This window comes from Triticum dicoccoides, chromosome 5B (genome assembly GCF_002162155.2).
Source record: "Triticum dicoccoides isolate Atlit2015 ecotype Zavitan chromosome 5B, WEW_v2.0, whole genome shotgun sequence".
NCBI lineage: Eukaryota > Viridiplantae > Streptophyta > Magnoliopsida > Poales > Poaceae > Triticum > Triticum dicoccoides.
The window spans coordinates 242,825,895-242,896,255 of NC_041389.1; the positions used below are offsets into that span (position 1 = coordinate 242,825,895).

Below are 70,361 nucleotides of genomic sequence, written 5' to 3' on the forward strand. Positions count from 1 at the left end.
CTCTTCATGGACAAAGCTTCAACACTTTCTTAGGCAATGTGACGTGAGTACTGTTGAATATTTTGATGTTCTGGTCATGTTCAAGGCTCGATTCCTAGGCTAGAAGGGCAAAAGAGAATTTTTCGACTTAGGGGCAGAAATGAGCAGTGTGTTACAACAAAGGGCAGAAAATAAATAAAAACATAAAATATACTTATCTTGCACTGATGTTCTCTATATTGATTCTGTGAACAAGCTTGACGGCTTATTCCATGATGGCGACTTTTATGTGTAGTTTTTTCACTGTGTACATAATTCTTGGCATGTTATTTTATAGGAATGGAGATGTACAGACTGTTTTGGTTATTAAAGATGCAGAAGGTTCCATTTATGGTGCATATGCATCACAACCATGGGAAAGGCACAGTGATTTTTATGGTGACATGAAGACATTCCTTTTCAAGTTATATCCCGAAGCGTCCATATTTCGCCCTACAGGAGCAAACAAAAGTTTGCAATGGGTAGGCCTATCTTGTCTTTCTTTATTTACTGGATGTATTGTCATTCATCATCCGGGTGAAGTGGTGTAGGAGCGATTTTACACAATTAGCTTATTTTGACAGTGTGCTGTAAACTTCACCTCTGAGAACATTCCAAATGGCATCGGCTTTGGAGGCAAGCCACATCACTTTGGCCTCTTCCTCTCTGCGGGTTTCGATCAAGGGCACTCATTTACCTCCAGCACATTCACCAATCCTCCCCTTTCCAACACGAGCAGGTTCAGACCAGAAGTTATTGAATGTTGGGGGATACAAGTGAAGGGATCAAATGATGAAAAGCCGGAGCTTGTCAAGGGGACGGTCCTTGAGAGATTCAAGGAGGATCGGAACATGCTGAAGCTGATTGGTATGGCGAGTGCGAGTGACTGAGCACTGAAAAAAATCACAATAGCAGATATTTGGAGGTTGTGTACAGCACTCTTTTTATGGGAAATAATACCTTACTTGTATCTGGTTGCTACTCTTGAGTTTTATTTAGCTCTTGGAGCTTTTTTGTTTCACATCCAGAGTGATACAAGGTTAGCTGCATGGAGTTGTTGGTTTATACTGTATGGATCCAGGACGTCATTTTCTGCCCAGTTCGAGAGCAGGGAGTAACTGTCTGTTCATTTGTCAAGATGGATCTTCGAAAGCTGGCTGCTGATTAAAGGATGTATGAAATGTGTTCTAAAACTAAATCAATGTAGCATGTATTGGGGTGGATAAAGTAATGAGTGGATACAGTTCAGTTCTCTTGAACTTTGCAGTGACACTTGTCCGGTGCTTGATGCGGGTTCATTTTTGTACTACTAATCTCCCGTGGCGGCACGCGGCACGCAATGTCGTCCTGTACACAGCCCCCACTTCGGCAATTTTCAGAAAATCCCCTGAGTTGTAATAGATTTACATAAAAATGTCCCCTGTCTTTGTAAATCCTAAAACATTAACCCGCACCATCATATTCTCCAGTTCCCCAACCCTAGCCAAATCTCTAACTGTCACCATTGATGCGGCCAATCCCTCTGCCCTGCTAGCCTTTGTTAGCTTATTCATTTCCATGTATAGCTTTTTCCTTAGTTCTTCTTTTGTGTTTTTTGTACAGAAACTTCTGTACATATTTTTGGAAAATCAATAAAAATACAAAACAGAGTCATGCTGTTTTCCTAAAATAAAATAAAAATCCTTCTGCCCGCTCCCGTTGTAGTAGCGGGAGGCAGGAAGCAGCAAGACGCCGTGGTGCACCCGCTCATTACCTGCAACGTGGCCAACGCCAACACGACGAAAGTCGGGAGCCGTCCTGTTGAGGTGCATTTGGCAAAAAGATGATCATGAACTAAAAAAGATGTTCGTGCATTTGGCAAAAATGTTCATTCATTGAAAAAGATGTTCATGCATTTGAAAAGATGATCATAAATTTAAAAAATATTCATGTGCTTAAAAATCTTTATAAATTCATAAAAATATGCATGTGTTTCTAAAAATATCTGTTTCAAAAATACAATTTAAAAGAAATTATGTGGCATACGGATAGAACTAGCACATGTTTTTTCTTGGGAATAGATCTTGCATAATTTACATGAGTTGTTACTGAAAATAGACCGTACTTATTGCAAATCTCATTTTTAATAGGCAGATGCATGTAATCTGATGGTAAGCTAAGGGCATCTCCAACGTCCGTCTTTAAAATTCCTAAAAATATTATAAAAGAATCATTGACGTGATGTCGTAATTTTGGTAGTGGAAGATCCGTGTCCCAAAAAACAAAGGAGGTATGGTTTGAGATATACACTGTTCAATCTAGCTTTATTAGCCAAACAAGCGTGGCATCTGCTTGATAATCCCGAGTCTTTATGTGCTACTACCCTGAGAGCTAAATATTTTTTGGAGGGTGATTTGATGAGTGCAAGCCTAAAATAGGGTTCCTTTTTTACTTGGCAAAGTATTATGGCGGCAGTGAATTCTCTATAAAATGGTTATATCTGGCGAGTTGAAAATGGACAAAATATTGATATTTGGAGAGATGTCGGGATCCCAAACTGTGCGAATAGGAAAATTATTACTCCTAGAAGGGATCAAAGGTTTGTGATCTTATTGGCCAGTCACGAATTCTTGGGATGAAGATTTGATGAGACATACGTTGTGGCCAATTGATGCTCAAAGGGTGCTAGCGATTCCCCTCCCCATGCATACATATGTCGGACTTCATTGCTTGGAGCTATAAAAAATGGTTTCTTCACTGTTCGATCGACTTATTTGGAGGAATGAAAAAAATTACAACATGCACAAGGTGGCGGCTTCATTAAAGACACATGAATGACAAGCCTATGAATGATTTTGTATCTTTAGTGATTGATAACCGTTATTTCTAATTCATAAAGTTGATGTTTATTTCAAAAGAAAAAAGGGCATCTCCAGCGGCGGACTCCAAAACAAATAGTACTTGTCCGCAAGTATTGATATGGAAGCCGGACATCCAACGCTCGTTGTAAATGTCATATCTACAATACAAATAAATTTGGATATAATTCATGCAAGCGGACATAAGTTTGATATATTTTATTTAAACTAGACGATATTTTGTCAATTCAACAAAAATCTAGAAAAACCTCATCGAGGACGAAGAAGAAGACTAGGATGACGGCGACGGCGGCTACAGCCAATCTAGGGTTTCTTCACTAGTTTCTTTTTATTTATTTTTAGTTTCAGTTCAAGTTTAATGGACAGCCGGAGTACTTTTGGACTTAATGTAATAGTAGTATATAAGTTAATTTTAATTAGTTTTATGTATTTTATGTTTAAATTTTTAAGTTCAAAAGACGAACACAATTTCAAATGCGTCGGCCGGGACGCACGCACATCACCGATCAAAACCAAAAAGGATCGTTCGTTCGACCAACTCAAACAGATAAAATCCAGAATCAATACCGATTTTTAGCTATTCCCACCAAAGTATTCCAGCACTAGTGCAGCCAAACTTCGCTAGTTGGCATGCACCGATGCACGATTGTTGACGTCAAGCGGCCACACAACAACTTTGAGGCCGTACGAGCTATGGATAGGCACAGGATATGGGGCTCATCTGCGTTGACTGAGATGTTAACGTCGCGGCACGTCGCCTGTGCCATGCCAGGTCATATGCACGTCGCCTGAGAGGATGACTACAAACCAGGCGGACGCCCTAGCCTCTAAGCGGCTATCACGCGCGATGTACAGGTTTCAGACACGTCACTCGTCACGAGTATTTCCCGGAATGTAAACATCTCTATTTTTAGCTCAATTTTTGTGCAAAGAAAGCACTCAAATTGGAGTCCTTTTTGAAAAACTTTCAATTTATTCATAACAGTACAATGAACGCAAAAAATAATAAAAATTACATCCATATTCGTAGATCATCTAGCGATGACTACAAGCACTAAAGTCAGCTGAAGGTGAACCACCGTCATCGTCCCTCCCTTGCTGGAGGTGGGCAAAACTTATTGTAGTAGACAATCGGAAAATCATTTTGTTCAGGCCCCATAAAACCGGCGCAGCAGAACAGCAACCACCAGCGTCTAAGAGTAGCGTAGATCGGAATGATCCAAACTGAAGGCACACAAACGTAGACAAACTATGACCAGATCCAATCATATTCATCATGGACAGATCCGCCGGAGACACACCTCTACACACCCACCCACGATGCTAGAAGCACCATCGGGGCGGGGACTAGGCAGGGAGAATCTTATTCCATCTTGAGAGAGCTGCCGCCGTCTCGTTTTCCTGAGCAGGACACAAATCTTACCAAAACTCGAAGGAACATCTAAAAGCAGAGCCCTCTTGCTGGCAAGGTCCGAGATCCACCGCGCCGCAATGGTCCTAAGGCCAACTCCACCGCGCGACCCTATCCTGTCCGCCCCCGTCCGTTTGGGGTAAAATGGACAAACAAGACGGCCCAGCGCGCGGGCGCAAACGGACTTTGTGTCCGCTTTGTGTCTGCTTTCGACCCATCCCCGGCCCAAACTTGCGCCGGTTTTGGGGTGAAACGGACAGCGTGCGGACGGGCGGGACGCGCGCGCTTGTCCTCCCTTGGCCCACCTGTCGGTGGGAGGAACCAACCCCCCCTCCCCCCCCCGCCCATTTGGCGCCATTTGCCCCAAACCCTCCCACGTCCCTCCCGCCGCCCCCTCTCTCCCCCGTTCATGGCCGACGCCCCGCCGAGTTCCGGCGGCCTGGCCGTCGACCCGCCCGCAAAGGTGAAGAAGAAGGCGCCAAGGAAGCCGCGGTCGGAGTGCACGCCGGAGGAGATCGCCAAGTTGGACGCGGAATCGGCGAAGAGGAGGGAACGGAGAGCGATCGTCAAGGTCAATGCCGCCACGGCCAAGAGAGCCGCCCAGCGCGAGGAGCTGGAGGCCGCGCGGCGCAAGGCCGCTGCCGACGAGAAGGAGGACCTCGTCAACAAAGCGCACGCCATCCTCATGCTTGGCATGGGCCGTCCTGCCGGGTTCCCTGCAGCGGCCGTCGGCCCGGCGAGCACCGGCTCGTCGGTCGCCCGGCCTACGCACTGCCAGTCGCCGACGTCGCGCACCACGCCCATGTCGCCCGGCTTCCCTCCGCCAAGGCACGACGGCCAGACCCGTTTCTCGGGGTCGCCGGAGGTGGGCTTGTTCGCGCCGTCCATACCGCGCCCCGCGGCCGTCATCGACCTCAACGTCACGCCCGGATCCAGCAGCGGCGGGCGGCCGTCCGTCGAGATGCTAAGAAAGCAGGCACGGGCACCATGCCGGCCCCCCGTGTCTTGTTTGACGGAATGCCAACCCCAACGCCAGCGGTCGACGACCCCTTCTACAACCGGTACATGGAGGACGTGATCTTCGACGGTCGGCATGGCCGTACCTACGACCCCGATGAGACCCAAAGTCAGGATGGCCGGGCCGAGTACGTCCCCGATGAAGAGGCCGACGACCATGCTGACTACGACCATGGTGACTCATGGCATGAAGACGATGACATCTATGTCGAAGGTGATGATGAAGAAGAAGAAAGCAATGACGTTGATATTAGTGGTTCGCCATTGTTCATCGACGAGCTCACCCAAAGAGCCGAGGCACAAAAGAAGAGGAAGAGCATTCGCACGGGTTCATATACACAAGATGAGGACAAGTTGATTTGCCAAGCTTGGATGAAGATTAGCCAAGATCCGAGGACCGGCGCGCAACAAAAGGGCATTGTTTTTTGGACGAGAGTCCACAAAACATTTCATGAAAGGAAGATGTTTGAGCCCTACCAAATTACAAGCAACCGTGGCATCGGCTCGATTCAAAAAAGATGGTTGTTCATCCAACAAGAGTGCAACAAGTATTGTGCTGCATTTGAGAGTGTTGAAGCACGACCCGTGAGTGGTCTCGGCATTGGGGACATGGTATGGTCTCCTCTTTCTAGCTCTTTCTTTGCTACGGCCATGAGACTTCGGTCGTGTATATGTTTGCATGTTCACTTGTTGTTGATCATGTGGTGTAGGCATTCCAATCTTTGGAGGCATTCAAGGCCTGGCACAATGACAAGCCATTCACTCTTACGCATTGTTGGACGATCATCAACAATTGCCCCAAGTTCAAGGATCAATATCGTGAACTTCAAAGAAAGAGAGGCAAGAAGACGGCCAATTTCGCTGGAGGTGGGGATGGCGAGGCGTTGAAGAGGCCGAGGGGCAAGACCAACCCCAAGGTGGACGACATACGTGACGCCTCATCCATGGCCTTGCATGAGACTTTGTATGGCATGCTGTCCGAAAAAGATGCGAGGGGCGAGAAGAAGCGGCAAAGCAAGGACGAGCAAATGAAGCAATACCTAGACCTTCAAAGACAGAAGCTTGAGATGGAGGAGGCGGCCAAGAGGAGGAAGATCGACATGGAGGAGGCGTCCCGGCAAAGGCAGCTCGACATGGAGGAGGTGGCCCGGCAAAGGCAGCTCGACATCGAGGCCGACAACGTCAAGGCCAGGCGGAGGCAGCTCGACATCGAGGCCACCAATGCCGCCACCAAAGCGAAGGAGGTGGCCCTTGCGATCATGAGCGTGGACTTGTCGAAGATGAGCGACAAGACAAGGGCCTGATTCGAGGCCAGGCAAAAGGAGATGCTCGATGCTGAAGGCCTGAACTAGGTCGTCCGATCGGCGTGGCCGTTCTTTTTGAGGCTGGCATGGGTGTCGCCCGCCCGTCGGGCCGCTGGCAGTGAGCCGGCGAGAAAACATTCATTTTGGAGGCCGGCTGTGTTGCCGGCGAGGAGAACTATTTATTTTGGAGGCTGGCTGTGTTGCCGGCCGCTAACTGATGCCGGCGATGAACGTGTAGGCCGCTGGCTCTGTTGCCGGCGTGATGAACCGGGGCCGGCCAGCGGCTTGGCATTTGAAACGTTGCTTTTAGTATTTTAAGTGGACGCGGACATGATGGGGCAAATGGATGCGGCCGCGCGCTGGGCGCACGGCCACCGCATCCCAGGACACGCCCGGATACGACCCCAAACCCCTACCCAAATAAACAAAATCTGGACAAAATGGACATCCGTTTGGGGTCGCGCGGTGGAATTGGCCTAAGGCCACCGGAAACGAGACGAGCCGAAGACCACTGACGGGAGGCAAAGAAACCCCAAGCTTCCTCGGAAAGGTGGCGGCTGCATGAGGCTCCCGTGGAGAGCAATCCACTAAAATTGGAGTGCAATAGGTCCTTCTTTGATGTATAATCGCTGCCTTTTTTATTTCCAAGCGAACTGAGTCTAAGTGAGATGATTAGGTTCTTTGTACTAAAACCAACCCACTAGAGTTCAAGTTCAAGAGTTAATATTGTACTCGTATTTTTGTGGATTTATTTCAGACTTCCGTCGATGTTCGTATAATAGGAGGAGACGTTATAGAGGATGTGTCGGCTCAGTCTTTCGAAGGTGCTAATAAAGAGAGTGTGTGCGTGCGTGCGTTTATAAGAATGAGTGTAGGTGCGTCTCTGTTTGTGCTAAGTCAAAAAAATGATGCACAACCTATTTTAATAATAAAAGGATCCTCATAAGTGCCATACTTGTGGCACGAACACATGGTAAATTTGAACATTTTATGGCAAGTATAGTAATACGAGGATGGCAAGTTTAGTTGTCAAACATGACAACTTCTTTTCGGATGACAAGTATCAATATTTTTGGGTTAGTTTTTCCCTTTTTTGATGGCAACTCTAGGTAAAAAAAGTTAGGAATGAAGTGCTTCGTGCCATACATGTTATACTTATCATTTGGGTAATAAATGCCTTGATGATGGATTCAAAAACAATATTTACTACTCCTTTCGTTTCCAAATATTTAAAGTTCTAATTTTGTTTAAAAAATAAGTTTGTAAATAATATACCAACATTTACAACATTAAATTAATTTTGTTAGATTTTTTATAAGATGTATCTCCATAGTACTATATATACTCAATGTTGCTGCTATTGGCAAAAAAAATATAAAGTTGGTCTTTTTTTTTGAATTGAAACAAACCTAAAGCTTTGAATACTTTGGAACCGAGTGAGTACTCGATGTAGACAAGTGCGCGTATCTCTTGATCACTTGATACACATGCAAGGAACCTAGTATGAATTTTCGACGTGCATGCTCGGTGTCTATCAGATATTTTCATCTTTTTCTAGTACTACTACTATTTATGAAGGATTATATGCGCATGCACACAATATAAATTTCATCATCGCCTAAGTAAAATGTGTATCAAGTTTTTTTTTAAAGATCCGGGATGGAGAATGGCGGGAGCAACATGCCTAGAGCCCCCTTTCGGGGAGTATGTAATGAGAAATTAGGCCGAGGGCAATGCAGGTCACCATGCAGTCCAAGTTTCTTTTCCCAAACTGTACCCATGATCGCTTGATCACCCCATGTTCTCCTGTTGCTTTCTTCTATATCAATGAAGCCGGAAACCCCGGATCTTTCAAAAAAAAACTTGATACACATTTTACTTAGGTGATGATGAAATTTGTATTGTGCGCATGCACATATAATCCTTCATAAATAGTAGTAGTACTAGAAAAAGATGAAAATATCTGATAGACACCGAGCATGCACGTCGAAAATTCATACTAGGTTCCTTGCATGTGCAAATTGCATGCCCTCTCAATCTCTCTTTCAATTCAAGGATCCAGAGCGGTGTTTCATAGTCATCTCCGAATATTTGCCATCTCCGAATATTTTCAATTTCATTTTTCTATGATATGTCTTTCTATATGAAAACTGGTTAAAGCGCCCAACTCACAGAAGTGCCCAAGCCAAGTCTCGCCAAAATCACTATTTTGATCCTTAATGGAAAGATTGGCACATATTGACCCTTTCAGAAACTTTACCATGATGTAATCTTTTTGGTATACGCCCAACTGTATGGCGTTTCTGCTCCACATAGATACATTGAAGTCCCGACATTTCTAGACCGACCCACGACCTGGCATAGCCATCGTGGACTGCTTACGCGGCAAGTGAGAAACGCCAAATTTGCCAGCTTCTCTGAAAACACGAGAGTCCCCGACGTTACGGCAATGAATAGGGAATTGGTTGCGGGTCGGCAGATGGGCTTCCGCCCATCACTCATCTCACCTTCTGCCTCCTCGTTCCCCACCTGAGCTACAACCCTCCCCCCTTATCTCTCCCCCACTCATTCCTCTTTCAAATCCTTTCAAATATGTAGCATCTATCCATGGATTCAATGTCTTTTGCATTCGTTGAGGTACCCTCCTTCATCCACGAAGTTTTGGCTGGTTGGAGTTGTATATTTGGATGGCATTGTGTGTGTGACCCCCAACCCTAGTTTTGACAGTTTCTCCTAAATCCATTCTTGCATGGGTGAAATTGTGACTAATATGATGTTTGTGGTGTGTAGTAACGAGTAGGGTTTGTCAAATATTGGTGGTTTGTGATGTCGATGGGCAAGGTTTAGGGTTAGGGTTTATATTATAACTTGTTCTAGTTTGTTTTTATGCCATATGGTAGATTTTTCATTGATACTTTTAAGTATTGACGTTGTTATTGTTTTTTAGATGGTGAGAATCATGAATGTTCATTATGTTGACAAGGCAACATTTATGAATGGCAAGACTTTTAACAATGAGGAAGTGATGTCTACAATTCCTAGCTATGAGGAGGTTCTGGAACAAATATGGATCGTGTTAAATTGGATGGGTTTGGCCAAGTTGAATTATTAGTAAGATATGATGTTGGGACATGCCATAAGTCTCTAATGAAGAAGATGCCTATCAATTCGGATTTGAAACGGGGTGCATATAAGGAGGTTGTTGCGTCCTCAGTAGTCAATCACTTGAATTATTTGGCACTAAGGTCAAAGGTACTCTATTTCATGTTGACTTGAACCGAACCTCATTAGATGATATGAGCCCAATTAGAAGTGTGCGAGTTATTGAGGAAATAGTTTAAGTGCAGGTCACCAATGTAATGTACCAACCTCCTATTAGCCAATCGGATGAATTCGAGGCGAAATATGTTCACCAAGTCAATGAACAAGTTGATTATGTCAATGTGAATAAAGTAAATTAGACTTAGGGTGGTGCATCGGTGAATGACGATGGTGATGACTCCGAGCAAGAGGATGAGAGGCACACTAACGATCTTGGTGACATAGCAGCTCAAATCAGGCATAAGGACATGGATCCTGCGATCATCTATCGGCATTACTACGCCGATGACTCGAAGTATGATGGCCGTAAGAATGATTTGGACGAGGATGGATTCACAGCGAACGAAGTAGATTGGTACACAAATATCACCGGTTGGGATCCTCGAATACCATTGTTCTATGATGTCAGCCTTGCCTGTAAGGCTATAGTTGATGGTGGCATTAGTAATATGATTGAGCTGAGTACGTGCCAAAATAGTACATCCAAGGAGTCTGATAAATTTTACTTAATGAAAGGTTGTTTGAGCATATACTAGAATTCATGAGGTGGCTGTGTGATATGTTATTAAGCACCATAGGCCTTTCTTAGTTGTTCAGTCGGACCCCAAGAAGCGATACAACATGAAATATGAGACAAAAGGAAGCTCATGAAAAGTCCATGCAAGAATCATGAAAGATGGATGGTGGAAGATACCTAATTACCAAGCCATTCATCGATGCAAACCACCAGCTGCTAAAGCACACAAGATAGACCGTTAACTGACCTCTAAATTCATCGGTTACAAATACACAAAATATCAACAATCCAACCATTAATATGAAGTTGATCATGAGATGGGTAGACGATAAGTTTGTATACAAAGTGAAGTACCGAAAGACATGGAAGACCAATCAAGTCGCTCTTAGAATTTTCTATAGTAGATGGAAATAAGCATACAACCACCTCCCTAGTTTGTTGGGAGCGATGGCCTATAGGAACCCGGGCATGTATCATACGGTCAAGGATGCTGATGGAGTGTTCCTCCTTGCCTTCTGGATGTTCGGCCCATGAAACACGACTTTTCAGCACTATCGACTGGTTTTGTCTATAGATGGAACATTCTTGATAGGAAAATACAAGGGCACACTCATGATACCAATGACACATGACGCTAATGACCAGGTGTTGCCTGTGGCATTTGATTTGGTGTCATATGAGAACCAAGTCAACTAGGAATGGTTCATGAGACTTGCGAGGAGCACGACCATTGCTTCGGATAGGAGGTATGCATCATATCGGATCGGTACCAAGGCATGAGAGAGCGCTAGTTCACCCTCATTAACACATATGTGTCGCTCTACACCCTGCAATGATTGTGCGTTGCATACTTATCATTGTTATACATGTGAGACATGTCACTAAATTAGGTTTGGATAGATAAACATACCACTTAGTCATGAATAGGGGCATAACAAAGGTGCCTTCCAATGCCCTCCCTGATAGCATTGTTGAATGCACCATCAACAGCCTCATTGGGCATTAAGTCCAAGCAATCAGCTCAAGTCCAAGCATCCTTGTTCCCAAGCCGGAGCTCTCCACGAAGCTACTCCAGGTGTATTGTCCGTTTCAACTTGACAATTTTTCTATACGTTCCACATGTCCACCTGCTTGCTCTCTCATAACAGTGGTTGGGTAATCCCCATGTGTAAGGGTGATGTAACCTAGCAATTAGTATTTTCCTTGATTGAGAACCAAATCAAACCTATAGGAATTTCTTCTGCAGTAACAAATCCTGGGTACATGCACACCAAACACAAAACAAACTTGCCCCAACACTTCAAGAAGATTGTCAAGCTTCTTGTCATGCCAGTTACAAGGATAAATTGTATTGTATGGTAGGAACTGATAAATAGGTAAAATAATAAAAACAAAACAATGAAGAAATTAAATTGTAATGGTGTATGCGATTAAATGAAGATGAACCAGGGGCCATAGCATCACTAGAGGCATCTCTCCAAGCAAGATAAATGTGTTGTGATGAAATAATTATAGTTGGGCAACAATTAAATTGCAATATTTATATTTATTACTATGATCATTTATGGCTAATATTTCATAGACATTATGTCTCTGATACATAGACTGTCCAACTACATCTACAACTAATATTCCAGCTAAAGATCGCTATCCATCATGCATCTCAAGGTATTAAGTTTATACAGATAGAGTACTGTAATAAGCATGATGATATAATGTAGAAAGTAAAAGTATCATCCAAGTGTGATAAGGAAACCATCGTTTCATCCTTAGTAGCAACAATACAATACTTGACTTGTCCCATATTGTCACTTGGATATAGATTACCACAAGATTAAACCCACTACCATACACAACTCCCTCTAAAGAACTACCCATCAAACACAACCAAAGTTGACAAATAGATTGGAGAGCATATATGAATACTTAATTATGCACCACAAAACTCATAAATTCAATACAATTCAATGAACAATCTGATCATAAAGTGACAATTCATCATATCTCAACAAACACAACACAGATTACATCATATGGATCCCGATAATGTGAGGTAGCTCATGGTACTTTGCATTTAATCACAATGGATAGAGGATTCCATCTAGCTACTTCTATGGACCCATGGTCCTAAGGAAACTACTCACACATGGTCATGGTGGCTGCTACTTTTGAGTTGCGTTGGTATTTCCTCGAATAGGAGAGGATGATGCAGTACATTAGAGATAAGTATTTCCCTTAGTTATGAAACCAAGGTTATAAATCCAGTAGGAGAACCAAGCAACACTATGTAAACAACACCTGCACACAAACAACAAATACTTGCAACCCGACACGTAGAGGGGTTGTCAATCCCTCAATGGTTATGAGTAAGATTAAACGATATAGTTTTTGATAGATAGATCAAACAAAAAAAATGTAAATTGCAGTGAGATATTTTTGGTTTTAATATATGATAGAAAATAGCCATAGTTTTCACTAGAGGATTCTCTCATAAAAATAGCATATGATGCGTAGACAAATTACTGTTGGGCAATTGACAGAATAGCAAATAATTATGAAGATATCCAAGGCAATGATCATGTATATAGTCATCACGTCCGAGACAAGTAGACCGAAACGATTTTAGACCTACTACTATTACTCCACACATCAACCGCTATCCAGCATGCATCTAGTGTATTAAGTTCATGGAAGAACGGAGTAACGCCTTAAGCAAGATGACATGATGCAGACAAGATAAACTCACGTATGAAATAAATCCCATCTTGTTACCCTTAGTAGCAACGATAAATGTGTGCCATGTCCCTTTCTGTCACAGGGATTGAGCACCGCAAGATCGAACCCATCACAAAGCACCTCTTCCCATGGCAAGATAAATCAATCTAGTTAGCCAAACCAAACCAATAAATCGGAGAAGAAATATGAGGCTGTAACAATCATGCATAAAAGAGTTCAGATAAAACTCAAATAATATTCACGGATAGATCTGATCATAAACTCAGAATTCATCGGATCCCAACAAACACACCGCAAAAAGTCATTACATCAAATAGATCTCCATGAACACCGAGGAGAACATTATATTAAAGATCAAAAAGAGAGAAGAAGCCATCTAGCTACTAACTATGGACCCATAGGTCCGTGGTAAACTACTCATGCATCATTGGAGGGCAGCAAGGATGATGGAGAGCCCCCTCCATGATCAAATCCCCCTCCGACAGAGTGCCGGAAAAGACCTCTAGTTGGGATCTCGTGGTTCTAGAACTTGCGGCAACGGAAAAAGTATTTTGTGGACTACTCTGTTGGTTTCACGATTTTAGAGAATTTATAGAGGCGCAACTAGGTAAAAAGGAGCCTCGTGGGCCCCACCACCCATCAGGGCACGCCCTAGTGGGTTGTGGGACCATGCTCCCTCGTCTGGTCTTCTCTAGAAGCTTCTAGTGTATCTTTTCTCCAGAAAAAGATCTCCAAACAGTTTTGTGGCATTTGGACTTCGTTTGGTACTGATATTCTGCGAAACAAAAAAAGCAAAAAACAACAACTGGCACTGGGCACTAAGTTAATAGGTTAGTCCCAAAAATTGATATATAATTGCTTGTAAATGTATGTAAAACATCCAAGATTTATAATATAATAGAATGGAACAATAAAAAATTATAGATACATTAGAGACGTATCAGTGGCAGCAAGGTTGATGAAGATGGCTCCGGTGATGGATTCCCCCTCCAGCAGGGTGCCGGAATAGGTTTCCAAAATGGATCTCCCCGGAACAGGAACTTGCAACAGCGAAAAAAGTTGTGAAAACATGGTGTTGAGGGTTTTAGGAAAATATCAGAATTTTGGCAAATATGGGCGTAAGGCGGTGCCCAGGGGGCCCTAGACGGCCCCACCATGCACTCCCTGGCTGTGTAGCTTGGCTGTCTGGAGGCCATGAGTGGCCTCCTGGCTCCCTCTGGTGCTTTCTGGAACCTTCTCCTTCCGTAGAAATCATCAAAAATCCCCCACAGTATTTTGAGGTCCAGATATATCGATTTCTAGTAAAACTAAAAACATGCAGAAAACGACAAGTGGCTCTTGGAGCTGAATTAATAGGTTAGGTTATTCCAAAGTAATAATTTAAATTGCTATAAGAAGTATCCAAAAGTGACATTATAATAGCATGAAACATTCAAAAATTATAGATATGTTTGAGACATATCACCTCCCACTATTGGTGGTGCTTCTCCCAATTTGTTACATTCTTGAAGTTTTTCTAATTCATCCTAGATGTGGATGTAGCATGACTATTGTGTACTAGAATGGGTGTTCACCTATGGAGATTCATACTTGACTCCACATAGGCTGGTGGGGTTTTGTTGCCTTACTCCCATTTCTTTGTGACATGGTGTGCGAGATGCCACTCAACCACATAAAAGCATATAATGGGGCACCGCACCCGCTAAAGTTGCTCCTCATGGTGGCACAACATGTTCAAAGGGAATTATCTCGTGACCATGTAAGACCTCCCATTGACCTACATCACCTCATGTTACTTACGCACAAAGCATTTACCAACAATGAGGGCGATTATTCATGAACAATTATGAATTGCCTGATGGCGAGTCGATGTATGATTCGCGTGGGTAGCAGGCGGGCGACGTGCTTATCTTGTGGCACGCTCATTTATGTAGGACTTATATCAACCCATCGAGCTTGCCGTGGACACTTCCACTGTAACATCCCAAATTTTCAATTTGGAATGTTATACATAGATCATCATTGCATATCATATTTTGTTGCATTGTTGGCTCGATCCTAGAAATTCTACGCAACTCAAGGACCCACGGAGAGAGTTGGGGACTTCGTTATTTTCATATTTGAGTTTTCTCAAATTTTGAAAATAGGATTATTTGATTTTTATTTATTTTATCTTTAATTATTTCTACTACCAAAATTTCATAGAGGGAATAAAACAACTTTCCCAAAATAAAGAAATGAGGAAGATTTAATAAAAAAAATTGAATAAGTTTTACTTTGGATTTTTTCGCCTTTTATTTTGAATTTAGGAAAAATTCGCGTTTTTCAAAATTGCATTTAGGCCCCAAATAAATGTTCATTTTGTCCGGCTTGATTTTAGAAGCCGGCTAAAATTTATTTCGGGATTTTTGGAGTCCGTTTAGTATTTCTTTTTATTTTTCTTCTGCACAGAATTATTAAAAAAAAAGGCGAACCGCCTTTGGGCCGTGCCCGAGCGGGACTCCGCCCGGGGGCGCCTTTAAATAGCGCCACCCCGAGCCCCCATGCCCGTCAGCCGCCGCCGCCCAGCCCACTCACCGCCGCCGAAACACTAACCCTAGCCGCCGCCAACCGCCGTCGCCGCCGCCGCCGCCGCCAGCCGCCGCCGCCGACCCCGCCGGACGCCGCCGCCGCCGTCGATCCCGCCGTCCGAGGTTCGCCGCGCCTCGTTTTCCGCGCCGTTTTTTTAAAAACCGAGCGGTTTTTCTTCGGTTTTTCTTCAGTTTTTCGTTAGATCGATTTTTCTCGGTTCGGATATTTAGCGAGCGTTCGCTCGTTCATTCATTTTAACGAACGTGTTCGTCAGATTAGTTTAGTTAACGAACGTTCGTTCGTTAACCTGTTCGTCGTTTTCTTTTTCTCGGATTTAATCCGCGATTTTCTGATCGCGATTCCTGATCCGATTTTCGTTTTAGTATAACTTTTCGCTTGTTTATCGGAATCAGGTGATTCAAGCGCCTGGAGTTTCGTCTCGAAATCCTCTTTCCGAATAATCAACTTAAACAAGCTTTTGCTTCTGTAAAATTTGACTTAGATCCAGATTAGTAAAACGAAGTTGTTTTCTTTCGCCGTTTGACTTTTGTTGCTTTGTTTGATTTGATTCTTTTTGCAAACCGGAGTTCTTAAGTTGAACATTCTGGTTAGATCTCTTGTTCGAGTTTTACCTATGCATTAGATGAGTACTTATTGTATGCTTGTTTGTTTGTCTGCGATAGAATACCCGGAGTGCGCCGCCTGTTACTTCAAGTCTCTAGGTTTCGCGGATCATCAGCAAGGCAAGTAACACTTTGATCATACCTTTTCTGCTACCCAGTTTTATGCATTAGATCAATCCCCAAACATTGCATGATTAGGATCTAAGTAAATTGTGGGTTATGGGAAGTAGATGAGGTAGTACCTATTACCTGTTTTATTATCAAACCTTCGGGAGTTACTTCTACGTTTACTTATTATGCCATGCTATGCTAGTAGACGTGGATTGGGTGAGTGTATCCATGACAGATGTGAGTTTGTTAATTAATGGTTTATTTAAGGTGGCAACTTAAACACACATCTGGGTGGATTGAGGCACCTGGTTTCTATCAGGACTTGCCTGTTTTTCTTCGGACCGCCACCCAGGCTCAAAGGGATCATAAGATTATTCATGCTAGAAACTTCCGTGTGCAGCCACATGCTATTATGGGCTCTAGCATAGTTGACTAAGTCGTGCGAACTCTTACAGGGTAGACTAGCAGATGTAGGGGATGTAGGTTGGTACGGTCTACCCTATACGTAAGGTGCAAGCGCTTCTGAAAGACTATGTCTCGGTCATCCGTTTCTCAAACACCATGTAGTGCGAGAAACCAAACGGAGGAGATCGAGTCATGTGGGGAAAAGTGCGCAAACCTCTGCAGAGTGTATAAACTAATCATGGTTAGCCGTGTCCCCGGTTATGGACATCTTGAGTATCTAGTACTTGGATATCATGTGAATCTCATCATGTTACTTCTAAATTAATATTTTTGGGAGGTTAATGAGTATTTTTAAATTGGTATTGAGAATGCTGTCAACCATTCTCAATGTTTAACAACCACCATGATAGTTAAATAAATTTATTCCTTTGCAGTAGGAAAAAATGGCTTTATGCAAAAAACTGTAACCATAGAGCTTTTCCACCAGCCATATATGCATGTAGTATAGCTTATTCCATTGTTATTCTCTATGTGTTACATTGCCAGCATATTCCACGTGCTGACCCATTTTTGGGCTGCAACGTTTCATGTTGCAGACTTTTCAGACGACGAGTAAGGTGCTTTTAGGTCGTGGCTCTATACTCAGTGATGCCGTTGGAGTTGATGGACTCGCTTATCTTCCAAACCTTCCGCTGTTATCGTATTTAGATGGCCTTAAGCCATATTTATTTTAATAAGTTCTCTTTTGAGACATTCGATGTAATAAGTGTGTGATTGCTACTCTGTTATAAATCCTCCAAGTACTATGTGGTGTCAGCATTACTGATCCAGGGATGACACTAAGCACAGAGACCAGACTGTTTGAGGTCTGGTCGCTACAAAGGTGGTATCAGAGCACACGCTGACTGTAGGACACGGCCACTAAGCTAAAGCCCTAGATCACTACTCTTTCTTCTCATTTCTGACTCCTCATCTTTTCTATTCTTTAGGATGGCGGATGCAAGGATCAAGTTCACACAACCAGATGAGAACTCACCTTTTGGATATCACTTGAAGGAAGCCACTAGATACCTGAACATAGGAGTACCAAGCTTCACCGGGACCTTCAACGCCACTTTACCCGAAGAGGAGCGCTGGAGGATTCAAGTCTATATTCCAGGAAGGACATTTGCACCAGCCACGGAACCAATAGAGTTTACCTTTGATGCACCAACATGGAGCCTAGGAAAGAGCATGGCAGCTCACATCGCCATGGGACGAATTGGAGAAGTTTACCACAACGATCTCAAGAATACCATCTACCAGATTTGTGGGCGCCGAGATGAGCATTGGGAGATGATCACCACTAGGAAGGACAGATCAATTGCAGCTTATATTCAGGAGTTAAACCAACACATCCGACGCCAGGAGAATCAGATGAGCGCAGATATGGAAGATCTACAGAAGGCTATGACCAAGATCAAGGAGCTAGAAGAAGAACTCAAGGCTACACGTAAAGACTATATGGAAGAAATCGTCGCTCTAGTAAGACAGAACGGCGACCTTAAGGAGAAGATTGGAGTATTCATGGGAGGATCAACACCCAGAGGAGAAGATGATGAACCTACTTGTCCAGATAATTATATCATCATCGACGACACCGACTCGGATCCCGACGACAGCGATGACGACTATGTTGATGAAGCTGGAGCGGATATCATGGAATCTGCATCTGAGCAGTTTTTCTAGTTGACCACCACAATAGTAGTAGAATTTTTTCCCACCATTTAATTAGTTTAATCCAAGCACTTTTTTAACGATAGTTAGACCGTTGTATGCCCTTGTTTGAATTGATTGGAGTGATATTATGTGTTTTGTCTCATGTGCCTATGGGTAGTGTTATCTCACTAGACCTTATTCTATTCTTAACTCTCCTCTCCTCTTTAAAACCCTCAGATGCCTCCGAGACGCGGCCTCGAATTTGTTTTCCCGCCAGAGATCACTCAGTTGATTTAGCAGCAGAATACCTTGATTCAAACATTGGTACATAACCAAGGCAACAACAACAACAACAACCCACCACCACCACCACCTGTTGACCATCTGGCACGTTTCTTAAGGCTGAATCCGCCGGTGTTTTCCAGTAGCATCGAGCCGATAGTAGCAGATGATTGGCTCCGTAAGATAGGGAGGGAGTTGACCACAGCAGGATGCACAGATGGAGAAAAGGTGAAGTTTGCCGCACATCAGCTTGACGGACCCGCAACAGCATGGTGGGAGAATTTTACAGCCACTTACCCTGTAGACACTGTCACATGGAATCAGTTTCAGCAAGCTTTCCGTACTGCCCATGTTTCAGCAGGAGCTATGGCCATGAAGAAGCGTGAGTTTTGCAACTTACGCCAAGGAGGACGGACAGTTGGCCAGTATGTGGATGATTTCAGTAAACTAGCACGTTATGCCCCAGATGACGTTGCTACGGACGCAGCTAAGCAGGAGAAGTTTCTAGAAGGACTGAATGATGAGCTGAGCATGCAGTTGATGGTAGCCACTTTCAATAACTACCAGGAGTTAGTAGATCGTGCTCTTATGATTGAGGGGAAGCAGCAGCAGATTGACAATCGTAAGAGGAAGTATGGACAGGGGAAGTACAATTCTGGAGCTCAGCAGAAACCATGCTTTACCCAAAAGTCAGGAGGGCAATTTCAGCATACTCACGGAGGAGGCAGCTCGCACAATCATAATGGCACCAAGAATGGAAACGGGATTGGAGGAAGCAATGGACAAAGCCGCACCAACCCGTCAACACCATCCAAGGTAGACCTGAGCCATATCACTTGTTATAAGTGTCGTAAGACTGGGCATTATGCAAATGAGTGTCCAGAAGCCCAAAATGGTAATGGCAATGGAAGCTCAGGAAAGAAGCCGAACCCTTTCAACAGGGGGTAAGTGAACCACGTTACTGTGGAGGAGGTTGAAGCTCAGCCAGACGCAGTGATAGGTAAGTTTTTGGTTAAGACATTTACTGCAGTTGTTCTTTTTGATACTGGTGCTTCGCATTCATACATATCAAGAGGATTTGTGGATAAATATAAACTACCAACCCAAGCACTTAGGTCACCCATGCTAGTAACCTCACCTGGAGCAGAGTATACAGCTAGTATTTGGTGTGATCGACTGCCATTAAGGATTGGACACCATGTATTTCCCTCGGACCTAATAGTTTTGGAATCGCAAGGTTTGGATGTGATATTAGGCATGGATTGGTTATCGAAGTATGGAGGGAATATAGATTGCGCCAGTAAGTCGATTTTGCTTACCACCCCTGAAGGAAGAAGAATCAAGTATGTATCACAGCATGAGCCGAGAAGAGCACATGTAAATTCCTTATCAGGAGTTGTGCAGGAGAAAGTACCAGTGGTAAGGGATTTCCCGATGTATTTCCAGAAGAGTTGCCAGGCATGCCACCGGATAGAGACATTGAGTTCCTAATTGAACTACTGCCAGGCACTGGGCCGATATCCAAGAGACCGTACAGAATGCCAGCCCAAGATTTGGAGGAAATTAAGAAGCAGATTAAGGAGTTGCTGGACAAAGGTTTTATTCGCCCAAGTTCTTCGCCTTGGGGATCGCCAGTACTTCTGGTGGAGAAGAAGGATGGAACTTTAAGAATGGTTGTTGATTATCGCGGATTGAATGAAGTAACAGTAAAGAACAAGTACCCACTACCAATGATTAATGATCTGTTTGATCAGTTGCAAGGAGCCAAGGTGTTTTCCAAGATCGATTTGCGATCAGGGTACCATCAGTTGAAGATTCGGGAGCAAGATATACCGAAGACGGCTTTTACCACCAGGTACGGGCTGTATGAGTATATCGTTATGTCATTTGGTCTGACTAACGCCCCAGCCTATTTTATGAACATGATGAACAAGGTGTTTATGGAGTTTTTGGATAAGTTCGTCGGTGTTCATTGATGATATTTTGGTGTACTCGAAGAATGAAGAGGAACATAAGGAGCACTTGCGTTTGGTACTCGAGAAGCTCAGAGAACATCAGCTATACGCCAAGTTCAGCAAGTGTGAGTTTTGGTTGAAGGAAGTTGGATTTATCGGACATGTTATATCCGGAGAAGGTATTGCAGTAGACCCCACTAAAGTTGTCACTGTGAAAAACTGGGAAGCACCAACAACAGTTGGAGAAATCCGGAGTTTCCTTGGACTCGCAGGATACTACCGGAGATCCATTGAAAATTTCTCAAAGATTGCGAAGCCTATGACAGAATTGTTGAAGAAGGATACCAAGTTCATTTGGATTGAGGAGTGTGAGGCTAGTTTCCAAGAGTTGAAGAAACGTTTGGTTACCTCACCAGTATTAATTCTGCCAGATCAGACCAAGGATTATGAGGTGTATTGCGACGCTTCACGTCGAGGACTTGGAGCAGTGCTTATGCAGGAGGGAAGAGTTGTTTCGTATGCTTCACGACAACTTAAGCCTCATGAGTTGAATTATGCTACTCATGATTTGGAGTTAGCATCCGTAGTGCACACACTGAAAACGTGGAGACATTTTCTCATTGGAAATCATTGTGAGGTGTATATGGATCACAAGAGTTTGAAGTACATCTTCACGCAGAAGGAGTTAAATCTCAGGCAGAGGAGATGGTTGGAGCTTATTAAGGATTACGATATGAGATTGCATTATCACCCCGGAAAGGCTAACGTTGTAGCAGACGCGTTGAACCGCAAGAGCCATGTCAACACTCTAATGACCGGAGGTTTACCAAAGGAATTAGCCGAGGAATTACGAGAGCTATGTTTGGAAATAGTTCCGAGAGGCTATGTAGCAGCATTGGAGATTTAGTCTACATTGATGGATAAAATCAGAGAAGCCCAAAAGATAGATAAGGAAGTTGCCTTTATAAAGGAGAAAATGAGCGAAGGGAAGGCTAAGGGATTTCATGAGGATGAGCACGATACCCTACGGTTTGAAGACCGTGTTTATGTGCCCAATGACCCGGAGATCAGGAAGTTGATTCTGCAAGAGGCACATGATTCACCATATTCGATTCACCCCGGAAATACCAAGATGTATTTGGATTTGAAGGAAACTTTCTGGTGGACCGGAATGAAGAAGGATATTGAAGAGTATGTAGCAGTTTGTGATGTATGTCAGAGGGTGAAAGCAGAACATCAGAAGCCAGCAGGATTGTTACAGCCATTTCCTATACCCGAATGGAAATGGGATAAACTAGGCATGGATTTCATCACGGGATTGCCCAGGACCCTCTCAGGCTATGACTCGATTTGGGTTGTAGTCGATTGTTTGACGAAGGTAGCTCATTTCATCCCAGTAAAGACTACCTACAGCAGTGCCAAATTGGCTAAGATATACATGACAAGGATTATATGTTTGCATGGAGTTCTGAGGAGTATTGTATCAGATAGAGGAACCCAATTCACCTCGAAGTTCTAGAAGCAGTTGCACGAAACATTGGGAACCAGGCTGGAGTTTAGCACAACATTCCATCCTCAGACAGATGGACAGACCGAGAGAGTCAATCAAATTTTGGAGGATATGCTTAGAGCTTGTGCTTTGGATTATGGATCAAGTTGGGATGACAACTTGCCATATGCGGAGTTTTCTTACAACAACAGTTATCAATCTAGTGTGAAGATGGCCCCTTTCGAAGCCCTGTATGGAAGGAGGTGCAGAACCCCGTTGTTGTGGGATGAAGTAGGAGATCGCCAGTTGTTTGGACCGGATTTGATTAAGGAGTCTGAACAGAGAGTAAAGTTAATTCGCGGTAGGCTCAAGGTAGCCCAGTCAAGGCAGAAGAGCTATGCAGATTCAAAACGCAAGGAGACAGAATATGAAGTAGGAAACAGAGTTTATCTTCGAGTATCTCCGCTTCAAGGAGTTAAGCATTTTGGAGTTAAAGGAAAATTAGCACCACGTTTGTGGGACCATACAAAGTTTTGGAACGCATGGGAGAAGTAGAGTACAAGTTGGAATTACCTGAGGGATTTTCAGGAGTTCACGATGTGTTCCATGTTTCACAGTTGAAGAAGTGTCACGCAGAGATGGCTGATATACCACTGAGAGATACTGTGCCACTGGAAGCGATTCAGTTGAAAGATGATTTGACCTATGAAGAGAAACCAGTTAAGATTCTGGAATATGCCAGCCGAGTCACCCACAGTAAGGTTATCAAGTTTTGCAAAGTGCAGTGGAGCCACCACACCGAGGAAGAAGCTACCAGGGAACGAGAGGAAGATCTGCTCAAGGCCCACCCTCACCTATTTGCTAGCCAACCCGAATCTCGAGGGCGAGATTCATCTTAAGGGGGGTAGGTTTGTAACATCCCAAATTTTCAATTTGGAATGTTATACATAGATCATCATTGCATATCATATTTTGTTGCATTGTTGGCTTGATCCTAGAAATTCTACGCAACTCAAGGACCCACGGAGAGAGTTAGGGATTTCATTATTTTCATATTTGAGTTTTCTCAAATTTTGAAAATAGGATCATTTGATTTTTATTTATTTTATCTTCTATTATTTCTACTACCAAAATTTCAGAGAGGGAATAAAATGACTTTCCCAAAATAAAGAAATGAGGAAGATTTAATAAAAAAATCAAATAAGTTTTACTTTGGAGTTTTTCGCCTTTTATTTTGAATTTAGGAAAAATGCGCGTTTTTAAAAATTGTATTTAGGCCCCAAATAAATGTTCATTTTGTCCGGCATGATTTTAGAAGCCGGGAAAATTTTATTTCGGGATTTTTGGAGTCCGTTAGTATTTCTTTTTATTTTTCTTCTGCATGGAATTATTAAAAAAAAAACGCGAACCGCCTTTGGGCCGTGCCCGAGCGGGACTCCGCCCGGGGGCGCCTTTAAATAGCGCCGCCCCGAGCCCCCAGGCCCGTCAGCCGCCGCCGCCCAACCCACTCGCCACCGCCGAAACCCTAACCCTAGCCGCCGCCAACCGCCGCCGCCGCCGCTGCCGCCGTCGACCCCGCTGGACGCCGCCGCCGCCGTCGATCCCGCCGCCCGAGGTTCACCGCGCCTCGTTTTCCGCGCTGTTTTTTTAGAAAACCGAGCGGTTTTTCTTCAGTTTTTCGTTAGATCGGTTTTTTTTCGGTTCGGTTATTTAGCGAGCGTTCGCTCGTTCGTTCGTTTTAACGAACGTGTTCATCAGATTAGTTTAGTTAAGGAACGTTCGTTCGTTAACCTGTTCGTCGTTTTCTTTTTCTCGAATTTAATCCGCGATTTTCTGATCGCGATTCCAGATCCAATTTTCGTTTTAGTATAACTTTTCGCTCGTTTATCGGAATCAGGCGATTCAAGCGCCTGGAGTTTTGTCTTGAAACCCTCTTTCTGAATAATCAACTTAAACAAGCTTTTGCTTCTGTAAAATTTGACTTAGATCCAGATTAGTAAAACGAAGCTGTTTTCTTTCGCCGTTTGACTTTCGTTGCTTTGTTTGATTTGATTCTTTTTGCAAACCGGAGTTCTTAAGTTGAACATTCTGGTTAGATCTCTTGTTCGAGTTTTACCTGTGTATTAGATGAGTACTTATTGTATGCTTGTTTGTTTGTCTGCGATAGAATACCCGGAGTGCGCCGCCTGTTACTTCGAGTCTCTAGGTTTCGTGGATCATCAGCAAGGCAAGTAACACTTTGATCATACCTTTTCTGCTACCCAGTTTTATGCATTAGATCAATCCCCAAACATTGCATGATTAGGATCTAAGTAAATTGTGGGTTATGGGAAGTAGATGAGGTAGTACCTATTACCTGTTTTATTATCAAACCTTCGGGAGTTACTTCTACGTTTACTTATTATGCCATGCTATGCTAGTAGACATGGATTGGGTGAGTGTATCCATGACAGATGTGAGTTTGTTAATTAATGGTTTATTTAAGGTGGCAACTTAAACACACATCTGGGTGGATTGAGGCACCTGGTTTCTATCAGGACTTGCCTGTTTTTCTTCGGACCGCCACCCAGGCTCAAAGGGATCATAAGATTATTCATGCTAGAAACTTCCGTGTGCAGCCACATGCTATTATGGGCTCTAGCATAGTTGACTAAGTCGTGCGAACTCTTACAGGGTAGACTAGCAGATGTAGGGGATGTAGGTTGGTACGGTCTACCCTATACGTAAGGTGCAAGCGCTTCTGAAAGACTATGTCTCGGTCATCCGTTTCTCAAACACCATGTAGTGCGAGAAACCAAACGGAGAAGATCGAGTCATGTGGGGAAAAGTGCGCAAACCTCTGCAGAGTGTATAAACTAATCATGGTTAGTCGTGTCCCCGGTTATGGACATCTTGAGTATCTAGTACTTGGATATCATGTGAATCTCATCATGTTACTTCTAAATTAATATTGTTGGGATGTTAATGAGTATTTTTAAATTGGGATTGAGAATGCTGTCAACCATTCTCAATGTTTAACAACCACCATGATAGTTAAATAAATTTATTCCTTTGCAGTAGGAAAAATTGGCTTTATGCAAAAAACTGTAACCATAGAGCTTTTCCACCAGCCATATATGCATGTAGTATAGCTTATTCCATTGTTATTCTCTATGTGTTACATTGCCAGCATACTCCACGTGCTGACCCGTTTTCGGGCTGCAACGTTTCATATTGCAGACTTTTCAGACGATGAGTAAGGTGCTTTTAGGTCGCGGTTCTATACTCAGTGATGCCGTTGGAGTTGATGGACTCGCTTATCTTCCAAGCCTTCTGCTGTTATCGTATTTATATGGCCTTAAGCCATATTTATTTCAATAAGTTCTCTTTTGAGACATTCGATGTAATAAGTGTGTGATTGCTACTCTGTTATAAATCCTCCAAGTACTGTGTGCTGTCAGCATTACTGATCCAGGGATGACACTGAGCACAGAGATCAGACTGTTTGAAGTCTGGTCGCTACATCCACACTAGACCATGTGTACGCGACATTGGGGGGGGGCGCTCGGGGTCCTCATTATAAGATCACTGCCAATGTTGCCCTAGAGACACTTTGTCTGCATGGTCAACAGGGATACATCCCCACAACCAAACCTGCACGACCCACACAAAATCACCAATGCGAAAGGTGATGTCTGCTAGGACTACGTCGGTATTTCCCCAAAGAGGAAGGGATGATGTAGCACAACGACAATAGGTATTTCCCTCAGTGATGAGACCAGGGTTATCGAACCAGTAGGAGAACCAAGCAACAGTACGTAAACAGAACCTGCACACAAATAACAAATACTTGCAACCCGACGTATTAAAGGGGTTGTCAATCCCTTTCGGGCAATGGCGCCAAAAATTGGCAAACGGACGTGACAGAGTTGTAAATATCGATAGATCGAACGCCAAATAAAATAAATTGTACCAATGGGTTTTTGTATTTTTGGTTTAATAGATCTGAAAATAAAAGGCAAATAAAATAGATCGCAAAGGCAAATAATATGAGAAAGAGACCCGGGGGCCGTAGGTTTTACTAGTGGCTTCTCTCGAGAAAAATAGCAAACGGTGGGTGAACAAATTACTGTTGGGCAATTGATAGAACTTCAAATAATCATGATGATATCCAGGCAATGATCATTACATAGCCATCACGTCCAAGATTAGTAGACCGACTCCTGCCTGCATCTACTACTATTACTCCACACATTGACTGCTATACAGCATGCATCTAGTGTATTAAATTCATGGAAAAATGGAGTAATGCAATAATAACGATGACATGATGTACACAAGATCTATTTATGTACAAATAGACCCCATCGTTTTATATTTAGTAGCAATGATACATACGTGTCGGTTCCCCTTCTATCACTGGTTCCACTAAAAAGCACCTCTTCTCATTGCAAGATAAATAGATCAAGTTGGCCAAACAAAACCCAAATATCGAAGAAGAAATACGAGGCTATATAAGCAATCATGCATATAAGAGATCAAATAAACTCAAATAACTTTCATGGATAAAAAGATAGATCTGATAAACTCAAAGTTCATCGGATCCCAACAGACACACCGCAAAAAGAGTTACATCATATGGATCTCCAAGATACCATTGTATTGAGAATCAAACGGGAGGGAGGAAGCCATCTAGCTACTAACTACGGACCCGAAGGTCTACAAGGAACTACTCACGCATCATCGGAGAGGCACCAATGCAAGAGGTGAACCCCTCTACGATGGTGTCTAGATTGGATCTGGTGGTTCTGGACTCTGCGCTGGCTGGAATTGATTTTCGTCGACTCCCCTAGGGTTTCTGGAATATTGGGGTATTTATAGAGCAAAGAGTTGGTCCAGGGGGCACCCGAGGTGGGCACAACCCACCAGGGCACGCTTGGGCCTCCCGGCGAGCCTTGATGGGTTGTGCTCCCCTCGGAGCACCCCCTAGGCACTTCTCCGTCCCATTGGATGTCTTCTGGTCCAAATCAAATCCACAAAAAGTTTCGTTGCATTTGGACTCCGTTTGGTATTGATTTCCTACGATGTAAAAAAACATGCAGAAAACAACAGCTAGCACTTGGCACTATGTCAATAGGTTAGTACTCAAAATGATATAAAATGACTATAACATGATTATTAAACATCCAAGAATGATAATATAACAGCATGGAACAATAAAAAAAGTATAGATACGTTGGAGACGTATCAGCATCCCCAAGCTTAATTCCTGCTCGTCTCGAGTAGGTAAACAATAAAAACAGAATTTTTGATGTGGAATGCTGCCTAACATGTCATCTCATATTCTTTTCTTTATAGCATGGACAATTGGACTTTTATATGATTCCAAGCAATAGTCTAGTTTTGACATGAGGACTTAGATACTCAAGCATACCAACAAGCAAACATGTCTTTCAAAATATCAACGCTAAAATAAGTTATCCCTAGATCATCATGCTCAATCATTAATCCATTCATGAAACACACTCACATATTAGCTACACCCAGTGCTCAAGTACGATCATTGTGCCCCCTAGTTGGTGCTTTGTAAGATAAGATGGAGACTCAAAATAAAAATAAAAATTGCATAAAGTAAAAGAAAGGCCCTTCGCAGAGGGAAGTAGGGATTTGTAGAGGTGCGAGAGCTCAAAGTGAAAATTGAGAGATAAATACATTTTGAGAGGCATACTTTTCCCACCAACAAAAACGACTTAGAGCTCCCAACACTTTCCATGCTATATATATCATAGGCGGTTCCCAAACAGGAAATAAAGTTTATTCCTTTTTCAATCATACTTTCACTTTCCATGGCTAGCCGTATCCATGATTGCCCTCCATACCAACACTTTCCAAGGAATTTATTATTTGACAACATAAAGTAAATTCATTTTTTTATTTTGGGACTGGGCATCCCTTACTCTCGTGCAATGACAAGTGAATAAACACTCATCGTGAGAATAACACATCTATCATGAAAAATATTAGCCACCCCTCACCGCCTCGCGAGCGGTACGAGCACAAAAAAGAGAATTTTTTTTTGAATATTAGAGATGGCACATACAAATTTGCTTAGAATAGGAAAAGAATGCCGCCTATAGGTAGATATAGTGGACTCATGTGGCAAAACTAGATTAAAGAATTTTGGATACACAAGTAGTGATCATACTTAGTGTAAAATGAAGGCTAGCAAAAGATTGAGAAGCGACCAACCAAGAAATGAATAATCTCATAAGCGAGGATTAAGCATAATTAACACCGAATAATGCACCACAAGTAGGATGTAATTTCATTGCATGACTATTGACTTTCGTGCTTGCATAGGCAATCACAAACCTTAACACCAATATTCTTACTAAAGCATAATTACTCATCAACATGACTCACATATCACATCATCATATCTCAAAACTATTACTAAGAATCAAGTTTATTTTGTCCAATGATCTTCATGAAATTTTTATTATATCCTTCTTAGGTATCTATCACTTTGGGACTAATTTTCGTGTGTTGCTTTTGATAAGCTCAAACAAATATAAGTGAAGATCATGAGCATAATATTTCCTTCTCTCAAAATAATTTAAGTGAAGTAAGAGAGAATTTCTTGAAAATTTTACTAACTCTAAAATAAATCTAAGTGAAGTAATAGAGCATTTCTTCAAAAATACTAAAGCACACCATGCTCAAAAAGATATAAGTGAAGCACCAGAGCAAATCCATAGCTCATAAAAATTTAAGTGAAACATAGAGAGCAATTCTAACAAGTCATGGCATAACTTTGGCTCTCTCAAACAAGTGTGTCCAGCAAGGGATCAAGACTAAAAATACAAAGCAAATCAAGCAAAGACTCATATCATACAAGACGCTCCAAGCAAAACACATAGTATGTGACGAAAAAAATATAGCTTCGAGTAAAGTACCGATGGTTGTTAGAAGAAAGAGGGGATGCCACTCAGGGCATCCCAAGTTTAGTTGCTTGCTTATCTTTGGATAATAACTTGGGGTGCCATGGGCATCCCCAAGCTTAGGCTCTTCTTACTCCTTATTCCTTCATCCATCGTAAGATAACCCAAAACTTGAAAACTTCAATCACACAAAACTCAACAAAACCATCGTGAGATCCGTTAGTATAAGAAAATAAATCACTACTATAAGTGTTGTAGAAAACCAATTCATATTTTATTTTTGCATTATATCTACTGTATTCCAACTTTTCTATGGCAAAAACTCATCAAAGAAAACCATAGAATCATCAAAACAAGCACACAACGCAAAGAAAACAAAATCTGTCAAAAATAGAACAGTCTTTAGCAATCTGGATATTTCAAATACTTTTGTAAGTCCAACAATTCTGAAAATTTAGGACGACCTGAAAAATGCGTGTATTAATCATCTGCAAAAAGAATCTGAGAAAAATAACATTTTTGTGATTTATGAAAATTATTTTCGTGAGTGCAAAAGTTTCTGTTTTCAGCAAGATCAAACAACTATCACCCAAGAAGATCCTAAAGGCTTTGCTTGGCACAAACACTAACTAAAACAAAAAAAACACAATCATAAATGTAGCATAATTGTGCAAACACTCAAGTACAGAAAGGAAAAATAAATTTTATTCATTGGGTTGCCTGCCAACAAGCGCTATCATTTTACGCCCCTAGCTAGGCATTGAGATTTCAATGATGCTCACATGAAAGATAATAATTGAAACACAAAGAGAGCATCATAAAACATGTGAGAAACATATTTAAGTAACATACTTCCTATGCATAGGAATTTTATAAGCAAACAAGTTATCAAGGCATGCAAAAACTAGCATAAGCAAGGAAGAAGAAAGAAGCAAAGCAATCTCAACATAACGAGAGGTAATTTAGTAACATGAAAATTTCTACCACAATATTTTCCTCTCCAATAATAAATATATGTGGGATCATATTAAAATTCAACAATATAGCAATCACATAACATATTTTCTACATGATCCACATGCATGCAAAGTTGACACTCTTCCAATATAATGGGATTATCATCAAATAAAGTCATGACCTCTCCAAGCCCACTTTTATCAAAAATTTCACAAGATTGAACACTCTCCAAATATGTGGGATTATTTGTACCTAGAGTTGACACTCTTCCAAACCCACTTTCAATATTATTGCAAACATATTCATCATGAGGCTTAAATAAACTATCAAGATCATAAGAATCATTATCACCCCAATCATGATCAGTGCAATAAGTAGTGGACATAGCAATATTAGCATCCCCAAGCTTGGGGTTTTGCATATTATTGGCACAATTGACATTAATAGAGTTTATAATAACATTATTGAAATCATGCTTTTCATCTAAGGAGCTATCATGAATCACTTTATAAATTCCTTCTTTTAACACTTCATCACAATTTTCAGATTCATGAATCTCAAGAAAAACTTCATAAAGATAATCTAGTGAACTCAATTCACTAGCAATGGGTTCATCATAATAGGATCTCTTGAAAAGATTAGCAAGTGGATCAGGGTCCATAACAATAAATTTTTAGCAAGCAAAGATGCAAGCAAATAGAAGGCACATGGCAACACAAGCAGACATGAGATATGACGAGAAAAGGGCAAACAAAAAAGAGGGAGAATAAAACGGCAAATTTTTGTGTGAAGTGGGGGAGAGGAAAATGAGAGGCAAATGGCAAATAATATAAATTGCAAGGAGATGAGATTTGTGATTAGGAACCTAGTAGATGTTGAAGATCCTCCCCGGCAATGGCACCAGAAATTCCTTTTGATGTCTGCTAGGACTACATCGATATTTCCTCAAAGAGAAAGGGATGATGCAACACATCAACAATAGTTATTTCCCTCAGTGATGAGACCAAGGTTATCGAACTAGTAGGAGAACCAAGCAATAGTACATAAACAACACCTGCACACAAATAACAAATACTCGCAACCCGACGTATTAAAGGGGTTGTCAATCCCTTTCGGGCAAGGGCGCTAGAAATTGGCAAACTGACGTGAGAGATTTGTAAATATTGATAGATCGAACGCCAAATAAAATAAATTGTAGCAAGGTATTTTTGTATTTTTGGTCTAATAGATCTGAAAATAAAAGGCAAATAAAATAGATCGCAAAGGCAAATAATATGAGAAAGAGACTCGGGGGCCGTAGGTTTCACTAGTGGCTTCCCTCGAGAAAAATAGCAAACGGTGGGTGAACAAATTACTGTTGGGAAATTGATAGAACTTCAAATAATCATGACGATATCCAGGGAATGATCATTATATAGGCATCACGTCCAAGATTAGTAGACTGACTCCTACCTGCATCTACTACTATTACTCCACACATCGACCGTTATCCAGCATGCATCTAGTGTATTAAGTTCATGGAAAAACGAAGTAATGCAATAAGAACGATGACATGATGTAGACAAGATCTATTTATGTAGAAATAGACCCCATCGTTTTATCCTTAGTAGTAACGATACATATGTGCCGGTTCCCCTTCTGTCACTGGGATCAAGCACCGTAAGATCATAACCACTACAAAGCACCTCTTCCCATTGCAAGATAAATAGATCAAGTTGGCCAAACAAAACCCAAATATCGGAGAAGAAATACGAGGCTATAAGTAATCATGCATATAAGAGATCAAAGAAACTCAAATAACTTTCACGGATAAAAAGATTTGATCATAAACTCAAAGTTCATCGGATCCCAACAAACACACCGCAAAAAGAGTTACAACATATGGATCTCCAAGAGACCATTGTATTGAGAATCAAATGAGAGAGAGAGAGAGGAAGCCATCTAGCTACTAACTACGGACCCGAAGGTCTACAAAGAACTACTCACGCATCATCAGAGAGGCACCAATGGAAGTGATGAACCCCTCCGTGATGGTGTCTAGATTGGATCTGGTGGTTCTGGACTCTGCGGCGGCTGGAATGGATTTTTGTCGACTCCCCTAGGGTTTCTGGAATGTTGGGTTATTTATATAGCAAAGAGTCGGTCCAGGGGGCACCCGAGGTGGGCACAACCCACCAGGGCGCGCCTGGGCCTCCTATCGCGCCATGGTGGGTTGTGCTCCCCTTGCAGCACCCCCCAGGCACTTCTCTGGCCCATTGGATGTCTTATGGTCCAAAAAATCCACAAAAAATTTCGTTGCGTTTGGACTTCGTTTGATATTGATTTCCTGCGATGTAAAAAACATGCAGAAAACAACTGGCACTTGGCACTATGTCAATAGGTTAGTACCAAAAAATGATATAAAATGATTATAAAAGATCCAAGAATGATAATATAACAACATGGAACAATCAAAAATTATAGATACGTTGGAGATGTATCAAGAGGTCAGCTTCTACCTCTAACATGCCTAGTCCATTTGCACATTCTAAAATATGATACACAATCATTAATTCATACCATGAACATGGATGCCATTGGGTTTTACGTGTTGGGTATAAGAAAGCTAGTCCCACTAGCCTCCAACACCATTTCATGTTCCAGTCACATAGTGAGTCCAAGTACATCCAGGAGGCGTTGTGTCCCCTGAACCATCTAGAAACACCACCAAAGTCAAGAGGTGCTACAAATATGCCCTAATGCACTTCTCCACAATTGCCTTGACATTCTCTAGGCAATCACACCCATGTTCTCGCAGCCACAAGTGCACTATCCAGCTGACCTAGGATCCTTCTTGATTGGGTCAGTCCATGATAGAGGTTCAACACTAATAAATCGTGTAACCTAATGACGGTGGCGTGTGTGGCACGAAGCCTACCACAAGTAGAACATGTTCTGTACCCAGCTTCGCCCAACATAATTGTCAAAAGTGGCGCATGTATCCATTCCATGTTATGCTTATGCATGTAGTACTAGAAACATACCAATCGGATTCCAGATTCCCTGAGAACGCCTTTTTAATTCTGTTGTTTCACCGTTCTTTACTGTCCTTGCCTTTATTTTATTTTCATGTTGTTTAGTTACACATCACCATTTTGCTCAATCCTTATTTAAATCCGCCCTCACTCTGCTTCAAGTCAACAATTATCTGGATGCACAAAGCTAAATAATTCTTTACAAGGGGCAAAAGCCTAATTTATGTGCACCCTGTGGGATTGATACTCTTACTTCGAAAAGGTTACAACTAAACCTTGTGCACTTGCAGGCTATCATAATCCATTGCTGCCACCACTCTGACACCACCTTGCTAGTAAGAGCTCTTCCCTCAATCGAAAGGGTAGGGATCATCGCAAAGTCCCCCAAAGTGACTATCATCTCACTAAGGGGGTAGGTTAAAGGAGTGCAGCTTCGCTATCCACTGGTCCAAAAGGGCGGTAAGGGTCGTGGAGTTGAGAACGGGCGGTGTGCCATTAAAGTTGAGGAGAAATGGGAGAAGATCCAATGTCTTGAAATAGGCTCGTATTGTTGAAATATGCCCTAGAGGCAATAATAAAGTTGTTATTATTATATTTCCTTATTCATGATAAAGGTTTATTATTCATGCTATAATTGTATTGATCACAAACTTAAATACATGTGTGGATATATAAACAAATATCGTGTCCCTACTAAGCCTCTACTAGATTAGCTCGTTGGTCAAAGATGGTTAAGGTTTCCTAACCATAGACATGTGTTGTCACTTGATAACGGGATCACATCATTAGGAGAATGATGTGATGAACAAGACCCATCCGTTAGCTTAGCATATGATCGTTCAGTTTAGTGCTATTGCTTTCTTAATGTCAAATACATATTCCTTCGACTATGAGATCATGCAACTCCTGGATACTAGAGGAATACCATGTGTGCTATCAAACGTCACAACATAACTGGGTGATCATAAAGATGCTCTACAGGTATCTCCAGAGGTGTATGTTGAGTTGGCATGGATTGAGATTAGGATTTGTTACTCCCTGTATCGGAGAGGTATCTCTGGGCCCTCTCGGTAATACACATCATAAGAAGCTTGCAAGCAAAGTGACTAAGGAGTTGGTTACGAGATGATGTATTACGGAATGAGTAAAGAGACTTGCAGGTAACGAGATTGAACTAGGTATGAAGATACTAACGATCGAATCATGAGCAAGTAACATACCGATAGACAAATGGGATTACATATATTTTCATAAGGTTCGACCGATAAAGATCTTCGCAGAATATGTAGGAATCAATATGGGCATCCAGGTTCTGCTATTGGTTATTGACTGGAGAGGCATCTCGGTCATGTCTACATAGTTCTCGAACCCGTAGGTCCGCACGCTTAACGTTTGTTGACGATATAGTGTTATATGAGTTATGTGATTTGGTGAACGAATGTTGTTCGGAGTCCCAGATGAGATCATGGACATGACGAGGAGCTCTGAAATGGTCCGGAGGTAAAGATTGATATATAGGACGATGCTATTTGGACACTGGAAGGTCTCGGAGTGAACCGGGTAGTCATCGAATCACCAGAAGGGGTTCCGGGAGGCCCCGGGAGGTCTATGGGCCTAATGGGCCAAGGGGAGGCACACACCAGCTGACAAGGGGGCTGACGCACCCTCTCCCTGGCCGCTGGCCCTAAAGAAGGAAGGGGGGAGGGCTAGCCCGTCCTGCCTTCCCCTCCTCATGGGAGAAAGGAAGGGGGCGCCACCCACTCCTGCCTTCTCCCTGGCGCCACACAAGGAGGGGGGGGTGCTAGAGGGCAGGAGCCCAAGGGGGCCGGCCGGCCACCCTTGGTGCGCCTCCTGGCTGCCTTCCCTCCCCCCACTATATATATATATATATATATATATATATATATATATATATCAGAGAGAGAGAGGGCGCCACACAAGATCACGACAATCTCTTAGCCATGTGCGGCGCCCCTCTCCACAATTTAGTCCTCCATCTAATTTCTCTGCAGTGCACGGCAAAGCCCTGCGGGAACAAGTTCACCATCCCCGTCATCATGCCATCGTGCTGCCGGAACTCATCTACTACTTCGCCCATCTTGCTGGATCAGAAGGAGAGGACGTCATCGAGCTAAACGTGTGCTGAACGTGAGGTGCCATACGTTCGGTACTTGATCGTGAAGAAGTTCGACTACATCAACCGCGTTAACAAAATGTGTCCGCTTACGGTCTATGAGGGTACATAGACACACTCTCCCCTCTCGAATCTATGCATCTCCATGGATTGATCTTGTGTGTGCGTAAAATGTTTTTCTTTTCCATGCAACGTTCCCTAATAGTGGCATCCGAGCCAGGTCTATGCGTAGATGATATGTATGAGTAGAACACAAAGGAGTTGTGGGCGGTGATGGTCATACTTCTTACCACTAACATCTTCTTTTTATTCGGTGGTATTGTGGGATGAAGCGGCTCGGACCAACCTTACATGTCCACGCACATGAGACCGGCTCCACCGAGTGACATGCAAGTTGTTTTGCACAAGGTGGCTGGCGGGTGTCTGTATATCCTAGTTTAGTTGAATCGAATTTGACTACGGCCAGTCCTTGAAGAAGGTTAAAACAGAAAACTTGATAATCACCATTGTGGTTTTTGCGTAGTTAAGAACGGTTCTTGCTAGAAGCCCGCAGTAGCCATGTAAAACTTGCAACAACAAAGTAGAGGACGTCTAACTTGTTTTTGCAGGGCATGTTGTGATGTGATATGGTCAAGACGTGATGTGATATATGTTGTTGTATGAGATCATGTTTTGTAATATCGACAACTGACAGGAGCCTTAGGGTTGTCTCTTAATTATTGTATGAAATGCAAGCATCATGTAATGGCTTTACTTTATTGCTATGTGTTAGCAATAGTTAGCGAGATGACCCCGACGCAATAATAGAGATCAAGGTGTCGAGCTGGTGATGATGGAGATCATGACGATGCTTTGGAGATGGAGATCAAAAGCACAAGATGATATGGCCATATCATGTCACATATTTTGATTGCATGTGATGTTTATCCTTTATGCATCTTATTTTTCTTAGAGCGGTGGTAGAATTATAAGATGATCCCTTCACTAAATTTCAAGATAAAAGTGTTCTCCCCGAGTATGCACCGTTGCCAAAGTTCGTCGTTTCGAAGCATCTCGTGATGATCGGGTGTGATAGACTCTACGTTCACATACAATGGGTGTAAGACAGTTTTGCACATGCAGAATACTTGGGTTAAACTTGACGGGCCTAACATGTACAGACATGGTCTCGGAACACTTTAGACTGAAATGTCGAACACGAGTCATATAGTAGATATGATCAACATAGAGATGTTCACCATTGATGACTACCCCATCTCACGTGATGATCAGACATGGGTTAGTTGATTTGGATCATGTATCACTTAGATAACTTGAGGGATGTTTATTTATGTGGGAGTTCATTAGTAATTTGATTAATTGAACTTAATTATCATGAGCTTAGTCTTAATAGTTTTTGCATATCTATGTTGTAGATCAATGGCCCGTGCTACCGTTCCCCTGAATTTTAATGCGTTCCTAGAGAAAGCTAAGTTGAAAGATGATGGTAGCTACTACACGGACTGGGTCCGTAACTTGAGGATTATCCTTATTGTTGCACAAAAGAATTATGTCCTTGATGCACTGCTAGGTGACAGACCCGCTGCATGACCTACTGCAGATGATATCAACGTCTAGCAGACTCGATCTAATGACTACTCAATAGTTCAGTGTGCCATGCTTTACGGCTTACAACCGGGACTTCAAAGACGTTTTGAATGTCATAGAGCATATGATATGTTTTAAGAGCTGAAGTTGATATTTCAAGCTAATGCCCAGGTTGAGAGATATGAAGTCTCCAACAAGTTCTATAGCTGCAAGATGGAGGAGAACAGTTCTTGCAGTGAACACATACTCAAAATGTTTTGGTATCATAACCACTTGACTCAGCTGGGGATTGATCTTCTAGTTGAGAGTGTTATTGACAGGGTTCTTCAGTCACTGCCACCAAGCTACAAAGGCTTCGTGATGAACTATAATAGGCAAGGGATGACGAAAATGATTCCCGAGCTCTTCGCAATGCTTAAGGCCACGGAGGTAGAAATCAAGAAGGAGCATCAAGTGTTGATGGTTAACAAGACCACTAGTTTTAAGAAAAAGGGCAAGGGAAATAAAGGGAACTTCAAGAAGAATGACAAGCAAGTTGCCGTTCCCGTGAATAAGCCCAAAGCTGGAGCCAAGCCTAAAACCGAGTGCTTCTACTGCAAAGGGAATGGTCACTGGAAGCGGAACTGCCCCAAATACTTGGCGGATAAGAAGGATGGCAAAGTGAACAAAGGTATATTTGATATACATGTTATTGATGTGTACCTTACTAATTCTCATCATAGCGCCTGGGTATTTGAAATTAATTCAGTTGGACATATTTGTAACTCGAAACAGGAGCTGTGAAACAAATGAAGATTGGCTAAGGATGAGGTGACGATGCGCGTCAGGAATGGTTCCAAGGTCGATGTGATTGCCATCGGCACGCTACCTCTACATCTACCTCCGGGATTAGTTTTAGACCTCAATAATTGTTATTTGGTGCGAGCGTTGAGCATGAACATTATATCTGGATCTTGTTTATTGCGAGATGACTATTCATTTAAGTCAGAGAATAATGGTTGTTCTATTTATATGAGTAATATCTTTTATGGTCATGCACCTTTGATGAATGGTCTATTCTTGTTGAATCTCGGTCGTAGTGATACACATATTCATAATATTAATGCCAAAGGATACAAAGTTGATATTGATAGTGCAACATACTTATGGCACTGCCGTTTAGGTCATATTCGTGTAAAGCGCATGAAGAAACTCCATGAGATGGACTTTTGGAATCACTTGATTATGAATCATTTGATACTTGTGAACCATGATCATGGGCAAGATGACTAAAACTCCGTTCTCCGGAACAATGGATCGAGCTAATGACTTATTGGAAATAATGCATACTGATGTATGTGGTCCGATGAGTATTGAAGCACGCGGTGGGTATCCTTATTTTCTGAACTTCACAGATGATTTGAGTAGGTATGGATATATCTATTTGATGAAACACAAGTCTTAAACATTTGAAAAGTTCAAGGAATTTTAGAGTGAAGTGGAAAATCATCATAACTAGAAAATTAAATTTCTTGGATCGGACCGTGGAGGTGAATATTTGAGTTACGATTTTGCCCTTCATTTAAAACAATGTGGAATTGTTTCATAACTCATGCCATCTAGAACACCACAGCGTAATTGTTGGGGAACGTAGCAGAAATTCAAAAAATTTCCTACGTAACACCAAGATCTATCTATGGAGAGACCAGCAACGAGTAGAAAGGGGAGTGCATCTACATACCCTTGTAGATCGCTAAGCGGAAGCGTTCAAGTGAACGGGGTTGATGGAGTCGTACTCGTCGTGATTCAGATCACCGATGATCAAGTGCCAAACGGACGGCACCTCCGCGTTCAACACACGTACAGCCCGGTGACGTCTCCCACGCCTTGATCCAGCAAGGAGAGAGGGAGAGGTTGAGGAAGACTCCATCCAGTAGCAGCACAACGGCGTGGTGGTGATGGAGGAGCGTGGCAATCCTGCAGGGCTTCGCCAAGCACCTACGGGAGAGGAGGAGGTGTCACGGGAGGGAGGGAGGCGCCAGGGGCTCAGGTGTGGATGCCCTCCCTTCCCTCCACTATATATAGGGGCAGGGGAGAGGGGGGAGGCGCAGCCTTGCCCCCTACTCCAAGAAAGGGGTGCGGCCAAGAAGGGGGGAGGAGTCCATCCTCCCCAAGGCACCTCGGAGGTGCCTTCCCCTTCGAGGACTCTTCCCTCTAGGGTTCCCTAGGCGCATGGGCCTCTTGGGGCTGGTGCCCTTGGCCCATGTAGGCCAAGGCGCACCCCCCACAGCCCATGTGGCCCCCCGGGGCAGGTGGCCCCACCCGGTGGGCCCCCGGGACCCTTCCGGTGGTCCCGGTACAATACCGATGACCCCGAAACTTGTCCCGATGGCCGAAACAGGACTTCCTATATATAAATCTTTACCTTCGGACCATTCCGGAACTCCTCGTGACGTCCGGGATCTCATCCGGGACTCCGAACAACATTCGGTTACCACATACAAGCTTCCTTTATAACCCTAGCGTCATTGAACCTTAAGTGTGTAGACCCTACGGGTTCGGGAGACATGCAGACATGACCGAGACGTTCTCCAGTCAATAACCAACAGCGGGATCTGGATACCCATGTCGGCTCCCATATGTTCCACGATGATCTCATCGGATGAACCACGATGTCAAGGACTCAATCGATCCCGTATACAATTCCCTTTGTCTAGCGGTATTTTACTTGCCCGAGATTCGATCGTCGGTATACCGATACCTTGTTCAATCTCGTTACCGGCAAGTCACTTTACTCGTTCCGTAACACATCATCCCGTGATCAACTCCTTGGTCACATTGCGCATATGATGATGTCCTACCGAGTGGGCCCAGAGATACCTCTCCGTTTACACGGAGTGACAAATCCCAGTCTCGATCCGCATAAAACAATAGATATTTTCGGAGATACCTGTAGTGCATCTTTATAGTCACCCAGTTGCGTTGTGACGTTTGATACACCCAAAGCACTCCTACGGTATCTAGGAGTTACACGATCTCATGGTCAAAGGAAGAGATACTTGACATTGGCAAAGCTCTAGCAAACGAACTACACGATCTTTGTGCTATGCTTAGGATTGGGTCTTGTCCATCACATCATTCTCCTAATGATGTGATCCCGTTATCAACGACATCCAATGTCCATAGCCAGGAAACCATGACTATCTGTTGATCATAACGAGCTAGTCAACTAGAGGCTCACTAGGGACATATTGTGGTCTATGTATTCACACGTGTATTACGATTTCCGGATAATACAGTTATAGCATGAATAAAACACAATTATCATGAACAAGGAAATATAATAATAATACTTTTATTATTGTCTCTAGGGCATATTTCCAACAGTCTCCCACTTGCACTAGAGTCAATAATCTAGTTCACATCGCCATGTGATTAACACTCACAGGTCACATCGCCATGTGACTAATACCCAAGAGTTTACTAGAGTCAGTAGTCTAGTTCACATCAGTATGTGATTAACACTCAATGAGTTTTATGTTTGATCATGTTGCTTGTGAGAGAGGTTTTAGTCAACAGGTCTGAACCTTTCAGATCCGTGTGTGCTTTACAAATCTCTATGTCATCTCCTAGATGCAGCTACCACGCTCTATTTGGAGTTGTTCCAAATAACTGTTCTACTTGGAGCTAGTCCAAATTATTGCTCCATTATATGTATCCGGTCTCTCTACTCAGAGCTATCCGGATAGGTGTCAAGCTTGCATCGTCGTAACCTTTACGACGAACTCTTTTACCACCTCCATAATCGAGAAAATTCCTTAGTCCACTAGTTACTAAGGATAACTTTGACCGCTGTCCTGTGATCCATTCTTGGATCACTCTTGTACCCCTTGACTAACTCATGGCAAGGCACACTTCAGGTGCGGTACACATCATAGCATACTGTAGAGCCTATGTCTTAAGCATAGGAGACGACCTTCGTCCTTTCTCTCTACTCTGCCATGGTCGAGCTTTAAGTCTTAACTTCGTACCTTACAACTCAGGCAAGAACTTCTTCTTTGACTGATCCATCTTGAACACCTTCAAGATCATGTCAAGGTATATGCTCATTTTGAAAGTATTATTAAGCATTTTGATCTATCCTTATAGATCTCGATGCTCAATGTTCAAGTAGCTTAATCCAGGTTTTCTATTGAAAACACCTTTCAAATAACCCTATATGCTTTCTAGAAATTCTACATCATTTCTGATCAACATATACTCATCAGAAATTCTATAGTGCTCCCACTCACTTCTTTGGAAATACAAGTTTCTCATAAACTTTGTACAAACCCAAAATCTTTGATCATCATCAAAGCATACATTCCAACTCCGAGATGCTCACTCCAGTCCTTAGAAGGATCGCTGGAGCTAGCATACCTTTTAGCATCCTTAGGATCGAAAAAAACTTTCTGATTGTATTACCTACAATCTTTCCTCACGAAAACTGGTAAGGAAACTCGTTTTGATATCCATCTGCCAGATTTCATAAATACAGCTAATGCTAACATGAATCCGACGGACTTTAAGCATCGCTACGAGTGAGAAAATCTCATCGTAGTCAACTCTTTGAACTTGTCGGAAAACACTTCGCCACAAGTCGAGCTTCATAGATGGTGACATTACCATCCACGTCCGTCTTCTTCTTAAAAGATCCATTTATCTCAATGGATTGCCGATCATCGGGCAAGTCCATCAAAGTCCATGCTTTGTTCTGATATATGGATACTATCTCGGATTCCATGGCTTCTAACCATTTGTCGGAATTCGGGCCCACCATCGCTTCTCCATAGCTCGTAGGTTCATTGCTGTCTAGCAACATGACCTTTAAGACAGGATCACCTTACCACTCCGAAGTAGTACGTGTCCTTGTCGTCCTACGAGGTTTGGGAGTGACTTGATTATAAGTTTCATGATCAATATCATAAGCTTCCACTTCAATTGGTGTAGGTGCCACAGGAACAACTCCCTGTGCCCTGTCACACACTAGTTGAAGAGACGGTTCAATAACCTCATCAAGTCTCCACCATCCTCCCACTCAATTCTTTCGAGAGAAACTTTTCCTCGAGAAAGGACCCGATTCTAGAAACAATCCATATTGCTTTCGGATCTGAATTAGGAGGTATACCCAACTGTTTTGGGTTTCCTATGAAGATGCATTTTATCCGCTTTGGGTTCGAGCTTATCAACCTGAAACCTTTTCATATAAGCGTCGCAGCCCCAAACTTTTAAGAAACGACAACTTAGGTTTCTCTAAACCATAATTCATACGGTGTCATCTCATCGGAATTACGTGGTGCCCTATTTAAAGTGAATGTGGTTGTCTCTAATGCCTAACCCATGAACGATAGTGGTAATTCGATAAGAGACACCATGGTACGCACCATATCCAATAGGGTGCAACTATGATGTTCGGACACACCATCACATTATGGTGTTCCAGGCGGTATTAATTGCGAAACAATTTCCACAATGTCTTAATTGTGTGCCAAAACTCGTAACTCAGATATTCATCTCTATGATCATATCATAGACATTTTATCCTCTTGTCACAATGATCTTCTACTTCACTCTGAAATTACTTGAACCATTCAATAATTCAGACTTGTGTTTCATCAAGTAAATATTCTCAATATCTACTCGAATCATCTGTGAAGTAAGAACATAACGATGTTCACTGCATGCCTTAGCACTCATTGGACTGCACACATCAAAATGTGTTACTTCCAACAAGTTGCTATCTTTTTCCATCTTACTGAAAACGAGGCTTTCAGTCATCTTGCCCATGTGGTATGATTTGCATATCTCAAGTGATTCAAAATCAAGTGAGTTCAAACGGTCCATTTACATGGAGTTTCTTCATGCATATACACCAATAGACATGGTTCGCATGTCTCAAACTTTTCAAAAAAAAAAAACGAGTGAGTCCAAAGATCCATCAACATGGAGCTTCTTCATGCGTTTTATACCAATATGACTTACATGGCAGTGCCACAAGTAAGTGGTACTATCATTACTATCTTATATCTTTTGGCATGAAAACGTGTATCACTACGATCGAGATTTCAATGAACCATTCATTTTAGGTGCAAGACCATTGAAGGTATTATTCAAATAAATAGAGTAACCATTATTCTCTTTAAATGAATAACCGTATTGCGATAGACATAATCCAATCATGTCTATGCTCAACGCAAACACCAAATCTCGATGGTAGAGGGAGCGTGCGATGCTTGATCATATCAACATTGGAAACACTTCCAACACATATCGTCAGCTCACCTTTAGCTAGTCTCTGTTTATTCCGTAGCTTTTATTTCGAGTTACTAACACTTAGCAACCGAACCGGTATCTAATACCCTGGTGCTACTAGGAGTACTAGTAAAGTACACATTAACACAATGTATATCCAATATACTTCTATCGACCTTGCCAGCCTTCTCATCTACCAAGTATCTAGGGTAATGCTGCTCCAGTGGTTGTTCCCCTTATTACAGAAGGCCTTAGTCTCGGGTTTGGGTTCAACCTTGGGTTTCTTCACTGGAGCAGCAGCTGATTTGCCGTTTCATGAAGTATCCCTTCTTGCCCTTGCCCTTCTTGAAACTAGTGGTCTCACTGACCATCAACGATTGATGCTCCTTCTTGATTTCTACTTTCGCGGTGTCAAACATCGCGAATATCTCAAGGATCATCATATATGTCCCTGATATATTATAGTTCATCACGAAGCTCTAGCAGCTTGGTGGTAATGACTTCGGAGAAACTATCACTATTTCATCTGGGAGATCAACTCCCACTTGATTCAATTGATTGTTGCACTCAGACAATCTGAGCACAAGCTCAACGATTGAGTTTTTCTCCCTTAGTTTGCAGGCTAAGAAAATCGTCGGAGGTCTTATACCTCTTGACGTGGGCACGAGCCTGGAATCCCAATTTCAGCCCTCAAAGCATCTCATATGTTTCGCGATGTTTCAAAAACATCTTTGGTGCCTCAATTCTAAACCGTTTAACTGAACTATCACGTAGTTATCAAAACGTGTATGTTCGATGTTCGAAACATCCACAAACGACGTTTGGGGTTCAGCACATTGAGAAGTGCATTAAGGACATAAGCTTTCTACTGTCCGCATAATCGCTACTTTCAACTTTCAACTATATTTTCTCTAGGAACATATCTAAACAGTAGAACTAAAGCGCGAGCTACGACATAATTTGCAAAAGGTCTTTTGACTATGTTCAGGATAATTAAGTTCATCTTATGAACTCCCACTTAGATAGACATCCCTCTGGTCATCTAAGTGATCACATGATCCGAGTCAACTAGGCCGTGTCCGATCATCACGTGAGACGGACTAGTCATCATCGGTGAACATCTTCATGTTGATCGTATCTACCATACGACTCATGCTCGACCTTTCGGTCTCCGTGTTCCGAGGCCATGTCTGCACATGCTAGGCTCGTCAAGTTAACCCTAAGTGTTTTCGCTGTGTAAAACTGTCTTACACCCGTTGTATGTGAACATAAGAATCCATCACACCCGATCATCACGTGGTGCTTAGAAGCGACGAACTGTAGCAACGGTGCACAGTTAGGGGAGAACACTTCTTGAAATTGTTGTAAGGGATCATCTTATTTACTACCGTCGTTCTAAGCAAACAAGATGCATAAACATGATAAACATCACATGCAATCAAATAGAGTAGTGACATGATATGGCCAATATCATATAGCTCCTTTGATCTTCATCTTCAGGGCTCCATGATCATCTTGTCACCGGCATGACACCATGATCTCCATCATCATGATCTCCATCATCGTGTCTTCATGAAGTTGTCACGCCAACGACTTCTTCTACTTCTATGACTAACGCGTTTAGCAATAAAGTAAAGTAGTTTACATGGCGTTCTTCAATGACACGCAGGTCATACAAAAAATAAAGGCAACTCCTATGGCTCCTGCCGGTTGTCATACTCATCGACATGTAAGTCGTGAATCCTATTACAAGAACATGATCAATCTCATACATCACATATCATTCATCACATTCTTCTGGCCATATCACATCACATAGCATACCCTGCAAAAACAAGTTAGACGTCCTCTAATTGTTGTTGCATGTTTTACGTGGCTGCTATGGGTTCTAGCAAGAACGTTTCTTACCTACGCAAGACCACAACGTGATATGCCAATTGCTATTTACCCTTCATAAGGACCCTTTTCATCGAATCCGTTCCGACTAAAGTGGGAGAGACTGGCACCCGCTAGCCACCTTATGCATCAAGTGCATGTCAATCGGTGGAACCTGTCTCACGTAAGAGTACGTGTAAGGTCGGTCCGGGCCGCTTCATCCCACAATACCGTCGAAACAAGATTGGACTAGTAACGGTAAGCATATTGAACAACATCAACGCCCACAACTACTTTGTGTTCTACTCGTGCAAAGAATCTACGCAATAGACCTAGCTCATGATGCCACTGTTGGGGAACGTAGCAGAAATTCAAAAAATTTCCTACGTAACACCAAGATCTATCTATGGAGAGACCAGCAACGAGTAGAAAGGGGAGTGCATCTACATACCCTTGTAGATCGCTAAGCGGAAGCGTTTAAGTGAACGGGGTTGATGGAGTCGTACTCGTCGTGATTCAGATCACCGATGATCAAGTGCCGAACGGACGGCACCTCCGCGTTCAACACACGTACAGCCCGGTGACGTCTCCCACGCCTTGATCCAGCAAGGAGAGAGGGAGAGGTTGAGGAAGACTCCATCCAGCAGCAGCACAACGGCGTGGTGGTGATGGAGGAGCGTGGCAATCCTGCAGGGCTTCGCCAAGCACCTACGGGAGAGGAGGAGGTGTCACGGGAGGGAGGGAGGCGCCAGGGGCTCAGGTGTGGATGCCCTCCCTTCCCTCCACTATATATAGGGGCAGGGGAGAGGGGGGAGGCGCAGCCTTGCCCCCTACTCCAAGAAAGGGGTGCGGCCAAGAAGGGGGGAGGAGTCCATCCTCCCCAAGGCACCTCGGAGGTGCCTTCCCCTTCGAGGACTCTTCCCTCTAGGGTTCCCTAGGCGCATGGGCCTCTTGGGGCTGGTGCCCTTGGCCCATGTAGGCCAAGGCGCACCCCCCACAGCCCATGTGGCCCACCGGGGCAGGTGGCCCCACCCGGTGGGCCCCTGGGACCCTTCCGGTGGTCCCGGTACAATACCGATGACCCCGAAACTTGTCCCGATGGCCGAAACAAGACTTCCTATATATAAATCTTTACCTTCGGACCATTCCGGAACTCGTCGTGACGTCCGGGATCTCATCCGGGACTCCGAACAACATTCGGTTACCACATACAAGCTTCCTTTATAACCCTAGCGTCATCGAACCTTAAGTGTGTAGACCCTACGGGTTCGGGAGACATGCAGACATGACCGAGACGTTCTCCAGTCAATAACCAACAGCGGGATCTGGATACCCATGTTGGCTCCCATATGTTCCACGATGATCTCATCGGATGAACCACGATGTCAAGGACTCAATCGATCCCGTATACAATTCCCTTTGTCTAGCGGTATTTTACTTGCCCGAGATTCGATCGTCGGTATACCGATACCTTGTTCAATCTCGTTACCGGCAAGTCACTTTACTCGTTCCGTAACACATCATCCCGTGATCAACTCCTTGGTCACATTGCGCATATGATGATGTCCTACCGAGTGGGCCCAGAGATACCTCTCCGTTTACACGGAGTGACAAATCCCAGTCTCGATCCGCGTAAAACAATAGATACTTTCGGAGATACCTGTAGTGCATCTTTATAGTCACCCAGTTACGTTGTGACGTTTGATACACCCAAAGCACTCCTATGGTATCCAGGAGTTACACGATCTCATGGTCAAAGGAAGAGATACTTGACATTGGCAAAGCTCTAGCAAACGAACTACACGATCTTTGTGCTATGCTTAGGATTGGGTCTTGTCCATCACATCATTCTCCTAATGATGTGATCCCGTTATCAACGACATCCAATGTCCATAGCCAGGAAACCATGACTATTTGTTGATCATAACGAGCTAGTCAACTAGAGGCTCACTAGGGACATATTGTGGTCTATGTATTCACACGTGTATTACAATTTCCGGATAATACAGTTATAGCATGAATAAAAGACAATTATCATGAACAAGGAAATATAATAATAATACTTTTATTATTGCCTCTAGGGCATATTTCCAACAGTAATGGTTTGTCCGGACGTCGTAATCATACTTTATTAGATATGGTGCATTCTATGGTGTCTCTTACTGATTTACCACTGTCGTTTTTGGGGTTACGCATTAGAGATAGCTGCATTCACGTTAAATAGGGCACTGTCTAAATCCGTTGAGACGACACCGTGTGAACTATGGTTTGGCAAGAAACCTAAGTTGTCGTTTCTTAGAGTTTGGGGATGCGACACTTATGTCAAAAGGCTTTAGCCTGATAAGCTCGATCCCAAATTGGAGAAGTGTGTCTTCATAGGATACCCTAAGGAAACTATTGGGTACACCTTCTTCCATAGATCCGAAGGCAAGATCTTTGTTGCAAAGAATGGGTCCTTTCTAGAGAAGGAGTTTCTCCCAAAAGAAGTGAGTGGGAGGAAAGTAGAACTTGATGAGGTAATTGTACCTTCTCTCGAATTGGAAAGTAGCACATTAGAGAAAACCGTTCTTGTGATGCCTACACCAACTGGAGAGGAAGCTAATGATAATTATCATGAAACTTCGAATCAAGTTGTTACTGGACCTCGTAAGTCGAACAAAGCACGTTCCGCACCAGAGTGGTATGGTAATCTTGTCCTGGAAGTCATGTTATTAGACCATGGTGAACCTACGAACTATGAAGAAGCTATGATGAGCCCAGATTCTGATAAAAAGCTCGAGGCCATGAAATCTAAGATAGGAGCCATGTATGAGAACAAAGTATGGACTTTGGTGGACTTGCCCAATGATCGGCAAGCCATTGAGAATAAATGGATCTTCAAGAAGAAGAAAACGTTGATGGTAATGTCACTATCTACAAAGCTCGACTTGTCGCGAAAGGTTTTCGACAAGTTCAAGGGGTTGACTATGGTGAGACTTTCTCACCCGTAGCGATGCTTAAGTCTGCCCGAATCATGTTAGCAATTGCCGCATTTTATAATTATGAAATCTGGCAAATGGACGTCAAAACTACATTCCTTAATGGATTTATTAAACAAGAGTTGTATATGATGCAACCGGAAGGTTTTGTCGATCCTAAAGGTGCTAACAAAGTGTGCAAGCTCCAGCGATCCATCCATGGACTGGTGCAAGCATCTCGGAGTTGGAAGATACGCTTTGATGAGGTGATCAAAGCATATGGTTTTATACAGACTTACGATGAAGCCTGTATTTACAAGAAAGTGAGTGGGAGCTCTGTAGCATTTCTGATATTATATGTGGATGACATATTGCTGATTGGAAATGATATAGAATTTTTGGATAGCATAAAAGGATACTTGAGTAAGAATTTTTCAATGAAAGACCTCGGTGAAGCTACTTATATATAGGGCATCAAGATCTATAGCGATAGACCGAGACGCTTAATAGGACTTTCACAAAGCACATACCTTGACAAAGTTTTGAAGAAGTTCAAAATGGATCAGTCAAAGAAAGGGTTCTTGCCTGTTTTACAAGGTGTGAAATTGCGTCAGATTCAAAACCTGACCACTGCAGAAGATAGAGAGAAAATGAAAGTCATTCCCTATGCCTCAGCTATAGGTTCTATCATGTATGCTATGTTGTGTGCTACTTCTTGAGCTTGCGTTGGTTTTTCACTTGAAGAGAAAAGGGTGATGCAGCAAAGTAGAGATAAGTATTTCCCTCAATTTGACAACCAAGGTATCAATCCAGTAGGAGGTACAAGCAAGTCTCCAATCTATGCACCTGCACAAACAATCAAACACTTGCACCCAACGCGGTAAAGGGGTTGTCAATCCCTTCACGGTCACTTGCAAGGATGAGATCTGATAGAGATAGATATAAAATATTACTAAAGCCTAAAACAAAGTAAAAACTAATAAATTGCAGCAAGGTATTTTTGGGTTTTTTGGTACATAGATCTGAAAATATATGATGGAAAATAGACCTGGGGGCCATAGGTTTCACTAGAGGCTTCTCTCTTTAAAGAAAACATACGGTGGGTGAACAAATTACTGTCGAGCAATTGATAGAAAAGCGCAAAGTTATGACGACATCTAAGGCAATGAGTATGAATATAGGCATCATGTCCGTGTCAAGTAGACCGAAACGATTCTGCATCTACTACTCTTACTCCACACATCGAGCGCTATCCGGCATTGCATCTAGAGTATTAAGTTCATAAGAACGGAGTAAAGCCTTAAGTAAGATGACATGATGTAGAGGGATAAACTCAAGCAATATGATGAAAACCTCATCTTTTTACCCTTGATGGCAACAATACAATACATGCCTCGCTACCCCTACTTTGTCACTGGGTGAGGTCACCGCAAGATTGAACACAAAACTAAGCACCTCTCCCATTGCAAGAAAAACCAATCTAGTGGGCCAAACCAAACCGATAATTTGAAGAGAAATACGAAGATATCAAATCATGCACATAAGAATTCAGAAGTGATTCAAATAATATTCATATATAATCTGATCATAAATCCACAATTCATCTCGAAAAACACACTGCAAAAGAATATTACATCGGATAGAAATCCAAGAACATCAAGGAGAACATGGTATTGAAGATCATAGAGAGAGAAGAAGCCATCTAGCTACTAGCTATGGACCCTTAGGTCCGTGGTAAACTACTCACGCTTCATCGGAAGGGCAATAGAGTTGATGTAGATGCCCTCCATGATCGAATCCCCCTCCGGGAGGGTGCCGGAAAAGGCCCTAAGATGGGATCTCACGGGAACAAAGGCTTGCGGTGGTGGAAAAGTATTTTCGTGGATGCTTTTGATGTTGGGGGAATATTTGAGTATTTATAGAGCAAAGATTAGGGTTGGCGGAGTCCCATGGGGCCCACAAGCTAGGGAGGAGCACCCCCTAGGGCGTGGCCTCAGGGCTTGTGGAGTCCTCGGGACTCTTCTGCCCCCCTCTCCAAGCTCCGTGGATGTCTTCTGGTCCAAGAAAAATCATCGTGAAAGTTTTATTCCGTTTGGACTCCGTTTGACATTCCTTTTATATAAAACTCAAAACAAGGAAAAAACAGAAACTGGCACTGGGCTCTAGGTTAATATGTTAGTCCCAAAAAAAATATAAAATAGCATATTAGTGCATATAAAACATCCAAAGATAATATAATAGCATGGAACAATAAAAAATTATAGATACATTGGAGACGTATCACTGTGTACCAGACCGGATGTGTGCCTTGCCATAAGTTTGGCAGGGAGGTACCAAAGTAATCCAGGAGTGGATCACTCGGAAGCGGTCAAGAACACTCTAAATTACCTGAAAAGGCCAAGGATATGTTTCTCGTTTATGGAGGTGACGAAGAGCTCGTCGTAAATGGTTACGTCGATGCTAGCTTCGACACTGATCCGGATGACTCTAAGTCACAAACCATATACGTATTTATATTGGATGGTGGATCTGTCAGTTGGTGCAGTTCCAAGCAGAGCGTCGTGGCAGGATCTACGTGTGAAGTGGAGTACATAACTACTTGATACGTCTCCGACGTATCTATAATTTTTGATTGTTCCATGCTATTATATTATCTGTTTTGGATGCTTTATATGCATTAATATGCTATTTACTATTTTTGGTACTAACCTATTAACCTAGAGCCCAGTGCCAATTCCTATTTTTCCCTTGTTTTAGAGTTTCGCAGAAAAAGAATACCAAGTCCAAACGGAATGAAACTTTCGCCACGATTTTTCTTGGATCAGAAGACATCCAGAGGACTTGGAGTACACGTCAGGGAAGCCACGAGGCGGCCACAAGGACGGGGGCGTGCGACCAGGGGGTAGGGCGCGCCCCCACCCTTGTGGGCCCCTCGTGACTCCACCGACCTATTTCTTCCACCTACATATTCACATATACCCCAAAACCAACTGGGGGAGTCGTGAAAACACTTTTCCACCGCCGCAACCTTCTGTACCCGTGAGATCCCATCTAGGGGCCTTTTCCGGCGTCTTGCCGGAGGGGGATTCAATCACGGAGGGCTTCTACATCAACACCATTGCCCTTCCGATGAAGCATGAGTAGTTTACCACAGACCTACGGGTCCATAGGTAGTAGCTAGATGGCCTCTTCTCTCTCTTTGATTCTCAATACCATGTTCTCCTCGATGTTCTTGGAGATCTATTCGATGTTATACCTTTTTGCGGTGTGTTTGCCGAGATCCGATGAATTGTGGATTTATGATTAGCTTATCTATGAATATTATTTAAATCTCCTCTGAATTCTTATATGCATGATTTGATATCTTTGAAAGTCTCTTCGAACTATTGATTTGGTTTGGCCAACTATATTGGTTTTTCTTGCAACGGGAGAAGTGCTTAGCTTTGGGTTCAATCTTGCGGTGTCCTTTCCCAGTGATAGTTGGGGCAGCAAGGCACGTATTGTATTGTTGCCATCGAGGATAACAAGATGGGGTTTATATCATATTGCTTGAGTTTATCCCGCTACATCATGTCATCGTACTTAATGCGTTACTCTATTCTTCATGAACTTAATACTCTAGATGCAGGCAGGAGTCGGTCGCTGTGTGGAGTAATAGTAGTAGATACAGGCAGAGTCGGTCTACTTGATATGAACGTGATGCCTATATTCATGATCATTGCCTTAGATATCGTCATAACTTTGCGCTTTTCTATCAATTGCTCAGCAGTAATTTGTTCACTCAACGTAATATTTTCTATCTTGAGAGAAGCCTCTAGTGAAACCTATGGCCCCGGGTCTACTTTCCATCATATAAGTTTTCGATCTACAATGTTAGTTTCCTATTTACTTCCTTTGCAATCTTTTACTTTCCGTTCCATAAACCAAAAATACCAAAAATATTACTTTACAATTTATCCATCTCTATCAGATCTCACTCTGTAAATAACCATGAAGGGATTTATAACCCCTTTATCATGTTGGGTGCAAGTTGGTGTTTGTTTGTGCAGGTATTCGGTGACTTGTGCGTTATCTCATACTGGATTGATACCTTGATTCTCAAAACTGAGGGAAATACTTACTCTACTTTGCTGCATCACCCTTTCCTCTTCAAGGGAAAAACCTACACAAGCTCAAGAGGTAGCACTGCTTCAGAAGCAACACATGAAGGAGTCTGGATGAAGGAGTTCATATCCGATCTGGGTGTAATACCCAGTGCATCGGGTCCAATGAAAATCTTTTGTGACAACACTGGAGCAATTGCCTTAGCGAAGGAATCCAGGTTTCACAAGAGAATCAAACACATCAAGAGATTCTTCAACTCCATTCGTGAAAAGGTTAGGGATGGAGACATCGATGTTTACAAAATAAATACGGATCTAAATGTAGCAGACCCTTGACTAAGCCTCTTCTGTGAGCAAAACATGATCAACACCAAGACTCCATGGGTGTTAGATTCATTACAATGTAATCTAGATTATTGACTCTAGTGCAAGTGGGAGACTGATGGAAATATGCCCTAGAGGCAATAATAAAGTTGTTGTTATTATATTTCCTTATTCATGATAAAGGTTTATTATTCATGCTATAACTGCGTTGATCGGAAACTTAAATACATGTGTGGATACATAAACAAATACCGTGTCCCTAGTAAGCCTCTACTAGACTAGCTCGTTGATCAAAGATTGTTAAGGTTTCCTAACCATAGACATGTGTTGTCACTTGATAACGGGATGACATCATTAGGAGAATGATGTGTTGGACAAGACCCATCCGTTAGCTTAGCATATGATCGTTCAGTTTATTGCTATTGCTTTCTTAATGTCAAATACATATTCCTTCGACTATGAGATCATGCAACTCCCGGATACCGGAGGAATACCTTGTGTGCTATTAAACGTCACAGCGTAATTGGGTGATCATAAAGATGCTCTACAGGTATCTCTGAAGGTGTTTGTTGAGTTGGCATGGATCGAGATTAGGATTTATCACTCTGTGTATCGGAAAGGTATCTCTGTGCCCTCTCGGTAATACACATCACAAGAAGCTTAGAGTTCCACCAACTGCACAAAAAAGCATCTTATAGTCATGGTAGGAAAATTAGAAGAATGCTAGGTGAATTCACTAGGACACATAGTGTAAGAAAGATCTTCTGTGTAGCACTAAAGTTGCCATATCTAGAAAAGTTTCTTGTGAGAAAAGATCTTCGAAAAGTACCATATACGATCTAATTTTAAGAGCTTGTTGCAACAAACCTCTCCCCAGACCGCCACGCAGCACCCCTACCGAAACTCGGCGAGGCCGTCACCTCCAGCGGTACACCTAGGCTCCATGGCGCTTCTCCTCTGCCGCCGTTCCACACCTCTCCTCAGACTGTCGCTCAGGTACCATCTGCTCCTACGATGCTCACCATGCCCAGCAACTGTTCTGTGAATTTCTCGAGCTAAAATTTTTGTCCCTTCTTCTTTATAGCAATGGATTCGGATATGGAGTACATCTACGAGCCCTATGTTGAGTCATCTGACTCATCTGATGAGGAGAACTACATGGATGAGATGGCGATGATGCAGACGGTGCTTGCAGTCGTAGAGCGCGCGGATGAGCATGTTCTCAATTTCAAGGGATCGATCAAGGGTCACCGAGTGCTCAATCGGAACCGGGCACGCAGCCATTTGGCTGATGGACGACTATTTTGCCCCCAATGCCCTCTTCGCTGATAGTTTTGGTTGGCGATTTTAGGTGCACAAAAATGTATTCGATCGTTTGTACCATGGCGTCCGGTCCTTTGATGACTACTTCATCTTCAAGAAGGATGCCTTGGGAAGGATTGGGCTCTCTGGTTATCATAAGTGCATGGCCGCACTGCAGATACTTGCATATGTCACGACCGCTAATTCGTGGGAGGAGTACGTACGGATGCCGTGGTCGAGGTGCTTGGACCTCAGTACCTGAGAGAACCAACTGTGAAAGACACCGAGAGGCTCTTGGAAATCTCAGAAGCAAGAGGTGGCCAGGTTTGCTTGGATCACTTGACTGCATGCATTGGAAATGGAAGAACCGCCCAAAAGCTTTTCAAGGGAAATATCAGGGTCATGTTAAGAAACCACCATCATTCTTGAAGTAGTTGCATCACAGGATATTTGGATTTGCCACACTTTGTTTCGCATGTCTGGGTCTCATAATGACATCAATGTGCTACAATGATCACCATTGTTTACTAGGCTGACTGAAGGAGAAGCTCCTCCTTGCCACTTTACTGTCAATGGGCATGAGTACAACATGGGCTACTATTTAGTTGATGATATCTATCCTCCTTGGGCTACCTTTGTGAACACCATCTCTAACCTAGTTGGTCAGAAAAAAATCTCACTTTGCCCAAAGACAAGAAGCAGCTAGAAAGGATGTTGAGAGGGCTTTTGGAGTTCTGCAGGCACATTTTACAGTTGTTCGTGGACCTGCCAAACAAGGGGATCCGGAGACCTCGTGGAAGATGATGACCGTTGTGTGATCATGCACAACAGGATCGTGCAGAATGAGCGTGAGGATGTTGTTGTAGGTTTTGAATTTGAAAACATGGGTGATCATATCGAACTTCCGACCAAAATCTGGACACATTTGAAGAATTTGTTCAAATGCATCAACAAATTTGGCATCGAGCAACTAAAGAAAGATTTGATTGAGCATCTATGGACGGTCAAGGGGGAGACGACATTTTGGAGTGTAATATTTGATTTTTTTTATTAGAACTACCGCTGCATTTGAACATTTAAACTATTTTAGGTTATATATGTGGCTATTTGAACTTGTAGACTTAAAAAAATTCAATTAGATGTATGCGGACAATGTTGGATGGCCATCTACCACATCAGTCTTCATGGACTGCTCCATCTGTCCGTGGACAGACGCTCGAGCAAATTTATGTGCCATCATTGGAGACGCCCCTATAAATCATTGGATGGAAGGACACACACCAATCAGTGTGTTGAGAAAAATAATATATCATGATCAAGAAAAGTCTAGGCTTCCCTTGCCTCCCGCCGGCGGCGCCGTCGGTTCGCCTCATCTTCGATGGTCTTAGGGACATGGCGGCACGGTGGATCTCGACCCTTGCCGGCGGGAGGGTTCTGTTTTCAGTTGTTCCTTGGCGTTTTGTTAGACTTCGTGTCCTGCTTATGAAGATGAGACGACGACGGCTCCCTGAAGATGGAATAAGGTTCTCCCCGCCTTGCCCCCGTCTGGTATGTCTAGCATTATCGGTGGGCGTGCGAAGATTTGTGTCTAGCGAATCTGTCGTTGGTGGATTTGCTCGGATCTAGTTGTAGTTTGTCTACGTTCATGTGTTTTTAGGATGGATCTTTCGATCTACATTACTTTTCATCGACAGCGGTACTGCTGCGCTGGTCTTATGAGGCCTTAGCACGACGACTTTCTGACTGTCTACTACAACCAGTTTTGCCTGGTTCCGACGAGGGAGGGACAATGACGACGGCGCGTCTTCGGCTCACTTCAATGCTTATAGTCGTTGCTAGATGGTCTACAAATCTGGACCTAATTTTTATTATTCCTGGTGTTTTTTTTTGAACATCAGTACAGACACAAGCACTCATATACAACGCATACACTCATCCCTATGAACGCGCACACGGGCACCCTATCCCTATGAGCACCTCCGAAAGACTGAGCCGGCATATCATCTTGAGATTTATGAAGTCACTATAGGCGCTTTGTCGTCGACGGAAACGTCTCCTCCCACTGAATGCGCATCGCCGAAAATCCTGAAATAAATCCAGAAATAAATGCGAGCATCAGAATTTGAACCCTGATGGGATGGGGATACCACAGTCCCTCTAACCATCCAATCACAGGTTGGTTTGCTCCGATATTTGTTATATGGCATGATTGAAAAGATCAAAAAGTTTTTCTGGCGCAATAAAAAAAAATCAGCAGTCCTCACTCACGACCAAGTTACGAGCAAGGTAACTTCTCCGACTCGGTGATACTGAACCGACTGAGCCAAGCGTGGTCTTCCAGGCCGTTCCCTCCCCGCCCGCAGCCTGTCCTGTCCCGTTCACACGCGGCACCGTTTGCTCCTCCTACTGACCGCGCGGCCCCACTTATGCCCTTTGGGTCCCACACCCGCCGAGGGCACCGAGCGAGCTTCCACTGCTCTTCCTGGCTGTTGAGCGGTCCATGTGTAAGTCCGATGCGGCCATAGTACCACACGGCGCCACATCCCACTGACGCCAATGGCCCACCAGGAGGAAGCGAGCGGACGGCTGACGCATGTCCGCCACGTGTCCGTGCTACCTACGTGACGTCCTGTGGCGTGGAGACGTGGCGGCTGGGCACGGGCCAGGGCAAGGTGTAGTACTTGAGGAGGGTACCGGCCGCCGCCCTTCTCTTCGCCTTGGCATCAACTCCCACCCCGTGTCTGCTGCAGATGCCAAGATTGTCCCGGTTGCTCCCATGTCTGATCGTAGCGGCCAGCGGCAATGCCGCCGAGGCGTCTCGGGCGACGTGGAGCTCGACGCGGCCATGGCACTGGCCAACATGGCCGGCGTTTCGGGGCCAGCAGCTCTTCCCGCCGTGCACCCGGCGGCGCCGCAGCATGGAGGCAGCCGTGAGGAGGAGGAGGAGGAGCTGGCGAGCACGAGGCTGAGCCTGGAGCTGGGCAAGGTCGGCATCCAGGCGTCGTGCTCCAGCAGCTCCAGCGCCGGGTGTCCCTCGCAGCAGGCGCGGGTGGCCGTGGCGGCTCCAGGTGGAGGCGGCTACGGCCCAAGGCCCCGGCATACGCTCACCGAGGTAACTCAGCGGCTATGTCGCGTGGATGCAAACCTGTGCTGGCTCCCACTTGACCCCTAGTTTCTTGTGCGGATCCAACAGGCTGAGAAGGAGGCAAAGCGGCTGCGGCGCGTGCTCGCGAACCGGGAGTCTGCGCGCCAAACCATACTCCGCCGTCAGGTTATAATATTTTGGCTTTCACAGCGTTCGTATAGAACCATCTCTCTGTATACTTACAATTCATCCGAGCTACTCCAGCTTTATGTAGTGTTGTCTTAATTTTAATTAGGCGATCCGAGACGAACTGGCGAGGAAAGTTGCGGACTTGTCGTCACAAAACGAGAGCATGAAGAAGGTATGCCGATAGGTTTATGTAGCAGCAAGAATGGCAATTAACAGGAACAAACTTTAGGCTTAACCTATGTTAATTCCCCCTTTGTTTGCGCAGGAGAAGGAGACGGTGATGCAAGAGTATCTCACACTCCAGGAGACGAACAAGCAGCTGAAAGAACAGGCACGACATCATCTGCCGCTTCCATTATTTTAGTGATCTTTATTAGTACGTAGTAATTACTAGTGTCAGGGCAGAGAGAATCTAGCATGTTCGGAGCCTCCAGTTGTTCCCCTGAAAGCGAGCCACATGACTGCACTTTACTATTGTAGTAGTACCCCAGTCCAGTACTAGTAGTCGCTAGCTAGGCCAGCAAGCAGTCATCGGAAACGCAAGTCATAGTCGAACCCAAGTACCGAACTGGAGACACGTAGTTCTTGATGCCATATGTATGGATAAAACGACATCCGTGTTTTCTATATTTGGCTTTCTGCCAAGATTGCTTTCTTCTTTAATTTGTGGCCCAAAGTTGCCGCACACGCTTCTGCTGTTCTACTGCTCATGCCCACAAGACTCAAAGTAGCTATAGGTAGGGTGTGCCGCTTGTTGAGACGAGCTTTTTGCCGGTATGTCCAGGTCTTCAGAGCTTTACCAATGCCATCTCATTTTGAATCGTCCTTCTGCGTGCAAAGAGAACCAAACACCTGGAGCGAAAGCTTGCTGTGATCCTGACTAGTCGTGGATGATTTTCTCCATCTACAGGTTATTGCGAAGACGGCAGAGAAGGCGCCGCCGCCGGTGGTAACGTCTATGGACACCACGCCACCAGCGGAGCAGCGGGCAGAAGCCACGCTGTCCACGGCGGCCCCGCTGGATGCACCCCCTGGGCCGGGCTTCCTTTACGCAACAGCTGGGCCCTCGGCCGTGCCGGTGCCGTATGTCTGGGGCTCTTGGCCGGGGTACCATCCCAACGCCAGCAACATGGGCGGCGGCGCCAGCACTGGACATGCCCCGCCGCTCTGCTTTCCGCCCTGCGCGTGGTACTACCCCGTCGTCACCGACCCACATGGCTCGCCGGCGACATCTTACGCGCAGCCGCTCCATGAGACGACGAGCGGGGGCGCCAGCCAGGGTACCGGCGGAGGAACGGCCGAGGAGGACACCGACGACGACCCGTGCTCGCTCACGCTGGGGCTTGATGTCGACAGGAAGTGTGCGACGAGCGCCGAGAGCGGCGGCAGCCGTGCTGTGGCGGGCGAGAGGGAGAGGGCGGTGATGGCGGCGGAGGCGAGAAAGAGGAGGAAGGAGCTGACGAAGATGAAGCAGACGCATCTCGGCGGCCGTCCTGGAGACGAGTAGGTCTCTGGCGCCATTGACGGGGGGTGACACTATTGTTTTTTTTTTGTTTCTAGCTGGTCGTTTCATTTTGGTTGTTATAAGTTGTTTTATCTGGTTTTGTTTGGCCTTTTGCTCGTCCAAATGATTTCAGTTTTCAAATTATTTTGTGGTGCAATCTGTATACAAAAGATTAGTAGGTTTGATGACGTGCAACAAGAGTCATGTACTCCCTCCGGTTTTTACTCCGTATGTACTCACTCCGTTCTAAATTACTCGTCGTGGTTTTAGTTCAAATTTGAACTAAAACCACGACGAGTAATTTGGAACGGAGGAAGTATATATAACAACATATATAAGATTTGTCTTAAGTCAAACTTCGTATTTACCTCGCGAAAGAAACTAAATAAAGTTTCACATATTTATATGAAAAATATTGAATCTACCTGTAGTAAATTATATAATATAAAAATTAAATTCATGGCGCATCTAACAATATGAATTTCATATTATGATTGTTGATATTTTCATACAAATATGATCAAACTTCACGAAGTTTGATCTTAGACAAATTTTATATGCAGAATAAAATTGATCAAAGAGTTTTACTAATAATGTTTAATGTAGCTTACTTCGACACAGCAAATTTTTGTCGGAGAACTTAGCTAGTATCTCCCCCAAGCTTTGTAGCACTCCCTCCGTCCGGAAATACTTATTGAATTCCGGACGGAGGGAATATATGATTTTCCTGAGTTTTTGTGCGAAGGAGGTTCAATCTTCTCGGAGTCTCGCCATCCATCTTGGAGAGCGGGTAAAACTTGTTCATGAATTTTTTCGCGTAGGCTTTCTAGTTGGTTATGGTGCTGCTATACGAAAGCCTGTTATACCATTCTTCCGCTTTGTCACCCAAAGATAATTTAAAGAGTTTAGGCGAGATAAATCTCAAGGAACACTTTAATTTTGGAAATACCGCATAAAGCTTCAAAGAACATTATAAGCGCTTGAGGGTCATCTTCTTCACATCTTGAAAAGACATGATTTTTCACTTTATCAGTAAGTAAACAATCAATCGAATATTCAGAAGTAACATTGGTAGGATAAATTATCAGAGATCTTGAACCCATGGAAGGGGCACAATAATCCTTCAAAGAAGTTTCCTCGTTTGGATGATCGGCGTGTCCGCAAACAAGTAACTCGTAATATATTCTGGTAGATAAGTTCTTCTAGAACGAGTAGTCTCTGTCGGTGAAAGTGAGCATCTACAATAAGAACACCCGCAAATCAGTTACAAAACAAATACTCTGCGGTTAGCTTCCGGACAACGGCGTCAAAAAAATCTTGATGGCCTGCACATAGTAGCGTAGCATCTTTGTATAAATATCCCAATAGTTTTCGTTCATAACAAAGGACGGAGGAGAGTACTCTGAGCGGGTTTCGGTCACACACAAGACGTCACCTTTTTGTGTGGAGTAACTGTCTGAAAATCTGTAAATGGTATTATTGTCCCGTGAAACAAATATAACAGTGGTGAAAGAGTTGAATGTTGTTACGAGAATAATAAACGACTTGAAAGTAAATAACATAAAGTAAATGGTTATTGTCTGGAATAGAGAGGTTACGCGCGGAGAAACTTTAGATCATGGTTACATCAAAGTGTACCAGTGTGAGATAATACCAGTTGCCTTACATCGTGATTCCAGTGTATAGGTTGTTTGTTCGATAGGAAAATCACCCTTGTGGTCTAACTCCTTCACGCCGGATTCGTTCTCCCCTACAGTCCTACTTCAACGTTCTCATTACATGGTCGTTTTCGCAATCAAGGTCATAAGACCAGAACAATGCATTAGGTTTTGAGGATCATCGTTATCTCATACTGTCTTCGCTCCTCATAGATACCAACATCTGTCACCTCTAGGTCAAAGCGACATGATCCGTCTCCAACGTATCTACTTTTCCAAACACTTTTGCTCTTGTTTTAGACTCTAGCTTGCATGATTTGAATGAAATTAACCCGAACTGACATTGTTTTCAGGACAACTACTTTAGTGTTGTTTTTATGCAGAAATAAAAAGTTTTCGGAATTGGACGAAAATTCACGGAGAATTGTTTTGAAATATATATAAAAATACTAGCGCAAAGATCTACTAAAGGAGGCCCACCAGAGAGCCACAAGCACTAGTGGTGCCCCCAGGGGGCTCGCATCTGAGCTTATGGGGGCCCCCGGCTTCCATTTGCCCTACCTCCAAGTCCATAAGAAACGTCTTCGCGAGAAAAAAAATCAAAGAGAAATTTTTATTGTGTTTTACTATATGGAGCCGCGGACACCTCTTGTTCTTTATCAGGAGGCCTGATCTGGAGTCCATTCGGGGCTCCTAAGAGGGCAATTCGTCGCCGTCGTCATCAACAACCCTTATTCGTCAGCAACCTCATGATGCTCACCACCCGGAGTTAGTAATTTCATCATAGGCATATTGGAGGTAGATGGAGATGGATGAGATTCGTCAAGTAATTGAGTCAATTTGTTAGGGCTTGATCTCTAGTCCACTAAGTTCTGAGAATGATGTTGCTATGACTTTACTATTCTTAATTCTTGTTACAAGGTCCGAGTGCCATGATTTCAGATCTAAACCTATTATGTTTTCATGATTATATTTGAGTTCTTTATCCTATCTACAATTTATATGCACCTATTTGTTCTGAACCGCCGTAGACCCAAGGTGACAATAATTGGGATACTTTCCGGGGATGACTGTAATTTGAGGAGTTCATGTATTCACTATGTGTTAATGCTTTGTTCTGGTGCTCTATTAAAAGGAGCGCCTTAATTAGCCTTAGTTTCCATTATGACCCCACCGCGGGACGGTAGGACAAAATATGTCATGCGAGTTCCTATCGCATGCACGTATGACTATATACGAAATACACACTACATATGATTGATGAATTGGAGCTATTGTGTATCGCTCTCGGTTGTGACTGTTACATGATGAATGTCATCCAAATATCCATCTCTACTCCATGGCTATGCTCTTCGTAATATTGTCTTGCTTGAATCACTATTGTTGTTGCTGTCCCAATTGCTACAAAAATGCTACTCTTACTGTTATTATTGCTACTGTTATTATTACTATCCAAACCATCATATTATTGTGCTAGTAATATTTTGCTACAAGGAAATAACTTCTCAGGTGTGGTTGAATTGACAGCTCAAATGCTAAGGCTTATAAATATACTTTGGCTCCCTTGTGTGGAATCAATAAATTTGAGTGAACTACTACCTTGAAGATTGTTGCGATCCCCTATACTTGTGTGTTATCAAGACAATTTTCTCGCACCGTTGCCAGAGAGCATGGCTCTATTTATTAAGTACATTGGGAGTTAAACATTTGTTGCAATTTATAACTATGAAGAATCTGAGATACTCTAGGACCAATATCATGCCCTCTAAGATGAGAGGAGGTAAGGAACTGCCAACTCGGTCTACACTTGATTCACCTACTGTTTTAAGTCAACTTCTGACACCACCTGTAACGTCCGGATAGTCATGCTATAGTAATCCCTCGTTAATGATGCCACGTCGTCCCGGTTATTGCTGCTAATCTCACATCGGATCAAAACTATGCAAATCCAAATTTGAATTAACGCCAAACAACCGAAGTTTTCAAACATTAAAATAAAAATTTTCGGACTATATCAATTATTGCATAGGTAATTATGGTGAAGTAAACACATTTTTAGAAAATGTCTAAACACTTAAAATGAAATAAAACAGAAAAGAAATAGGAAAAATAAAAAACAGAAAACTAACAAAAAAGGGAAAAGACCCCCCCCCCCGGGCCAACCGGCCCAGCTATCGGGCGGCCAGCCCAGTTGGCCCAGCCGGCCCCCTCACTCCCCTTATCCCCTCCCGAACCCTAACCAACCACCCCGTCACCCCACTCCCCCTCGACTAGATCTGGATCGGGAGGAGCCCGATCCCATCGCCCCTCCATCCCCGACGCCGACGCCGACGCCGCCCGTAGCTTCCCCGCCGGACTGCCTCCTCCTCCTCACCGGCCTGCCTCCTATTCGCCGCATCGTCCCCGTCTCCCCACCCTGAGCACCACTCCCCGCGTCCTACGGCCCCCTAAAACGTTTTTAAAAATATAATAAAATAATAATAATAATAATGAAATTAATTAATTAATTAATTAAAGAATTAATTAACTTAATTAATCCTGATTAGATTAACGCAATCACTAGTTAACTTAATTAAACCCTGATTAGCCTAATCTGTCAATGACAAGGGGGCCCACCCCCTATTGACCAGTCAAACGTTGACTGGTGAACTGGGTCCCCTTGGCCCACATGTCAGCCCCTGTGTACACTGCTGTGTACATAGGGCTGGGTACATTTAGCATTTACTATTTAATTTTTAATTAATAATAATTTAGAAAATGATTTAAAACTTTAAAATTAATATAAAATAAACCGTAGTTCGGATAAAAAAACTTTGTACATGAAAGTTGCTCAGAACGACGAGACGAATTCGGATATGTAGCCCGTTCGTCCGCCACACATCCCTAGCATAGAGAACCTGCAACATTTCACCTCCAGTTCATCTGTCCAAAAACACGAAACACCGGGGATACTTTCCCGGATGTTTCCCCCCTTCGCCGGTACCACCTACTGTCGTGTTAGGACACACCTAGCACCGCTCGTTGTCATATCATGCATCATCATGCTTATGCTTGCATTGTATTTATTGTTTCTTCCCCCTCTTCTCCGGTAGATTACGAGACCGACGCTACTACTGCTCAGTTCGACTACGGAGTTGACGACCCCTCCTTGCCAGAGCAACCAGGCAAGCCCCCTCCCCTGATCACCAGATATCGCCTATTCTTCTCTCCACTGCTTGCATTAGAGTAGTGTAGCATGTTACTATTCGGTTACTCCTATTCCGTTGCATAGCCTGTCATTGTTGCTACAGTTGTTGATACCTTACCCTCAATCCTAAATGCTTAGTATAGGATGCTAGTTTATCATCAGTGGCCCTACATTCTTGTCAGTCTGCCTTGCTATACTGTCTGGCCGTGATCACTCGGGAGGTGATCACGGGTATATACTATACATATATACATACTATATAGATGGTGACTAAAGTCGGGTCGGCTCGTAGAGTACCCGCAAGTGATTTCGATGTGGGGGCTGGAAGGGCAGGTGGCTCCATCCCGGTAGAGGTGGGCCTGGGTTCCCGACGGCCCCCGACTATTACGTTGTGGCAGAGCGACATGGCAGGTTGAGACCACCTAGGCGAGAGGTGGGCCTGGCCCTGGTCGGCGTTCGCAGTTACTTCATAATAACACACTTAACAAGATCTTGGTATTTGATCTGAGTCTGGCCATTGGACTATACACACTGACCAACTACGCGGGAACATTTATGGGCACTCGACGTCGTGGTATCAGCCGAAGCCTTCTTGACGCCAGCGACTGAGCGACGCGCGCCGGGTTGGACTGGAACGCCTGCCCTTGTATAAGGGAGGCTAGGTCTGCTCACCGGCCGCCCTCACAACGTGCAGGTGTGCAATGGGCGATGGGCCCAGACCCCTGCGCGCATAGGATTTAGACCGGCGTGCTGACCTCTTTGTTGTGCCTAGGTGGGGCTGCGACGTGTTGATCTTCCGAGGCCGGGCATGACCAAGGAAAGTGTGTCCGGCTAGAGGGATCGAGCGTGTTGGGTTATGTGGTGCACCCCTGCAGGGAAGTTTATCTATTCGAATAGCCGTGTCCCTCGATAAAAGGACGACCCGGAGTTGTACCTTGACCTTGTGACAACTAGAACCGGATACTTAATAAAACACACCCAGACAAGTTCCAGAGACAACCCGGTGATCGCTTTCCCACAGGGCGACGAGGGGAGGATCGTCGGGTAGGATTATGCTATGCGATGCTACTTGGAGAATTTCAATCTACTCTCTTCTACATGCTGCAAGATGGAGGCTGCCAGAAGTGTAGTCTTCAATAGGACTAGCTATCCCCCTCTTATTCTGGCAATCTGCAGTTCAGTCCACTCATATTGCCTCTTTACACATATACCCATGCATATGTAGTGTATATCCTTGCTTGCGAGTACTTTGGATGAGTACTCACGGTTGCTTTGCTCCCCCTCCCCCTTTTTTCCTCTTCTTCTTGGATGCCACAACCAGACGTTGGAGCCCAGGAGCCAGACGCCACCGTCGACGATGACTCCTACTACACTGGAGGTGCCTACTACTACGTGCAGGCCGCTGACGACGACCAGGAGTAGTTTAGGAGGATCCTAGGCAGGAGGCATGCGCCTCTTTCGATCTGTATCCTAGTTTGTGATAGCCATCTTATTGAAACTTATTTAACTTATGTCTGTACTCAGATATTGTTGCTTCCGCTGACTCGTGTATGATCGAGCACTTGTATTCGATCCCTCGAGGCCCCTAGCTTGTAATATGATGCTTGTATGACTTATTTTACTTTTAGAGTTATGTTGTGATATCTTCCCGTGAGTCCCTGATCTTGATCGTACACATTCGCATGCATGATTAGTGTACGGTTGAATCGGGGGCGTCAAAAGTTGGTATCAGAGCCGACTGCCTATAGGAATCCCCCTTCCAAACTCTTTGGCCGAAGTTGAATCTAGTCATTGAAAAAGTTTTTTTACTAACTTGGCTCTGCGGCTTACAGGCCCACGTCGCCGTTGGTGGTATTAGGATCTTTTACTCCTCGTCTATACTCTGGGACTCTGATCTCTCTTCTATTCGGGTTAAATGATTTTGCTAACTCTAACTCTAGGTTCTCGTAACTATTTCTCCCGAAGAGCCCTCATTCCGGAAGATCACCTGCTTCGTCACAAGATTCTGAGGATATCCCTCGATATTTTCCCGAGACCCTTGTTCTCATCGCCTTTGCAATTCACTGCCACCGATATATCCCTATGGATATCTGCATGCACTTGTCATTCTCATGATCATTTCTCGTCGCTCTTGTTGCTACAAGATGTCTCGAACTATTCTACGTTGCCCCGAGAATCCTTTGAGTTTACTGTCTTGTAGTTTTATTTCGCATGAAAACCCTTACGGTTTTTTTCCTCACATTTATCGAGGATTTTTTCTTCACAATTGTTCATATGACTCACAAAATTCTTCGGAATACTTTTTGATCTTTCAAAAATCCTCTGCAGCCTGTTATTCTTGCAATTCTTGCCTGCTTACATTATGGTTAATTCCATATGACTAGTAGTCCTCGATAACATCCCTTGTCTTAGTCGTTTTGAGCCTATTGGTTCAATATGTGCATACTCACACAGTCATTAGGTTATCATTTTTTAAAATTCCTTCCGACTCAGACGTCATTCCGGACATGAGTTGGTTCTCGGCAATTCAAACCTTTATTGATTGTCCAACTAAGTGTTTCCAACTTATCCATCCTTGATCAGAGAGTCTGCTTCTGACCTTTTGTTTTGGAAACCATAATTTCTTTCTATTTATGCACCAGACTAATCAGGTGATTCTTGAATTTGATACCTCTGCATTCTTTATTCCTCTGAGTGAGTACCGATACTCACATCAGCTCCGTTGTGGATCGCCCGATCCATTGTTGGATTTTATCCGACAGTATCTTTCATATTCAATCACCTTGTGAGTTCTTCCCTTGATACATAATGCCTTTGGTAAACTATATCCTCTGCTTGGCCAACCATGCTCTGCTTTCGAGCTTGTGTATTTACTTTTGAAACTTGTGGTATATGTTACTAAGATGCCTGATGGGTTGAGCCTATGCCTTCCCCTAATCCGTGAGAACCCGAAAGTTTTCACAAGTCATACTCCTCCGGTGTTCTACCAGATAAAATTCCAACACTACAGTTATATCAAAGCGAGAGGTGAATGAAATGATATGCATTAAAGAAGTGGGAGTCGACCTTGAACTTTGTGTTCATGCCACGAAAATGATGTAGACCGTCTTGGAAGCTTCCTGCAAAATGGTTATCCAGTTGTATGATTCTTTTGATATTCTTGAAATTGATTCCTTACAGTTATGGTTCCGACCATGCTGTCCTGATCTAATATATCTGATGGGAATTCATTCCAGTGCTTCGTCTATTTTTGGCAAGGTTGAAGTATCTACTGTCATAGGTCAATGACCCGGTTCTACTTCTGTCATATTCTACCTTCGAGTATTACCCCCTGGTATCTCGGAGATGTCTTGCCATTGCACCACATCTTACTAACTTTGTTGAAGTAATGTTTTTCGTTGTCGTAATCACTCTACGGGTTCTGGGTTGTTATCAACCAAGGACACCGACTTGTGAAATTATCCCGCACTACAAATCAAATACCCCTAGTATTTTTACTAGGAAATTCTAAACTCAATCTGGTCATTCCTAGACTATCGGCTGCATCCTGGTCTTGCTACCTTTGACTGTGCTACCTCGTCCTTCTCTGGTGCACGAATTATTCAGTGTGTGAGCATGACTTACGTCGAGCTTTCAACATCATGTTGCTTCTCTTGAAAGGCAAGTTTGGTTTCGAGCTTGCATCTTATATATTGATCCTATAACTTGCCACTTCGTCATTCCCTTGCTTGTTGCCTTTGTTGTTTGATTGCATCCTCTTGAAACCTCCCAGCAAATGTGTCGGATCACCTTCAACACTTTGGCTTCTTCCGAGATGCCAACTGTGTTCATGATGAGAAATACCCTCCTTGCCCTCGAGGATTTTTAGTATCATCGACAACACCCTTGACTTCCTTCCATCGCGAACTTGTCCACATTATGAATACAACTTGCTCTCCAGCTAGTGTTGTGTTCTGCCTTGAAGTATTACTGTCTTTTTTGTCGAGAATGTTGTGGAAATTGCTCCACCTCTTAGAAATTCTCGGTATGATGATACTCCTCACCATCACCATTCTTCCTTGGTCCCCGAGTTGTTTTCTTTAACCAGGATACCAATATGCTAACGATGCTCCTTGAGTTCTGTACTTCTAGCAACCCTATTGCTTTGAAATTAACGATCGACAGTTTGTTCTTAGACTGTTGGTTATTGAATCATCACTCTAACATTGATCTTGCTGCCTAAGGTCATATATCGGGCACACCTTTCAACTAGTGATTGATGGTGTATGTTTTCCTTGAACATACAATATTATATCATTTGAATTGACAAGTGTCATCTTCTTGTTCACATTATTATGGAAATCTATCCGTTTGGAATTCTCGATGAATTTTCGCTGAGCCCATCAGCCACCTCCTCATCCCCTCCTTGGTTTAATGATGAACTATTGTTTCAGGGACCCGCTCCCATAGTTCATTTCCCGAGAATCTTGCAATGTCATGTCATCAATTTGTGATGCACCTTCTCTTCTCGGACATCCTGATTCTGAGGTATCATGACACCAATCGGATCTGAATCTCGGTCAGATATGATGGTTGGGACAACTTTCCAGGAGTTATGATGTTGGTCCTTTGATGACCGGGTAATATGATGTCATGCCTAGCACCCCTGGCTGGAGGACCTATCATTATAATTTCTTTTGCAAGGATAACCATTCTTCCTGGAGGAAATTGTAAGACTTATTTTATAAGTTGCTCCTGATGGATCATTTGTGTATCCAAAGTCTGGCCCTTGATTGGAACGCCATATCATTGCTACCTCGAAGCATGACTATGATACCCTGCCCATCAACAAGAACATTGGAGGTGCGATACTAAATGTTTCTTGGTCATTTATCCAAACACTGTTGTATGGGTAACATCTTGATTAATCCTTGCCTCTTATCTGAATGGTTGGGTACTTGCGCTCCTACCCTGTATGCCATGTTTTGCTTGTCCATGGGAAGGATATACTCCTAATAATTGTGTGTAATCACAATTTTCCTTTCCATTGTTCTATTTAATCTGATAATCGCGTTTTCCTTTCCATTCTTTTGTTTAACCTTTCCTGAATCTGACTTAACTGAGCAGAGATGATTCCCTGCTTAGGTAGGCACCTTGTTGTACCACTCTGTCTGTAAGACCCTGTTACTATTGTTGATGAAATTCTGGTAACCACCGATGGGTGAGAACTTTGCCAATTGGTTCGTCTCGTTCAACGAGCAGGAAAATTGCTCTCTTTGTTCCCCGTCCTTGGTATCGACATTGTTGCCGGCATAGCTGGCAAGCTATTCACTGACATGCCTCCCTGTCGCGGTTGTGCAAGATGTCACCACCCTTCCTACTTTCAACCAACATGGTGGGCCCATAACCCACAGGTCCACTGGATCGAAACCTGACTCTTCTTTACAGCCCGGATTCTAATGTATCCTATGCACCTGGCTTCGTATGTGATTCACAAGCTAAAATCTATACCATTATTCATCCTGGAATCAAACACCATGTTATTCTCGTTGTTCAAACCCCCATTCCAGCTTATGTCTAGTCATTGAATGATTTCCTACCCATTAGAAACTTTGGTACCATCGTATATTGCACTCAACGAATTCACTGAAATACAACTCGTGGCGTACCTTGTGTATTTCCCATTGAGTTCACCGTCAGATGTCCAGCTTTGTGGAGATGCATTCTTCCGAAGTTTTTCCCCTTGGTCGCGTTCGTAGGACGATGGAGATCACGGAGAAAGGATGACGACTTGATCATGGTGATTTGAAGCAGAGAAATGAAGACATCAACAAAACGGATCAACCTCTTCGAAAGGGCAGCCAAGACCGAGAAGACTCGTTAGGTTTCTCGCTACCAGCACCTTCCCCCCTTACTCCCCCGCTTAAATCTCGGGATGAGATTTCTTGTAGGGGAGGAGATTTGTAACGTCCGGATAGTCATGCTACAGTAATCCCACGTTAATGATGCCACGTCATCCCAGTTACTATTGCTAATATCACGTCAGCTCAAAACTATTCAAATCCAAAGTTGATTTAACGGCAAACAATCAAAGTTTTCAAACATTAAAATAAAAATGTTCGGACTGTGTCAATTATTGCATAGGTAACTATGGTGAAGTAAACAAATTTTTAGAAAATGTCTAAGTACTAAAAATGAATTAAAACAGAAAATAAAAAGGAAAAAGAGAAAAAACAAAAATAGAGAACTAACAAAAAAGGGAAAAGACCCCTCGGGCCAACCGGCCAGCCCAGTTGGCCCAGTCGGCCCCCCTCACTCCCTTATCCCCTCCCGAACCCCAACCAACCACCCCGTCGCCCCACTCCCCCTCGACTGGATATGGATCGGGAGGAGCCCGATCCCATCGCCCCTCCATCCCCGACACCGACGCCGGCGCCACCCGGAGCTTCCCCGCCGGACTGCTTCCTCTTCCTCACCGGCCTGCCTCCTCTTCGCCGCATCGTCCCCGTATCTCCACCCCGAGCACCACTGCGTGTGCCCTACGGCCCCCGTGAGCCTCGCCCCTCTCCCCCCTGGCCTCCGCACTGCCTGCACCCGCCGGCATCGTCCGGCTTCCGCGCCCGCGGTCACCCCCGCGACCGTGTGCTTGTTAGCGTCCACCGCGCGCACGCACACACACACCGCCCCGGGGCTCTATGCACCTGGCCGCCCCGCGTGCACGCTCCCATTGGCGCCTCACCTTTGCTCTCGCGCGCCCCCGTGCCCTTGGCCTCGTTGCAGCCCCGCGCGCTCCCCTCGCGACTGCCGCCGCTGCCGCAGTTCCTCTCCAACGCCGCCTCGCTTCCCTCCCTGCGTCTCTCGCCTACGCCCGCAGCGCCCCGCCGTGGCCGAGGCCGACGCCCGCTCCCTCGTCCCCTGTCCCAGCGTCCCCATGCCGCCTCTCGCTGTGGAGGTGGCCGCTCTGGCCGGCGCCGTGGCCTCCGCCCCCCTGCACCCTGCT

At 43.7% G+C, this 70,361-nt stretch overlaps 2 protein-coding genes across 2 annotated transcripts in view; both read left to right on the plus strand.

Moving 5' to 3' along the window:
- Positions 1-1,277, plus strand: part of LOC119308219 (MTOR-associated protein MEAK7-like) — a 6,638-nt gene extending 5,361 nt beyond the window's left edge. Inside the window, exons 6-8 of the mRNA XM_037584339.1 lie at positions 1-43; positions 317-500; positions 603-1,277. The exon at positions 1-43 is cut by the window's left edge and continues 147 nt beyond it. Of these exons, the coding sequence (XP_037440236.1) occupies positions 1-43; positions 317-500; positions 603-908 (533 nt within the window). The 3' untranslated portion in view covers positions 909-1,277. The remainder of the gene's footprint in view (positions 44-316; positions 501-602) is intronic.
- Positions 1,278-55,151: 53,874 nt separating this feature from the next.
- LOC119305364 (G-box-binding factor 1-like) lies at positions 55,152-58,747 on the plus strand. The gene is made up of 7 exons (XM_037581895.1): positions 55,152-55,302; positions 55,520-55,528; positions 56,510-56,871; positions 56,953-57,030; positions 57,140-57,205; positions 57,944-57,982; positions 58,277-58,747. Exons 1-7 carry the CDS (start codon positions 55,152-55,154, stop codon positions 58,538-58,540), a joined length of 969 nt encoding a protein of 322 aa, XP_037437792.1. The 3' UTR covers positions 58,541-58,747.
- Positions 58,748-70,361: the final 11,614 nt, after the last annotated feature.

Coding starts and splice junctions, on each gene's coding strand:
- LOC119305364 (XM_037581895.1), top strand. CDS start 55,152: ATGGCGGCACGGTGGATCTCGACCCTTGCCGGCGGGAGGGTTCTGTTT. Junction 57,031..57,139: donor AAACCATACTCCGCCGTCAG/GTTATAATATTT, acceptor AATTTTAATTAG/GCGATCCGAGACGAACTGGC. Junction 57,983..58,276: donor AGAAGGCGCCGCCGCCGGTG/GTAACGTCTATG, acceptor TCTTACGCGCAG/CCGCTCCATGAGACGACGAG.